At 44.7% G+C, this 72,089-nt stretch overlaps 1 long non-coding RNA gene across 1 annotated transcript; it reads left to right on the top strand.

Moving 5' to 3' along the window:
• The first annotated feature begins 35,805 nt into the window (after positions 1-35,805).
• Positions 35,806-71,766, top strand: LOC307204030. Its single transcript, XR_013833471.1, has 3 exons — positions 35,806-35,908; positions 61,966-62,088; positions 71,619-71,766. It is a non-coding gene; the product is annotated as an uncharacterized lncRNA (long non-coding RNA).
• The last annotated feature ends 323 nt before the right edge of the window (positions 71,767-72,089 follow it).

Raw genomic sequence — 72,089 nt, 5'->3', positions numbered from 1 at the left:
TGAGTGGCAGGAAGGAGCAGGGCCCTCAGACACTCACATACAGGAGAGTCCTCCTGGGCAGCAGAGCGCAGCAGTCCCTGTGAGGCTTCAGGCCCCGCCCCAGGCCAGATGGTGAGTGGCAGGAAGGAGCAGGGCCCTCAGACACTCACATACAGGAGAGTCCTCCTGGGCAGCAGAGCGCAGCAGTCCCTGTGAGGCTTCAGGCCCCACCCCAGGCCAGATGGTGAGTGGCAAGAAGGAGCAGGGCCCTCAGACACCCACACAGGAGAGTCCTCCTGGGCAGCAGAGTCCAGCAGTCCCTGTGAGGCTTCAGGCCCCGCCCCAGGCCAGATGGTGAGTGGCAAGAAGGAGCAGGGCCCTCAGACACTCACATACAGGAGAGTCCTCCTGGGCAGCAGAGTCCAGCAGTCCTTATGAGGCTTCAGGCCCCGCCCCAGGCCAGATGGTGAGTGGCAGGAAGGAGCAGGGCCCTCAGACACTCACATACAGGAGAGTCCTCCTGGGCAGCAGAGCGCAGCAGTCCCTGTGAGGCTTCAGGCCCCGCCCCAGGCCAGATGGTGAGTGGCAAGAAGGAGCAGGGCCCTCAGACACTCACATACAGGAGAGTCCTCCTGGGCAGCAGAGCGCAGCAGTCCCTGTGAGGTTTCAGGCCCCACCCCAGGCCAGATGGTGAGTGGCAAGAAGGAGCAGGGCCCTCAGACACCCACACAGGAGAGTCCTCCTGGGCAGCAGAGTCCAGCAGTCCCTGTGAGGCTTCAGGCCCCGCCCCAGGCCAGATGGTGAGTGGCAGGAAGGAGCAGGGCCCTCAGACACTCACATACAGGAGAGTCCTCCTGGGCAGCAGAGTCCAGCAGTCCTTATGGGGCTTCAGGCCCCGCCCCAGGCCAGATGGTGAGTGGCAGGAAGGAGCAGGGCCCTCAGACACTCACATACAGGAGAGTCCTCCTGGGCAGCAGAGCGCAGCAGTCCCTGTGAGGCTTCAGGCCCCACCCCAGGCCAGATGGTGAGTGGCAAGAAGGAGCAGGGCCCTCAGACACCCACACAGGAGAGTCCTCCTGGGCAGCAGAGTCCAGCAGTCCTTATGGGGCTTCAGGCCCCGCCCCAGGCCAGATGGTGAGTGGCAGGAAGGAGCAGGGCCCTCAGACACTCACATACAGGAGAGTCCTCCTGGGCAGCAGAGTCCAGCAGTCCTTATGAGGCTTCAGGCCCCGCCCCAGGCCAGATGGTGAGTGGCAGGAAGGAGCAGGGCCCTCAGACACTCACATACAGGAGAGTCCTCCTGGGCAGCAGAGCGCAGCAGTCCCTGTGAGGCTTCAGGCCCCACCCCAGGCCAGATGGTGAGTGGCAAGAAGGAGCAGGGCCCTCAGACACCCACACAGGAGAGTCCTGGGTGTATATTGAATGTTTCAATTCCGTTATGAAGAAAGTTCTGTGATAAAAGCTTGAACAATATTTTTATGGGTCTGGACAATGTTTTCTTCCAACAGGAGTCAGTTCTTATGCTTCCAGTCGCTTCAAACTGTGCAGTATTAATATCTGCAATAATTGATAGGTGGGCAGGGGTACCCACCTGTCAAATAAGATAGCAGAGGATCAGCCCTTTCTGGATCTGACTTTCTGACCAGAAGGGGTTCCTTGCCCTGGCATATAATTGAAGAATGATAGAGTTGGAAGAGTTCTTGTGGGTCACCTAACCCACCCTCCTATTCGATGCAAGATCTACAAAGCAGGATGCTGCTACAGTATCCCTGGCAATGGCCATCCAACCTCTGAATGAGACCCCACTACCTTTCAAAGCAGGTTGTTCTGCTGTGGAACAGCTTTTGCTATTAAGAAGCTTTCCCTAAAATCCAGCTGAAATCTGCTTCTCTGCAGTTTCCACTGGCTGGTTCTAGCCCTGTCCCTCGGAGCTAGAAATAAACCTGCTCAATCCTTCTGCATAACAGATATTTGAAGACCACTATCACATCTCCCTTCTTTTCTCTGGGCTAAACCATCTTTTCTCTAGCTGTTCCAGGCATTCCTTATAGGAACAGTTTCCAGGCTCCTGGGGTGGGGGTAAGAGAGAGAGAATCCTTATTTAGTGTACAAACAGCCGAAATAAAATAACAAAATGTTGACATGGGAGAAAAAGTGCACTCTCCAGGCTCCATTATCAGATTAGCTATGGCCTTTAAATGAACAGCAATGCCTATGGCATTTATCAGTGGATTCACAGCAGTGTCACAAAGAAGAGCGTGCTTGTTTTTAACAGTCAATTTTCTATTAACAGAATCTGAAATTGTGTGTTGCAGGGGACCACTTTCAGGTTGTAGCCTGATCCTCATGTTCTGGCCATCTGCAGTTTCCAAACCAGAAAGCAGCCATGCCATTATATAACGTTGGACTTGTGATAATGATCTTATGGGTGGGAGTGTGGAGTGGGGGAGGGTATCTGTAGATGGTAATGTGACAGTGCTATTAGTTCACTTACTGCAAAATATGGTAAGGGAACTATGCTGCACTGGGATAGCTGCCTGCTCATACTGCTGAGTTTCCATCAGAGTTGGGGAACTTCATGTGTGAATGTGGCCCTCCAGGGCTTCGGTATCAGGCCCTTGGAACTCTTCCCCAGACCACATCCGTTCTCTCCAGGCCACCTCCCTCACTGCCCTGCTTCACACTCAAAATGCATTCCCCTGGCTAGAGAGTGTGTTTGAACTCTGGTAGTGATAGGGAGGCTCAGAGGGCTGCATTTGGCCCCTGGGTCTGAAGTGTTGCATCCCTGCTGTAAATAATGGGACAGCGTCCACCAATGCATGTGAGGTCAGCAGCTTAGGATAGACTGCACAGCTCGCATAGCTTTGTCTTCCAACACTTTTCCATTGCTACCCACCAGTCATGGATTGGAGCCCACCCAAGGAGGGGCAGCAGACCTCTTTCCATGTGGTTTCAGAGCACTTTGGTGCACCATGGAGCCAGTAAGTCAGTGGGGTAGCGTAGGTTGCCAGTGCCCGGGGCCTTGCAAGTGGGGGAGGTCAGATGGAGTACATATGTCATACACACATTCAACTTCCTAATGGCATTCACATCATCCAGCCATAGAAATAAGAGTTGTTCCATTGTCTGGAGAGGTCACTTCCTGATTTGCAGGGAGAAGCTGTTTTCAGTGGAGTCCAGCGATGGAAGTGCACAGCTGTACTGAGACAGCACTGGATATTGAAATTTTGCACCCTCTGTCAATTTTGCATCTGGGCCAACCGCCCCTGTGGGCCCCCCTGCCATGCTACACCACTGCAGTCAGCAGCTGTACTGGGTGAGACGGACCCAGAAGTGGACTTGACTGAAGACACCCTCAGTCTGGTCCACTTCCAAGGTACAAAGAGGGTCTCTGCCTGCTTTCCTTACCTCAAGCCTTTGAAGACATTCACACCCACCCACCCACCCACCCTTTGCTTTAGATAGTTTTAGCTCATCTGGTTTTCTTTATAAAGGGGGCTTCCATGTACAGCATTGCTACAGACATCTGTTGGTCACTGGTTCTCAGGACAAGGCAGGACTTTTTACCTGCAGGTAGATTGGACTTGGTCTTGTGGGATCTTCACCTACCTCATACCAGTGACACAAAAAATGGGGTCTACTTTTTCTTTCCTATTCCTCATCTCAAGTTGTAATAGAAGAGAGGGACAGGGAAGTGGCACCCTGCTTCATCCCATCTGCCAAACCCCTTAAGGCAGCGGTTCTCAACCTGTGGGTCCCCAGATGTTTTTTGGACTACAACTCCCATCATCCCTGAGCTCTGGCCTTGCTAGCTAGGGGTGATGGGAGTTGTAGTTCAACAACATCTGGGGACCCACAGGTTGAGAAAGGCTGCCTTAAGTGACCGTGGAGGGTTTGGCTTTCTGTCCAGAAGCTCAGTTCAGGGGCTGATGTTGCATAGTACCCCCTACTAGATTGCCTAAAGGAGCCTGTTGGAAACAGGCCACAGCATGGTGGACCCCGATATTAGGCACTCCCCACTGCTGACTGGGCTGCATATCAAGCAGCACATGGGCTGCTCAGTTAATATATCTGTGGTCCATGCCTATGCCAAACCTATACTCCTGTAATCAATAAAGTTGCGACCTTATTTTGATAATGGACTCTTGGTTCTTATTTGCTGCTCATCTCCTGTTTCGCTGCTCATGAGTCTGCAGGGCAGCAAGCAGACAAAGGCATCTACCCCAGGGGAGAATGGTAAGTATGAAACAAAAATCATGCAAATCGATGAAAATTTACAACTTCAAAACTTTTTTGACCATCCAATTGCTGCTTGCAATTAAAATCTATATCTCAACAATGTGTAACTGAAGCTCAGAGTCAAGACCTTTTTATCCAACCAGGCATTTTAAATATCAACACAGATAGTTCTGTGAAAGGTTAGTGGCTATAGATTGCTCTGCTCCTACCAGCAAGGTGAAGTAAATTGTCTTCCAGTGCATAAAGGTGGGGAGGTGTGGGGTTGAAATCGAGAGAGAGCCAGAGGATGGCTCCTTGTTTCAGAAGCTGATTCCTGGTTAGATTTATTGCTTATGTGGGCCTTGAACTCATTGCTTTATTATATTTTATCTTGAGGGCAGGGAAAATATTGCTGTGTTCCAGCTTGCCTAGAAACACTGTGCTTGACCAGTCTGTCAGCTTTAGCCTTGATAATATCCTGTTCTAAGCTTCCCCCAGCCAGTCCATGTGACTACTGTATTGGGATATGGTTGTTACCAATGACATGGTCCGGTGAGAAGGCTTTCATGGAATACACAGTATGACAGACTGCTTTATGAGCTTTGTCTCAGTGGCATTGGGGGGCCTTTCTTGAAGTTGAGCCTTAAGCTGTGCACAAGCTCTTCCTCCACATATATGTTGAGAGTGGGATGGGACCAAGTCTGCGAGTCTCTTGCCCTCTAGATGACAGGTTGTGTACACTGTACAGCTCAACACATGGACTAGGGTTTAAGGCAGGCATGTCCAAAGTCCAGCCCGGGGTCCACTTGCGACCCCCAGGCTTGTTTCAAACAACCCCCCAGGCAATTTTGAAAAAGCAATCTCTTGCAGCCCCCGTGCTCCTGCCCACCTAAGCCATTTCCTTTTTGCAGGCTCATCATGAGCTTTCCCCTCTGTGTGGGGGGCGTGGCTAGCCCCTGTGCCATTAGGGAGTCCCCGACCAATCTGGTAAGCTGGGGGGACATGGCTAAATAAATACTAGAGCAGATGTTTGGGACATTGATGCTGCAGCAATGGCGGTGGCAGAGGGGCTGCCACCGCCTTGACTCAGTGCCAGATTTATGTACAGGCTAAGTAGGCTGAAGCCTAGGGCCTCTAAATCTTGGGGGCCTTGCCAGCCTGCCCGCTTCCCAGTGCCGCAATCTCCCCTCTCCCAAAATTGTAAAGACTTCATGCAAGGGCAGAGCAACTCAGGCCCAGCAACTATGAGACTCAGGGCTAGCCAGTGGGGTGCAATTTGAATTTATTTATTTTTTTGTAGGGCCCCAGTTCACAGCCAAAGTCTGCAAAATCTTATAGCATTAAATAAAATCCATCTAGATTGCCCTGGTGCGGGGGGGGGGGGGCTTAGGAGCAGCACTCGGGGCCCAATTTGGCCAAATTACTCCAATTGCCTGAAGGCCAGCCCTGATGAGACTGCGCCGGGGTTGGGCTGACAAACCCTACACCTTCTAGGTCCCTGGTGTCACTATTCAGAGTACAGACTCGATGACTTGTTATGGAAATAAGAGAGGGCACTTATTGGAAATCAGTTTTGTCACCTCTTTCCCCCCAAACCCCAAGACAATGAGCCCAGCCACCTTTTATTCACAGTCACATAAGCACTACACTACAGCATGGCCATAAACCTGTACATTCAACTGCTGAAACATACACCCAATATGTAGCAATGGAGATTTATGTTACTGCTTTATGAATGAACGCTGTGTTTTATGAATGGACTCTGTGTTTTGTGAATTACCTAAGAGCCACCAATAGGGAGCTCTAGAATCTGACAGCTAACCAAATGGGTACTACCAGACTGCGACCCCTATTGCTGAAAGCAGGTAACCAGCAGGGAATGCTTCAGCTCAGCCTTTGCTCTGTTGACTGAACACCCCCTGCTGTGCAGATAATGGAGAAAGCTCATAAACTGTATCCATTCTGGCATCCTGGCCAACTCTATTGCACTGGTGTAAACCCTGGTGCACCAGAAGCCCAGAGCAGCAGCAAATAAAATCCGCTCATACATCAGTGACTGTTAAGACTTGTCAACCAGTTCTAAAGTCTTCCTAAATTATAAAGCTCCAAAATACAGGCCAAAAAGAGCAGGTCTGGGAGGAGCAAGGCATACAATGGGCACTACCAGTGAAAAGGCCCTGTTCCTGCCCTGCCATTTGATAGAGTGTCCACTTGCCCTCCTTCTTGACATGGAATGCTCTTTATTGGAGTCTCCAGGTCCAGTACAAAGACCAAAAGAAGGGAGAGCATGGGCCTTGAAGTTCCCAACAGCTGTTAATCAAGCAAGCAAGCACACAGGTCACCTTTGTCACAGTCAGGGTGCCTATGTCCTGGCCAGACCTGCACCCAATCTTGTTTTTGTACAATCTTGTTTGTCCTCAGTAATCAAAATTATATTATCAACATATACAAGCAGAAAAGTTATTTTCCTTCATTTGCAAAGAATCATACAAAACAAAGTGGCACTAATAAAGAAGCGTTCCAGAGTGGCAACAGAAAGCAAACTAAAAATGCTTTTGCAGTGCATCAGAACTATCCAGCAATATCAAGTTATAGGAAAACTGGTGCCATTAACAGTAATCCTTCTAGTTGGTTAATTGGTTCGGCAACTTCCATGCACATGACGTGTGATGCTAATTTAAATTTTAGATTACACTGGGGCCTAATTTGAATAGTAGAGTATCTGGTGGGCAAACCAAAGCACTCATCAGGAAAGCTATGAGATTCAGGTGAGGGTCAGGTGCCTTGTCAATCCCAGCAGGTATATAAGAGGCCTGACCTAAACGTGTACTGTATAATGAAGGCGCCGGGCGAACTTCCCTGGGGAGAGCATTCCACAGATGGGGAGCCACTGCAGAGAAGGCCCGTTCTTGTGTTGCCACCCTCCAGACCTCTCGAGGAGAAGGCACACACAAAGAAGATGATCTCAGGGTCTGGGCAGGTTCATCTGGAAAGAGGCCATCCTTGCAGTATTGCGGTCCTGCGCTGTTTCTGAACAGTCTTCAGAGGCAGCCCTACATATAACGCATTGCAGTAATCTAACCTTGAGGCTACAAGAACATAGACAACAGTAGTTAGGAGTCCTGAAGATGTTATGGACTAAGATTCCCATTAATGCTGCCGATTGACCATGCCAATTGATGGTCATTTTGGTCCAAAACATCTAGAGAACACCACATTGTAAACACCCTTCTCTATGAACCTATGATCTGACTTTGTATACGACAGCTCAGTACTTGTGGAGGGTGTGTGGCAAACAAGCCATCTTGTTTCCAGGAGGGGGGGGGAGAAAATCATTGCACAATGGGCATCCCTGTTCAGCAGAGATCCCCCCAATCAAATATGTAGACTTCAGTATGAAAATTTAGTAAGTATAATGATTATCTTTTGACTCCACTACATAGCTGGATAGGATTCTTTGCTAAGCTGAATCTCGTTTATGGTTGAAACCAGCCTTTGCATCATCCTCACTGTTTCCAAACCCAGCTTCTTTGTGATCAGGTGTGTGGCGGAGTCTGGGTCAAAGGGAGCCCTGTGCCAAGGAGAGACGCAAGCCTCAGCTGTAGCCAGTGGCATTAGCGTATGGCACCAAGATCAGGGGTGGGGGTGGGATTGAACAATTGGCAGAGGCGGCACGGAGTGAGAGAGAGAGAAATTAATCGTCATTTAGGAAAGAGTCGAAAAAGGCTGCCAGGCTCCGTCAGCGCTGGCCAGTTTCCCTGCTCTCCAGAGTGCTGTCTGTGCCAGACCCATCCGTGCAAAGCTGCCTTGGGCTGGGTCCGCTGGGGCTCTCTATCCTCCTCTCAGCAGTCTGTTGTCACTTGGCATATTTTCACCCTATTACGGAGGCACGTGAGCAGCCTAACAATGATGCTGGAGGGTCTTCTCAAAAACAATAATTCCCAACTTGGTGGATCGATGTTATTTATTTTACAAAAAGTTGTTCCTCTGCAGCCATTAAGTTGTCAAGATTCTTCTCTCCTCGTCGTATTCATCTGCAGATGTGCCTACTGCTTCAATAAGACTCCAGCTCTCCCCTCTCTTTTTTTATTCCATTTGAAAGTAATGAGATATAATCTGTTTAATTCTAGTCTTTGAGCTCATTTAGCGGCCCACTTTTTACTCCTCTCCTTCGATTTATTTTTTCATTTGAAAAGGAAAACTTCATGGCCGTGTTAAAAAAGATTCACTAATCACTGGCTCTAATTACAAAGTTGAGCAAATTGCTATTTTTCCCCTTCTTTTTCCTTTTCTTTTCCTTTCTCTCTTTCTTTCCTCTCTCTCTCTCTCTCTCTCTCTCTCTCTCACACACACACACACATAAAACTTGTTCTATAATTAAAGATCAAATGGGCAGCTGTGGATTTGTCTGTGCTCCATGTAGGTCAGGCCACAGGAGACTGGATGGTGTTGGAGATTAGCAACTGGCTACAGACACTTTTCTTTGGGAGAGAAGGAGGTGACAGAAGAATCTATATTATGCCAAATAGCAGAAAAGTTGGGCTGGAGGTAATATGAAAGCCACAAACCTTGATCCACTAATGTGGGCTGTTCACGTGTCCAGCTGTTTGTGTGAATAACTGTACATGTAAGGAATTTAAAAGTAAAAAGATGGAGTAAACTAAAACATGTGGAGACTAGACATACAGCTGCACATGTGTTAAGCGCACTCATGCATGATTGTGTCCCTTGTTCTACAGAGATGGGGGAAATGTGTTTTCGATTTTGCTCTACTGGATGTTGAAGATCATAATTTGGTCAGGTCCATTAATTTCAGTGGGTCTACCTTGAGTAAGACTAGCACTGGATACACCCCTATTTTATGTATTGCATTTCTTTGGGTGACCTTCCCTGTGACCATTGTTGATGAAGGGCAGGATATAAATCTTACAATTAATTAATAATAGAGAGGATTGGTCATTGTGTGCCCAGACTGCATGTGAGATCACATATGGCTGCACAGCGATGTGCATCAGTTATGATGCGGATCTGCGTAAAAATAGGCTTATAACACAGTCCTGAACATGTCTGCCCAGAAGTAAAGCCTACTGAGGCTTATGACCAAGTAAGTGGGCGTAGGTTTACAGCAATTCAGCTTAAAGCATAAATCTCCCTAGAGGCTCTACATTGCACACTGTATTCACAGCATTCTCCTCATTCCTCCAAGCCGGAAGTAAATCACACTGTTCCAAGCTGGAGTTATTTATTAGCAAAAACACAAGCCTCCACAGACTTGGTTGGGTGTCTGGTCTAATGAGCAGAGCAGCTCATTCCCAGTGGTCTTACTCCATGAAAACCAGTTGCTGAGACCAAATGTCCCCGCCTCCTCACACAGCCATCAGTAAGTTCTCCACTATCCAGGGTTGTTCCCCCCTCCCCAAGCAATCAGACACTGCATCTGTATGAAGCCAACCTCTCTTCCAACCTTTTCATGACCCTTCTGCTTCTGGGAGACAAGTGGGGAGAGAACCTTGTCACAGAAGGAGAGGGGAGGCAACCACAACTCTTTACCAGCCTGGCTCATCTTTAGCTCTTGGCCTTCCTCCTCCCATGCTCCTTCTTCAGCTTCTGCCTCCGATTCTGGATTTCTCTCTGCCGCAGACTCTCCCAGCTCACTAAGCCCTGTTACCTCTTCAGCTTCCGACACCACTCCTTCCCAATCTTCTCCCTCTTCTCCCTGTGACCACTCAACATTGTCCCACCACTAATGGCTTCTTCTTTTAGTGGTTCCCCAGCTGGTTTTTCCCACCATTCCTTTGTGTCCAACCTATCCATGGCAACTGGGCTTTGCAAGCTCCTACAATGTATGTTATGCAGCCTCCAGTCCTGCTTCTTACAATGCCACCAAATGTGCTAGCTGGAGCTGCTCTAAGAGGCTAGTCCATCCCATCCCAAGCAAAAGGGCCTTATGTTAAAGGGCCCACTATCTGTAAGCGAAGTAATTTAATGGACTACATTCTGCCGAATGTCAGCGAGGTTCTAAAATACAGCCAAATAAATTTGGAGACAGGGTTGTATAGGTTTATTACATGCATTGATAGTTTCATAGGGTTCATAAATCAATCCATTTCACAGGTGTCAAGGCCCTCTTTGGAACAGGTAAGTGATAGTGATTGTGTCCTTGCAAAGGATCAGGCGACCCAATTAAATTTCATATCCCCCTTTTCACTGGTGATATGATTCTGCAATTTCATTTGCTTAGTAAAGTCTGAAAGGGAGTTCGGCTATAATCCTGTCCTCCACTCCTCTCATATAACTCATATTCCAGAAGTATAAAGTTCCTCAAAAAAAAAAAAAATTCTAAGTGAAAATAATGTAAGGGAACATGGCTGGATTGTGATACAATATGCAATTGATAATGTTAGTTGTGGCTAGTTGTTTAAGTGTCACAGGTGTGTTTGCTATTTTTCCACAACAGACCAACATGGATACCACTAGGGCAGAGGTTTTCAACATTTGGGGGTCCATGGCACCCTTGACTGACTACATTCTTTCTGTGGCACTCCTGTGGGGCCCAGAAGCCCAGTTATGTCACCCCTTGCCTGCAGAGCTGACAGCCCCTCACCCCTCCCTTGTGGAGTGTTCCCTCAGCCTCATGTCTTCTCCCCTTTTCTTGGGAGTCCTCTGGGCAGCTGCAGCTTCTGCCCCTGATCTGAGCTGCCCCCCTCCACAAAGAGGGGTGCCTCCTCTCACTGCCCCCACAGGGCCTGAGAAGCACCCCCTGGCCAGCCCCAGGGGCACCATTCGCCTGGGGAGCTTGTAGCCAGGGTTGCTGCAGCAAACAGCTGTGCCTTTGGGAGGCAGAGATGCGAGAGGGCGTCAGAGGATGGAGGGAAGGAAAGAGGGACAGAGGCCAGTGTTGCCCATGGCACCCCTGACCATCATTCAAGGCACCCCAGGGTGCCACAGCACACTGGTTGAAACCCACTGCCCTAGGGGATTCCTTAGTGTGGCAGCTCTTCCCCCATCATCAGAATTCTGAGACTCAGCTTGTTACAGAGGAGAAAGCATGGAAGAAAGAAACTTAGCTGTTTCTGTGATGTGTCTTGCTTTCCTCCATAAAAGCCTTCTGTTCGAGGCACATATTAACAGACCCTGGGTTTATCTGGAAAGTTTGATATCTGTGGATGCCAGTTTAATACCATGTGGTTTCATGTAATTTAAAGGCATGCTTGCAATTTCTTTTCTTTTCTTTTCTTTTCTTTTCTTTTCTTTTCTTTTCTTTTCAGGAACAACAGCAGCTTCTAAGGCCCCCTCTGCATAATACATTTAAAACCATATCATACTATTTCAAGACATCATGGTTTTCCCCATATATTCCTGGGAGCTGTACTTTATGAAGGGTGTTAAGAAGAGACCCCCAATCCTCATCACAGAGATACAATTCACAGAGCAGTTTAACAATCAATCCTTTGTCAAAGGACATTTTGGGAACTGTAGCTTTGTGAGGGGAAAGGGGGCCTCCTAACTTCTCTCATCACCCTTAACAAGCTGCAGTTTCCAGGATTCTTTGGAGGGAAACCAGCAAAGTGTTATGATACTGCGTCAAATAGTGCTAGGGATTCTCCTAGCTAACTATTGACCTGGATTAGGGATGCCTCCAAATTTAGGACCACCTGAATTTGGTGCTCAGTTTTGACAAAAGCCAGCAAAAAATGGAATCCAAGCTTTCCAGAATCTATCAGCAGCTTGTGCGGTGAATCACTCAGGACCACGTTACTTGAAAGGCTGCCTGCCACTGTTTATACCTATAATCATCTCTCCCTATATGAATGGACCCAAACCCTGTGATCATCAGCTGAGGACCTTCTTCAGGTGGCTTCTCCATGGGAACACAAGAATGGGCCTGTTCTGTGGTGGCTCCCCATTTGTGGAATGCCTTCCCCAAAGCGGCTTGCCTGGCACTATATATATATATACAGTGGTACCTCAGGTTAAGTACTTAATTCGTTCTGGAGGTCCGTTCTTAACCTGAAACTGCTCTTAACCTGAAGCACCACTTTAGTTAATGGGGCCTCCTGCTGCCGCTGCGCCGCCAGAGCACAATTTCTGTTCTCATCCTGAAGCAAAGTTCTTAAACTGAAGCACTATTTCTGGGTTAGCGGAGTCTGTAACCTGAAGCGTATGTAACCTGAAGCGTATGTAACCTGAGGTACCAATGTATATATATAATCACCAGGCAAAAACATTTCTCTTCAACCAGGTAACATTATTTGGTTTTTTAAAATGTGTGTGTGCAGGGGGGTGGGGTTATTGTTTTGTTTTTGTTTTATTACGTATTTTACATTTTCCTGTTGTGATCTTCAGATGATCTGGGATCTTCGGATGAAGAGAGGTATACAAATTCAATCAATAATTATGATGGTGATGTCACTTAGAGCATACTCTCCAACATGTTGAGACTCAAAAGCAGGACACACATCTTCCCTTCCATGTTTACACGCAAATCACATGACCTGCACAAAATCACAGAGCTCAAAAGACATGCTTTTTCAGGGCCATGCTCTCACAGCTCCCAGAAATGTGTGTTTGGGGGCACCACGTCAGATGTTGAATTGGGAAGGGGGGGAATGATGTAGAATTTGACAGCAGGAGAAAAGAGGATCTGGTATCCTTAATGCATGGATTTTTCCTTTCTCCTTCTTGAAGTGACAGCTTCCTTCTTATGTGTATTCCTTCCTGGGGGTGGGTGGCGGATGGGGAGATAATAAAATCTCTGGTGGAGGATGTCAAAAGTTACTTTATAATCCAAGGATAATCAAGATGGCCCTTCTATTCCAGCTTAGTGGTTCCGCCACCCTCAGACCTTGTAATTGCAGGCAAAAATGCTTTCCATTTTCAGGTCAGTTTTTGATAGAAATTAAATGTAACAATTAAAGAGGCCTGAGTCAGGGTTGCCATGGAAACAGGGTTTGTTTTTAGCCGTCATCTGGGTGTTCGGCAGTCTTAGCAGACCCCTTCTGGCTTTCTTTGCTGCCACTTCCAGCTCCAGCTAGACTTTTAGATGGGTGGGAGGGCTGGAAGAAGCAAGTTATCTTTCCCCCCCATATCTAAGAGGAAGGTTGATGCAAGGGCATGCAAGGGTAGGGAACTGTGCTGAGGATGGGGCAGAAATTCACTTCAGTTTGCATTTAAAGGGAAACCTCTTTAATTCTCACTTCCCATAACAACATGCAAACCGAGACACAGCCAGCTTTCAAAACCACATTTTGCCTAATTTTGCAAAGTAGTTTGCCCAGCCAAGTAGTGTGTACAAAAGTACATATACTTTGATAGTTGTGCATTTTAAAAAGCCTACATCAGTGAAAATTTTAGAGAGAGAGAGAGAGAGAGAGAGAGAGAGAGAGAGATAACATAATAAAAATATTTATTATATTAGGGGAAATTGCTTAGCAAAAGTGTGTGTATTAGGCAAAACTGCATTTAAAAATGTGATCGTTGGGAGAAATTTTGCACTAAAAGACTTGTGAATTTTCATAAGGACCTTTTTAAAAAGAAGAATTGAAGATTGATGTGGAAATATGGGAGAATGGAATTGAAGACTGAAAAATGCAAAATGCAGACCCTCCAAGTGCCTCTGTTTTCCAGGGATAGTCCCAGATTTACAGAAGCCATCCCGGTTTCTGATTTGATCCCTGAATATCACATTTCTCCTTAGGAAGTCCCCATTTTCATTGGAGAAATGTTGGAGGGTATGGAGTTATGTGACCATCAAACCAAGGAGATAAATAACTATACAGTAGTACCTCCGTTGTGGATGGGATCTGTTCTGGAACTCCGGTCAGATCCTGAGGTTTCCACAACCAGAGGGACCGCTTCTATGCATGCGTGGAACGCGGTAGACCGCTGATGCACATGCGCGCGGTGTGGTAGAGTGCTTCTATGCATGCACGCGTGGCGAAACCCAGAAAAATACTTCCGGGTTTGCCACGTTCCCATCCTAAAGGATACACAACCAGAGGTGTGCATATCCGGGGGTACCACTGAACAACCTTTAGAAGACATGTGAAGGCAGCCCTGTATAGGGAATGGGTTTTTTGTTTAATGTTTTATTATGTTTTTATATATGTTGGAAGCTGCCCAGAGTGGCTGAGGCAACCCAGTCAGATGGGCAGGGTATAAATAATAAAATTATTATTATTATTATTATTATTGAATAGGACGTCCCTATTTTCATCAGAGAAATGTTGGGTGGTTTGGAAATGGAGAGAAACCAAAACTGACAGCTTTCAGTTTGGTTTCTAACTTGGCTTTGGAACAGAATGAACCTTGGTCTGCTTGGTGAATGATTTACAGGGAGAATAGACAGGGAGAGTGTGACCTCCTTTCAATACCATTGACCATGGCATCCTTGTGTCACACCTGCCTTCTCCAGGGATGCGATAGACCATGTGATAGGCCAGAAACACATCAATCTGCAGATCTGGGACTCCTCTTCCCAAGCAAGTCCCACCTCCGTAGTTTGTTCCTATTGGCCAGCTTATACAAGAAATGACATAAGAAGCCCAAAGAAACCTGGGGACAGTGTTGGGTCAATGGCAACTCTCCTGTTGCTCCTGAATAAGCAGATTACTTCCTCCCATCATGTATCAACTCTGATCTATGTTCCTGCTTAGTAGTTCTACTCAATCCCAGGTTCTGAGGCCTTTGAAAGGTGCTCTGTCTTATGCTTTCCACCAGTTCTCATATGCTAGCTGCTCTGCCATGTCTAGAAAAGATGGGTAATAAAAGCACTGTAAGGTGTTATGATGCTTCTGGTCATTCTTGAAGGGTAGGTCTTATGCAGGATTCTACTTTAAGGACTAATCTGATTTAAGAACTAAAGTCGAGGGTTTTCATCCAATCTATAATTTTTCCTGCAAAAAGTTCCCTCAACTTCACTTCATTGGTCTCGTTTCTCCTCAGACACGAGAAATAGATTATAAAAAGTATTTCCATAATGAAGAATTATCCCTGATACAGAAGTACAGAAATACAGTGGGTGGCGCTGTGGTCTAAACCACTGAGTCTCTTGAGGTTGCCGATCAGAAGGTCTGCAGTTCAAATCCATGCAACGGTGGTGAGCTCCCGTTGCTCTGTCCCAGCTTCTGCCAACCTAGCAGTTCGAAAGCATGCCAGGAAGCACTGCAGCGGGAAAGTAAACAGTGTTTCCATGCACTCTGGTTTCCGTCACAGTGTTCCATTGCGCCATAAGCGGTTTAGTCATGCTGGCCTCATGACTCAGAAAGCTGTCTGTGGACAAATGCTGGCTCCCTCAGCCTGAAAGCGAGATGAGCGCCGCAACCCCATAGTCATCTTTGACTGGACTTAACTGTCTAGGGGTCCTTTATCTTTACCTTTTTTACCTGTATTCTATCAAATCAAATGCATTATAGTTACAACCAACAACAAAGCAACATAGCATCTATCGGTGATGGGAATCCAGTCCCAGAATAGGGAGCTCTGAAAACCACCTCTCGCTCCTACCCCTGTTCCTTTAATCCCCTGCAAATCTATCACCCTTTCTAAGGTATGCAAGTCATTACACTAGCTTCCAGCATCTCACTGGTCAAACAATGCTAATCTAACAACAATTTAAGGTAATAACTTAGGCTCATTAATTTCCACATGTCTACTCTGAGTAGAACTTAGTGGGTTTTGAGAACTATTTGCATCCTTGAAAATGTGCAGAAATCTGGCAGTACTTTGGGTGGTGATCTGGGGCCAATACTCATAAATTGCACTGAAAAGAGCAACTGAAGCAATGAGGCATGGAAACCTCCTCCTCGAAAAGAAATTAACTAAAAGTGGCACCAATCATTTTACTTACTTCGGCCATTTTTCTGCCCTACTCCGCAGACTTGGAGTGGGTCACAAAAAAAAAAATATTAATGTCAGCACCAGAAGCAAACATAAACATTGAGATTTAAAAAGGTCCTGTTGCACTCTCAGCCCTCTTGCCACATCAGTTGAACTCCATCCATTAAAAGCTGGCCAACGTACACATGGCTAACATAGCTAGAGGAAGATGTTCAGATTCAGGGTTTGACAGATCTCCAAACATATTAATCTCACATGGCTTTACAGTAGTTACTGAGTATTCCAAGGAAGGGCCATAGCTCAGGGGATGAGCATCTGTTATGCAGGCAAAAGGTCCCTGGTTATTGAACTCTGGCATCTCTGAGCAGGACCGGGAGAGAAGCCTGCTTCAATCCTGCTTTCAGGAGTGAAGCCTTGTCAGCAGATAACACCTATGCTCAGAGATCTGTGCTGGTTGCTGATCTGCTGTTGGGCCAAGTTCAAGGTGTTGCTATTAGTATACAGTAACTTGGGACCATTTTACCTGCAAAATCCCCTAACCCCACATGTGCCCACTCAACCACTTCAACTGGTGGAATTGAAACTGCTGCAGGTGCCACCTAATACCTGATCCACATTTGTAAGAACTCAGTCATTGGTGTGGCAGCACCTGCACTTTGGAACTCCCTGCCTGTTGATCTTGTTGCAGGAACCCCCCCACCCCAATCATTCTGTTTGTATAAACTTCACACACACACACACACGCCACATTTCTGTTATAAATTCATAGAAAAATAGAAAATCAATCATACATTGGATTTGCACTGTTCCACTTTTATTTTACTCCATGAAGGAAGGACTACAAAATGGGGCAGGTTTGATACAGGGCAGCCATAATCCCTTCAGCATCCCAGCACATACACAGGTGCCCTGCCCAGTTGCTATGCCAACCCTGATGGTCCCAGACAGAAGACAATCAAGATCACAAAGAACCTGCATATGGGAGTGGATTCAGCATGGACTGAAACAAAGGACACTGATCAGATCTTCCCTCAGGGGGCAGGAAACTGCAAACTCCCCTTTGTCTCCTGGAAATTCCTGGAAGTGACTCAGGGGGAGGGGGGAAAGGAGGAACCAGCCAGGTGACAAGACACTCAAGTTACCACCAACTCCTCCCCCAACCCCTCCTTTCTGTAATGTATGCATGATGTTTCTGGGGGTGGGCTAGACCTAGAGGAGGGGAATTTCAAAAGTTTTTATAAGGTCTTGCACACCATTATTCTGGGTCTTTTCCTCTCTCCTGCACGTGAGGGGAATACCCTGTTGCAACAGTTCAATAAAGGCCAAGCCTACAGGCTGCTGTTTTGCTCCAAGTTATCCTGGTTGGTGTCTTTGTTTTGTCCAAGGGAGCCCTCGGATTTTTCCGGTAACAATCTCAAACTGGCGCCTTCACTGTATTTTCCTGCTAAAAATGCTCTTGTCTAGATGACCCTGCCCAGATGCTTACAAATGCTGGTGTGAATTCTAATCTGTTTTAGTATTTTAGCTTCCCGTATGTTTTACTTGGGGCCGCGGGTGGCACTGTGGGTTAAACCACAGAGCCTAGAACTTGCCAATCAGAAGGTCGGTGGTTCAAATCCCCGCGACAGGGTGAGCTCCCATTGCTTGGTCCCTGCTCCTGCCAACCTAGCAGTTCGAAAGCACGTCAAAGTGCAAGTAGATAAATAGGTACCACTCCAGTGGTAAGGTAAATGGTGTTTCCGTGCACTGCTCTGGTTCGCCAGAAGCAGCTTAGTCATGCTGGCCACATGACCCGGAAGCTGTATGCCGGCTCCCTCGGCCAATAAAGCGAGATGAGCGCCGCAACCCCAGAGTCAGTCACAACTGGACCTAATGGTCAGGGGTCCCTTTACTATGTTTTACTTATTGTCAAATTTTCCTGCTTTTATGATTTTATATTTTTGTAAACTGCTTTGAGGTGGGGTTTGCTTTTTTTACAATCAAGTGGTGCATAAATTTTATGAAATAATACAAACATACAAACAAACCCTGAGAGCCACTGCCAATAGATGGACCAATGGTCTGGTAAGGCAGTTTCCTGTGTTCCTGTTTATACACAAAGATTTGGAGATAATTACTCAATAACTACCCCTTCCCTCCTTTTCATTGCTTGCTTGAGAAATGAAGTGCAGAATTTAGTGAGCGGTGGGCAACATCAGGTAGCCTGTTAGGTGATTGACCATTACAGTTTGCAAAAAAAAAACACAAAAAACTGGAGAGGGTTTTTGTACTCCCTACTTCTCCTGTTCAGGTTTTTGTTACATTAAAAAATAAAATCTGCTGTGCATGTTTGCATACAGATAACCAATGAAATAAGATGTTGGGTGGATGGAATTCATGGGATAGTCTACCAATAACCAAGAGAATCTATTGTCATCAGAACTTTCTGGATCAAAAATCCATCTAACTTTGAAGAGTGTCCTGTCGCTGATACACAAGAAGCTCACAATGCATAATGCAGGTAGCCTTTCTCATTTGATGTTTGTCTCCAGCATCTGACGTTTGAAGGTATACCACCTTTCAGCACTGTGGTTCCGTTCTTCTGAAGCAGCCTTCTCCAATCTGATGATGTTCTAGATGTTCTTGGACTTCAGCTCCCATCATCCTTGACCATCGACCATGCTGGCTGAGGCTGATGGGAGTTGTAGTATAAAACATCCAGAGGACACCAGGTTGGGGAAGGCTGGTCTGGAGTCATGTGAGGCCTTCACTTAGCTCAAGCTGAGCTGGTCTGGATCTGGTTGACGCCTCAATCACCTGGAAACCGCATGCATGCTAGCTTGGGAAGATGGAAGAAAGGTGGAATAGAGTGTTAATGCATTCCTCACTAGTAATGTGGACCTGTAGAATGCTGGTCACCCCAAAAAGATGTCCAACCCCTGGGAGGAGAAGTGGGAAGCTGAAAACAGTATAATTATAAATTTCATAAGTGGTTTGGGCATAATAATGCATAATCAGTTTCATTGGGATTCTCCCAAATTCTCGTGTTTTGAAATTATCATGATGATTAGCTCTAGTACTCAAAAAACAAAAAAACAAAAAAGCTCTAGTAAAGTTGATGATATTTCTGGGGCAGATCCAGGAACATAAGTTAATGTTAAAGCATTCGTTTTAAATGTATGTATGTTAGTTGGTTTATTTATTTATTTATTTATTTAAAAGAAGTAGACGGGGGGGAGAGAGAGAGATTTAGAAACCCATATTTGTGACTGGTGGTGGAGATATCCTATTGGTGATGCGATGTTATATGCAGCAAACCAAAAGGTAACCAAAGCTGATAGCTTTTAAGGCTTTTGACAATTGGAGAAGTGATCCCCCCCCTTTTTTCCCTTCAGCAAATTTTCTGTGAAAATTAGAAGCAGGAGGGGGGAGCATGTTAAGCAAACTGAGAGTGTGTTCCTTTGTTTTATGCACATTGGTTGTAGAGTCCATATCATAAAAAATAGATAAAAAGGAAAACAGCTTTGTTATCACTTCTAAATTGAACTTTGAATATATTTGCATAGAAATACTCCAAACAGAGACCTGATTTATACATTACGGATGCCAGCATGCAAGCAACATTGGGGGGGGGGCGTCCTACATGTTAGCACAACTGCAGTGACAAAGACAGGAAGCATGCGGTGAGTGAAGTTTCCTTGTCAGCGTAAAGCTTCTCTGAGGGCCAACTGCGTTTGGCATGGGAAACAATGGTTGATAATTCCACAGAGGCAAGAGGAAATTGAAGTGCCACTCGGCTTGACCTATTGCCCTTGCTAAGCCCCTGAGCAAGCTGTTATTGAGTGTTTTATTGCCTTGAAAGCATGCTCTGTTATACTTACAAGAAAGCACTACGTAATTATTTTCACAGCTAATATATGACATGATATCTGATGCCTCTTTTATAATCCCTGTTGAAATGATGGGGGAAATTCTCCCAAGCAGATGCAAATCTGATTAGGGGAACAGATCTGTCTTCCTCAAACTTCAGAAAGTGGTTCAGCTTATTCCACACCCAAATCAGGTTCTGCTGTGTGCCCCAAATGATGTCATCAGGAGTTCCACATTGTTGCATGCCCAACAAAACCTGCTCCCAGTTAACCTCCAAGTACTGTGCCTCTTACCTACATAGCCACACTGCTGCTTGGGTGATATGCTTAGCTAAAGGGTGAAGCAGGTTCTGTGGTCAGGTGAGTAGAAACAAAGCTCAGTGTTTAAACAGACAGTTTTATCTCAGGCTAAAGAAAGCATTTGAACCAGAATCACTTATGCAATATGTAAATATGAATTTCCTCCAGTTTGCATGAATTATTTTGAACACAGAATCAAATTAATCTTGGTGCCTAATTCAGATTTCCCACCCCCCACCCCTCTTCCATACAAAAGTCTCACTGGCATAAACAAGTAGAAACATTAGGCTGAGCGGACCAGAAAGCTTGTTGTTTGGCTCTGATAAATATGGATGGCGTGTATCGCCAGGAAACACAAAGCCCACATCAATACAACTTGCCATATTAAGGAAAGTCATTTTGCAAATAAGATTTTAAAGTGGTATAATACACATCAAGATTTTTCAATACCTAATCAGCAATGTAGTCATTTGAAGTAACAGCAAAGGTAATTCTGCAATGGAAAGATGGGGCTGGGGCTTTAAACAAATGGCCTTTGAGTGGCAATATATCATTACATTAATCAATTGTTGGCACCTTGTTGCTTTCCCCTGTCTTCTCTCATCCAAATCTCATGCATTTGCTCTTTGCTTGTAACCACATGTGAGGGGGAAACCCTGAGCAAACCAAAGAAGAAATTTTACTGAATGCACGCTGGATAATTGAATGCACAGTGAATATCTGCAAGCAATTGAGTATACAAGGCGGCTATCTAGCATGTACAGTAATAAAAGCCATCAAGTCTAGGTCATGACCTAGTGAGTGATGGTCATGGACCTCCATGGTTCGTGGAGAAAAACCCTATCAATTGTAAAGCAGCTAAATTGCTGCAATGTACTCTGTGTTGAGCTTCTCTTAAGCCTGGCCCTGAAGCTTCAGCTAGTGCAGAATATATAGTGGCTGGACTGCTAATGGGGTAGATGGTTGGATAGCATATGATACTTCTGTTGAAACATCTGCACTGGCTGCCCATATGCTACCAAGCAAAGGATCATTGGGTCCAGGATACCTTAAGGCAGGCATCCCCAACCTTTGCCCCTCCAGATGTTTTGGCCTACAACTCCCATTATCCCCAGCTAACAGGACCAGTGGTCAGGGATGATGGGAATTGTAGTCCAAAACATATGGAGGGCTGAAGGTTGGGGATGCCTGCCTTAAGGTGAGCCTTTATACCCCACCTCAATCACTGATATCATCCCAGTATCATCTTTTGTTACAGAGACCTCCTTGTCCTCACCCAAAAGAGAGCCATTTAGTGTTGCTGGTTCAATGCCATGGAAGCATTCTTCCAGCAGAAATTCAAAAAACATTCTTGCTTCTGACTTTCAGTGATGTCTTATAGATATTATTTTTTATGCCAACAAGCCCATGCAGCTGTTTAAAATTCTCTTGAGAAGCCTTCCATTTTAATGACTGTTTTGCACAATTTTTAATGGTTCTTTAATGCTTTTCTGTCACTGCACACAGCCCTGATATTTTATGAGAGGGAGGTATGTGTGTAAATAAATAGGACCACAGAGCTCCTTAAACTGAGTCAGACCATTGGTCCATCTAGCAGTGTGTTGTTTGTTTTAACTGGCAGCAGCTCTCCATCCTTTCTACTCAAGATGTTTCTGAACAGTGAAATCATGGATTAAGGCAGGCACCATGGACAAGCAGCCAAAGCCTGGGCTCTGTCACTGAACAATGTTCCCTTCCCCGAAAGCAGCAGACCTTTCATTATCAGAATATGAGGGCAAACAAGAATGAGTGGCTCCAGCCAGCATTATCCTACGCTTTTCAGAGCTTCATGGTATTGTGTGCTCATATGACTGTTCCCAGAATAGCTCCCCAGCTAGAAGCTGGATGCAAAGAGCTCTGCAGCCTTTGTGAGCAAACACAGAGCTTTCCTACATGTACTTTGAGGATGGAGAAAGGCCCCCTAGTGGGGATGGACAAATTTGTCACTTCAAGTTCTCTCTCTTTATCATAAAATAAAATAGAAATTTAGTTAAGTGCTCCTCATTTCCACATCAATTTCCAATTTTTAAACCCTCGTGAAAATTCATCAGTATATTAGCATGAATTTTTCCTAATATGCATATTTTCGTATGCAATTTTGCCTGATATACACATTTTTGCAAATCAATTCTCCCTAACATAATGCATCTCTGTATGTTATGTATGTGCATTCTTGTACACATGACTTAGATCTGAGAACTGCACTGGAAAATTTGGAGAAGTGCGAATTTTGAAGGGTGGCTGTCCTTCAACTCTTCTATTTCGGAAAGTGTGAATTCAGTAAGTTCACTTTCCAATGCAAATTGAATTTCTCCCCATCTCTACCCCTTGGTCACCTTGTTACTCCTACTCCAATTGGGTTGAACAATTTGTGGTGGTGGTTGGAATTCCTTGCTCCTCATGGAAGAAGCAGGAAAAAAGGATGATTATTTTGTGGAGAGTGAAGATCTTCCCAGGATGGACTGATGTGGGGATTGGTACAGGACTCAACCAGATAGGCCAGGGTTTCCCAAACTTGGGTCTCCAGCTGTTTTTGGACTACAACTCCCATCATCCCTAGCTAGCCAGGGATGATGGGAACAGTAGTTCAAAAACAGCTGGAGACCCAAGTTTGGGAAACCGTGAGATAGACCCTTGGGTCTAATCCAACACAGCACTATTCAAGGGCAGATTATCATTAGGTGGAATGAGGTGACAGCCTTAGGCAGCAGATTCTGGAGGCTGGTGGTGAGGTGTTGAAGGGCACCTGGTGGTTCCAGGGTTTGGAAGGCCCATGGGCAAGACACTCTCTATGCCCCTCTCAACGAGTCAACCTAACCACCCTCCTTACCAGGTGTTGCTGTTGCTGTTCCTCATCGTTATTCCTACCTGCTTCTTTGCCAGGCAGAGAGAAACTCAGGGAAACCCTGGTCCCTCTAACTCACTATTGAGGACTGGCAGCTTCAGGCAAGGGTCACTCCCATTCCTATCTGAAGATGCTGGGGATTGAACCTGAGACCTTCTGCATGTAAAGCAGATGGTCCACTGCTGCTGAGTGGCGGTCCTTCCCAACCAGTAAACAGGCAAAGCAGAATGTGTTGTTTTTGCCGCAGGTGATCATGCAGGTTACAATGGTGATGAGGTAAATGTAGGTTCAGGGGGAAGGGCTCTCAACCGTGGGCCCCATGTAGGTATGTAGGACCTTGACAAATGCTCAACCATGCTACCCCTTGATGCTAGCCCCGAACTTGTGAACCAGCTCTAGTATCCTGAAGTTTGATAGCGGATGCTGTCACATTGTGAATGTTGAGATGCAGATGCCAGTCTGGTTGGCTTATGTGTCTAGAATGGTGGTTGTGCTGTGTGTGTGTGTGCGTGCGTGTCAGTGTCACCTTGTCCTTCACCTCCAGCAGTAAAATGTCTTTGGATGGTCCTGACAATTTCTTTCGGCTTCATATCCTTCGGAAGGAATTGCATTGCAGGATGAGAAAAAAGCATGTTGGTTTTGAATGTGGAGGATCCATTTTCCAACTCCCATTCAGCCATGAACCCTGTCAGTAACCTTCAGCAAATTGTGAGAGTTAATAGGTCCAATAAAAATGGCTAATAATAATAATAAATTAGTTTGACAGCAACAGAAGAGGCAGCTGATCAGAGCTCATATGACTGATGGTTCAATCTAGAGATCCTGGAAGAGGAGGAGGATCAGCTACTATTATATTCAGTGCTATTTTTCTGGAAAAAGAGGTGCCGGAACTCACCATAAACACCTCCCTCATTCTCTTAGAATGGCAATGGTGCCCACCTGAGAGGTGATGGAACTGAGTTCTGGCAGGTTCTGGCAGAAAAAAAGCCCTGATTATATTACTGTTCCCCCTTTGCAGAGATATGGTACGTATGGCATGGGAAAATCTAGAATAAAGCTGCAGGGGACCCTAAACTGAGTGGGTGGGCTGTGATCTATTATTATCGTTATTATTTGTTACATTTGTTAGTCTCTCTCTCTCTCTCTCTCTCTATATATATATATATACACACAGAGAGAGAGAGTATTAATTGATGTAATTAGATAAAATACAAACAGATAAAGAGCCATTAAACACCAGAACATTTTAAAAAATAAATGCAAAATTCATAAAATGCTCTTCCAACAGCACAATAAGGTCTATCCTGCCCCACAAAAGATGAACACCACACTAGAGGCTAACTTAACTACCAAAAAGCTGTGTATAATAATTACCGGTAAAAGATGTCTTAACAGGGCATCTAAAAAATGGCAACGATGGTGTCTGGTGCTTCACTGGGGAAAACATTCCCCAAATGAAAAGGCTCATTCTTATGTGAGTGAGGGACACAGAGAAGGACCTCTGGTGAAGATCATAGAGTTTGGGCTGGTTCATGAGGGGAGAGGTGGTCCTTGAGGTATTGGGGAAACCGAGCTCCTTAAGGCTTTATAAGTCAAAACCAGCACTTGAACCAAGCTGGAAAATTAATTGGCAGCCATTGCAGTTAGGCCAGAATCAGAGTAATATGCTCAGAACCTCTGTTCTCAGTCAACAGCACTCAGACAATAGCCCTTATGGAGAATAACTCAGGTAAGGTCTCTGGATTCTGTTGAATGTATTTTTATTTTATTAATCCCGACTTTCCTTTTCAAGTGTGAAACATACAAGGCAGCTGACATCAACAACATTTTTAAAAATCATTCACATAATATTATACAGCTGCCCCGCCCCGCCCCCAAAAAACCCTCAAGATAAACTCAATCAGTAGATAATATCATATTTTTTGCATCTCTGGGGAAATAGTCACAATCCCATATCCCTGTTTAAGCAATAGTTAGTCATCAATAGGAGGAGACATAAATGAGTAGAGACAGAAAATATTCCATTAAGCTATGAAGCTTGGGATGAATTGATTGGGATATTTTACAAAGATGTAATTCAGCTTGTTGACTCTTCTGGCACTCCTCTTTGCTGACTGGGCAATAGGGACAGTCTGGAGGTATCCTGGACTTATCAAAGCATTGAGAGAAAATGAAATCCTACATGCCTAAGTACCTAGTGACTGAGCGATGCAACACCCACCCACCCCCCAGTGGGCAGCAGCAGAGCTTACCAGAGCAAAAGAGCCACTTTGCAGCCCATACCAGCTAGGTTGGTAGTAGGGTAGTAAAATAATAGAATCATAGAATTGTAGAGTTGTAAGGGACCCCAATGGTCATTAGTCCAATCCCCTGCAATGCAGAAATCTCAGCCAAAGTATCCATGACAGATGGCCACCCAACCTCTGCTTAGAAACCTCAAAGGAAGGAGATATTATAATATCTCCAAATCCTAGAGTTCTGCTGTGATAGAAGTCTTCCAAGTGAACCCCATCCCTTGAGGTTTTTCTCCAGATCCAGAAACAGCGAGTAACCATTCATATTCAAAACAAAGAGTTCACCACACTTTTTTTCAGTTTGGGTAAGTTTGTGGCCAATGTTTGGTGATGACACCAAACTGGGAGGGGTGGCTAACACCCCAGAGGACAGGATCACACTTCAAAATGACCTTGAGAGATTAGAGAACTGGGCCAAAACAAACAAGATGAATTTTAACAGGGAGAAATGTAAAGTATTGCACTTGGGCAAAAGAAATGAGAGGCACAAATATAAGATGGGTGACACCTGGCTTGAGAGCAGTACATGTGAAAAGGATCTAGGAGTCTTGGTTGACCACAAACTTGACATGAGCCAACAGTGTGATGCGGCAGCTAAAAAAGTCAATGCAATTCTGGGCTGCATCAATAGGAGTATAGCATCTAGATCAAGGGAAGTAATAGTGCCACTGTATTCTGCTCTGGTCAGACCTCACCTGGAGTACTGTGTCCAGTTCTGGGCACCACAGTTCAAGAAGGACACTGACAAACTGGAACGTGTCCAGAGGAGGGCAACCAAAATGGTCAAAGGCCTGGAAATGATGCCTTATGAGGAACGGCTAAGAGAGCTGGGCATGTTTAGCCTGGAGAAGAGGAGGTTAAGGGGTGATATGATAGCCATGTTCAAATATATAAAAGGATGTCACATAAAGGAGGTAGAAAGGTTGTTTTCTGCTGCTCCAGAGAAGCGGACATGGAGCAATGGATCCAAACTACAAGAAAGAAGATTCCACCTAAACATTAGGAAGAACTTCCTGACAGGAATAGCTGTTCGACAGTGGAATTTGCTGCCAAGGAGTGTGGTGGAGTCTCCTTCTTTGGAGGTCTTTAAGCAGAGGCTTGACAACCATATGTCAGGAGTGCTCTGATGGTGTTTCCTGCTTGGCAGGGGGTTGGACTCGATGGCCCTTGTGGTCTCTTCCAACTCTATGATTCTATGATTCTATGATTCTAAGTTAGTTATTTTGCTTCTTTTATATTAGGCACCATATTCACTATGCATTTAAAGTGGTAGTCTCATACCACTTTAAACAGCCATGGCTTTCCACGAAGAATTTCGCAGTTCCTTCCTGGGAACTGTAGCAAAGATTGCTGCAAGTTGTTAGGAGAACCTCTATTCCCTTCTACCTGGCGGGGATTCCTCTTCCCAGGAAATTAGGAATTGTAGTTCTGTATGGTGAATAGGGACGCGGGTGGCGCTGTGGGTAAAACCTCAGCGCCTAGGGCTTGCCGATCGCATGGTTGGCGGTTCGAATCCCCGTGGCGGGGTGAGCTCCCGTCTTCCGTCCCAGCTCCTGCCCACCTAGCAGTTCGAAAGCACCCCTAAGTGCAAGTAGATAAATAGGGATCGCTTTCTAGCGGGAAGGTAAACGGCGTTTCTGTGTGCTGCGCTGGTGCCGGCCTGCCAGAGCAGCTTCGTCACGCTGGCCACATGACCCGGAAGTGTCTCCGGACAGCGCTGGCCCCCGGCCTCTTAAGTGAGATGGGTGCACAACCCTAGAGTCGGACACGACTGGCCCGTACGGGCAGGGGTACCTTTACCTTTACCTATGGTGAATAGGGGCCTCCCAACAGCTCTCAGCACCAAACTACAGCTCCCTGGGTTCTTTGGAGGAAGCCATGACTGTTTAAAGTGGTAATCAGGTGGGTTCCTACTGTTCCCCAAGAACTAGGAACAGCACAATGCTATTTCCTCACTGGGAACATGATCCTGCTCATAAGATTGGCTCCATCACAAAATGATTGAAATCTGCTTCATTCGTTTCTTTTAAATATGTCTATTCAGCCTTTGAGAGTAAAAGGGGGGGGGGACTCTCCCAAGGTGACTTGCATACAAACAAAAAAACATAAAACTATAATATCCCATTCCAATAAAGTGCAAAGTCGTTTTAAGAACCAGCAGTTTAAAACATTTCACAACCCAGCAACCGACTGATATAAAAGTAGCTTAAATACTTGAAGAGGAAACAATTTAACGACAGCAAGTAATATAAAACCATTTACACCCAGAAATTCAGCTCAGTGTCTCAGCTAAAGTCATCTTAGAATAGATAGGTTTTCAAGGCCATTAAAAAGTTAATACTGAGCCAAATGTTTATCTCATGAGAGGAAATTTCACAGATGTGAGGTCACCACCAAAAAGACTCCTGCGAGCAGATTGAGACTGATGCAGTGCTCCCTGTATTATGAACCACAGTTGGAAACAGTTGTATGCTAGTAACACTTTATTATGCAGGGATACAGAAAACATGGCCCTGCAGATACTGTTGGGTGGCAAATCCCATCTTCCCTGACCATTGGCCATGCTAGCTGGGGCTGATGGGAGATGGAACCCAACAACACACTGAAGCCACAGGTTCCCCAGCCCTTCTTTATCAGGAGAGTACCCCAACTTCTCTCTCCCACTTCCATGTTCTGCAGCTCTCTACAACCCTTCCTTTGTAATCTCTCTCTGCCCATCTCAAAGGAGCATTACCCTCACTAATGGACCAGTTAGTCTTGCAAGAGCCTAATGATTATTGGCTTGGGGTGATGCCACGGAGGTGGTCTTTTCCCTGGTGGCACTGCTGTTATGGAATGCATTACCGTCTGAAATACAAGAGGCCCCATCTGTATTGACATTTTGAGGTTGCACCTGTTTACACAGGCATTCTCTTGATCTCTCAACCTAAATCTTCTGTTTTAATTACTCTGTTATTTTAGTGGGATTATTGCATGTTTTAATCATGGAAGTTTTATATGATGATGCTTGTGTACTTGGTTTTTAGACTTGTGAACAATTTAGATGTAATAATAAACATAAAATAATAATAGACATAGAGTAAGGTTACCAGATGTCCTCGTTTCGCGGGGACAGTCCCCAGATTTACAAATCAGTCCCCATACAAAATCCATTGAAGTTGAAAAGTGTCCCCTGATTCACTGAAAAAAATCTGGTAACCTTAACATAGAGTCAGGCAATAACTGTTATCATCTGGTACTTGCATTACATGAGAAAGTAACAAACAGTAAGCTTTGACTATAGGATTAAGCCCATCTGAAGCCATTCAGCAACTGGAACTGGGAATGGACCTCATAACATGGCTGAAAGCTATAGACAAACTGATTACACAACTTCCACTTTGTGAACTTTAAGCAACCATTCCTTATAATCAGAATTCACCCTTGGTCTGGCCTTCCAAAAACAGAATCGTTTAGAACAAGGGTGGGAAACACGTGGCCCTCCAGATGTTGTTGGACTCCAACTCTCATCAGTCCTATCCAGCCTGGTTGATGCTCATGGATGATGGGAGTTGTAGTCCAACAGTGTGTTTGGACAGGTTCTCCCGTCTGGTTTAGAATGAAATAGCCTCCAGCATATCAGAGTTAATTCCTGTAATTTTGGTGATAATTTTTTAAGTGATCAGCAAACATCAATTTCACCCAGTATCATTCTTCCTGCACTGCGGGAAAACATGAGAAAGAGAGCATGGTTGTGCTTGTGTCCTATTTGTGGGATTCCCATAGGTTGAGAACAGAATGCAGGTCTACATAGGCATCAAGTTCCACAGGTTGTCGGATCATTCCTCGCAGTAACGGCACAAATTCTCTAAAAGCTGGCTGAAGTCATAGAACTGGTTCACGCATACTTTGATACATATCACTCAATTATTTAGCACCTGATGATTCACAGCTTAATATTTTATCTCATTTCATTTCATTTATGAATTGCTGCTCATGAACCATCCCGAAGCAATTAATATGTGAACGGACTCCATTGCAAAGTTTGGTTACAGGTGATGTGCAGTCATACAAATATCGAAGTATTTCCAATGTAGCACTAAGTTAAATTCCATGTGCGGAATGTTGTTGTGAAAGGGATCTCTTGATGAAGGGCGGTATATAAATTTAATAAACAAACAAACAAGGAACAAACTCCAGTATGCTACCAAAGATTGTCGTGCAACTGTTGCACAAGAAAAAGAACATTATCAAATATGGTTAGGCAACAGAATCAGCTGTTGCACCCAAGCTTCCAGTAGCACAACCGTTGCATTGAATTCCCATGTTGTGCAGCCTTTAAACTCTGCCATATGCTTGCTGAAGGGCTCTTGCACTAGTGGACATAGAAAGTTGGATACTGCCCTGTCAGGGAACTGCCATCAGAGCTGGAGGCGAAGGGAAGGCTCCAGAGGGATGCCGGAGAGGGTCCCAGTAGGGAGAGAGGCAGCCCATCTGCTGGGGAAGGAAATCAGCGTAACACCAGTGGAGAAGGGGGGCAGAGAGGGGATTTGGAGAGGAGGCTCCAAGACTCTTCGCCAGAAACCAGCGGGGAGAGCACGGGTACTCCGCTGCCCACTCCCTCCCTGCGCAGAAGACTTCCGCGCAGGGAGAGTAGGAGGAGACTTGGCGTCAAAGAACTTCTTTGCTGGAAGAGATTCAAAAAACGCCCACTGACGGATTCTGCCAGCGACTGAGACAGCCACGAAGTGAAGGGCTGTCCAGACAGAAAGGATTCAACCAGACCACCAAGCCAAGAGTGGCGGCAACTTACGCTCAAGCAACCCCTAGAACCATTACATGCCCATTCTGTGGTTTATGAGCTGTGGTGGCTTATTCTAGAGATTAATTGGGTTGTTTTAGTTTGTGTGTGTTCATTATAAAGTCAATTTTACATTTCTGTCTTTATCTGCTATTTTCCCCCTAAGAAACTTTTTATGAAAAGGGTATTTTAATGGTTAATATTTGAATATGTGTTTTCTGCATTTATAAATGTCTTTTTCTCTTCAAGTATGCATTTATAAATACATATTATCCTTAAAAGATGTGTTTTGTTCTTTTCAACATGCATTTTGGTACTTTCATTTTTGAACCACAAATACATGACAAAATTTGGGGGTGGTGGCAGCATGCCTAATTATTTCACAGGGATGGATGGATACTTCATCAATTACTTTAGAGAACGGGTATAAAAAGCTGTATTTATAGCAGTTTCTGAGAAATGTATTCACTATTTGTGCACCATAAGAGGGCAAACAGAACCAGAAGTGTGGTGGAAATTTATGCTACATATGAATAATCAACCTGTTCAGTTTCTTATACCCTATAAATACACATTTGTTCAGAGAACTTTGTAGTAATCTACTTCTCTCTCTCTCTCTCTCGTGTGTGTGTGTAATTATAATTTGTTGTTGCTGTTGTTATTTTTCAGATAGTATGTACTTGCATTTTCCTTTATCATATAAAAACATATATTTTCAGGATGAGGAGGCAGGAAGTGCAGAATCCAAAGTATAATTGCAGAGGCAGATTTAGGGGAGTGCAACCGGTTCGCCCACACTGGGCACCAAACCAATGGGGCACCACAGAGGGCACAGCCACAATGACAAACAATGGAAGGCAAGAAGCAGGGGGCACTGAATTTTGGCGTCACTCAGGGCGCCAATGGAATTTTAAAGCCCAACGTCCGCTTTATAACTGCTTTCTAATTCACTTACTAATTCTGGAGGCATGGAACAAACTCTTAAAGCTCCCCAAGCTTAGGTTCCATCTTCCCTATCCTTTTAAAGCAGTCTTATACTGCTTATATGGTTATGGCTTTCCCAAAGAACCCTGGGAACTGCAAAATAAAAAAATTCCTTCCAGTAGCACCTTAAAGACCAACTAAGTTAGTTCTTGGTATGAGCTTTAAGACCAACTAAGCTTTAAGACCAACTAACCTTAAAGACCAACTAAGTTAGTCCTTGGTATGACCTGGGAACTGCAGTTTGTTAAAGGTGCTGAGAATTGTTAGGAGATCCCTAGTCCCCTCCCAAAGCTACAATTCCCAGAGGGATTGATTGTTAATGAGAATTATAGCTCTGTGAGGCAAGGGGATAGGAGTCTCTTAAAGGCTCTCATCCTTAACCAGCTACAGTTCCCAGGATGCTTTGACAGAAGTCATGACTGTTCAGAATGATATGGGGACTACTTTAAATGTACAGTGCAGAAGGGGTCTTACTGCCAAATTCAAGTCATCAGATGATGCAGTCATCCATTGAGGAATATGCATGTATGAAAGCCACTTCCGAGCTAGAGAGGAGGTGGGGTTGCGGGCCCCACCCACTCCCTACGCATGTGGGGGCTGACTCACAGCCCCCACGAGAATGAGGGAATCCTTGGGCGTGTCATCGACCCGACCAGCCAATCGGCTGGCCGGGGAGGCGTGGCCAGGGTTATTTAGGGCCGGCGCGCCCGAGGATTCTCCTCTCTTCCACATTCCAGCTTCTCCGGTTTCCCGCCCCACCCACCCTTTAGGTTTAGCTCTCTGACATTGCTATGGACTTTGGTTGGTCGCCGTCAAGGGGCCTGGTAGGAATTTTTTTCACTTGGCAAATTGGCACCAGCCATTTGGTTTTTTGCCTACCTCGTAGCAAATCGTCACAACTTTTTTGGCATTGGCGGTTAGGCATTGGTAGGGGTATTGTTATGCAAATGAGGGGGGAAGGAAGTGCCATCACCTCCCCCCATGTCAAAGGGTAGTCCGGTAAAGGATTCCGGGGGGCGTTGCCCTGTCCGAAGCCTATGGAGGTGTGGGCCTAAGGCACGCCCCCGAGCGGTGACCCGGGGGAGCTCCTAGTTGATGTACATCAGCAGGACTCCCCCTACTGGTGGTTAACCCTCACTGGCCTTCATGGAATCGGGCTGAAGCCGGTTAGTTGATAGGACCAATGCCTAAGACAAGACCACTCAATTCCTGCAGTCAATAAAGTTGTGGCCTTTTACGCCCATTAACCTTAATACTGTGTCCTGTGTCTTTATATCTCAAGGGGGGGAGGGGGACTCGCCACGCAACCAGTCAGTGGTGAAGTGCAGTTGGGTTCTCATGCAGTTAACATCAGCTTAGGTTGCCACATCAAACCAGGGAACCCAAAGAGATGCGATGATCAGTTTTAAAATAGCCAGAAAAAGTCCAAACTTCACTTGGGGATGTCTTGCTTGAAGTGCACAGCAGTTGTGCTGTCATTAGCAGATCCACCACCATCAGAGAACATCCTTCCACCGCCAGAAAGCTTTCTGTGTGCTTCTGAGGCTGTCTAAGCATTTCCTGCACACACACAAAGCCCCTGTAACCATTTGGGATTCTCCACGCTCAAGAGTAATGAAGATGTAACTTGCAATATTTCAAAGCAGTTACATTACTTTTAAGTCCAAGCGCAGGTGCGTTTGACATGATTGTGATATTCATTTAATGTGTGTGCCTGTAATTAGGTTGATTTAATGGGGAAGAAGGGCAGCAAATTGCTTTGGGGAAAAGTAATCACATTGTTTTATTAAATTCCTCTTTTGTATCCATTTGCTTCCAGGGCTTCTTGCTCAAGAAGAAAAAGGCAGAGTTTGACTTGGCACACCCCAGTTATGTCTATTTATTAATATTATAATTCTATAAATCCAGTGGAATTTGGGTTTGCATGCTGAGTGCAATACAGCCTGTACCTATTGATCTTTGCAATGATTGATCAGATGTCAGGGACTGGCTGGATGAGGAAGAGTGGTGGGAGCTGCCCGCCCAAGAGCCCCCTAGGGCACAGAAGAAGATGACTTAGATCCTGGATCCTGGTGGTGGGACACTGAAGAAGAAGAAGAGTTTGGATTTGATATCCCGCTTTATCACTACCCTAAGGAGTCTCAAAGCGGCTAACATTCTCCTTTCCCTTCCTCCCCCACAACAAACACTCTGTGAGGTGAGTGAGGCTGAGAGACTTCAGAGAAGTGTGACTAGCCCAAGGTCACCCAGCAGCTGCATGTGGAACGGGGACACGAACCCGGTTCACCAGATTACAAGTCTACCACTCTTAACCACTACACCACACTGGCTGAAGACTGAAGAGCAGTCTGAAGAAGGGACAAGCTGAGAGGTCTGAGAAGGAAGGGGTCTGAGTGATCAAGGGGTGTCAGGAGAAGGAGAGCCTTCCAGGACAGAGGCTAAGAGTCACAGTGTGAGCACAGACTCTAAGAGGAGTCAAAGGTTGGTCCTGCCACACAACAGCAGGACAGTCCCAGTCCTGCTGGCTCGCTTCCCTCACTGACACCCCACATGAGTCCTGCACGCTACTGAGCAATGAGCTGGACAAGCCCAGAGGAGAAGCCCTTGATGCAGCCTTCGTCTGCTTGGGAGGGATCCAGAGTGAGAGGCATAGAAATATACACAGCAGCCCTACTCATTGCTGTAAAGAAGGAATGGAGAAGCTAGGGTCCTCCAGATGTTGTTGGACTACAAGTCACACCATCCCTGACCTTTGGCCATGCTGGCTGGCGCAGATGGGAGCTGGAGTTATACAACATCTGGAAGTTGGAGTCCAACAGCAGACTCACTAGCTTGACAGCATCACATGGTGAGGACCACTAGCTAGTTTGTTTAGGAGACATTAGTGGAAGGTAGACCTACCCCTGAATATTAACCATAGCTATCCAAATTGAGCCCCCATTATCAGAGGCAATGTGTCTCTGTTTCATGGATGCTGGGAGGAAGAAACAAGGCATCTTTCTATCCACTTTTCGAAAGACAATCCTGCGCTAGATGAAGCATTGGTGTGATTCACCGATCTAAGAAAGAAGAGCTCTGTTCCCTTCCCCACTAAAAAAAATAATGCAAAGCAAAGCAAAGCAAAGCAAAAAAAGAAAATGTCTCTGCCTCCCATTGTACAACACATTTTTTAAAATTATTGTAAGCTGTCAATTTTTTCTAGAACATGATGAGAAATAATTAAAGGCTTGAGATATCTTTAGGAAACTCCAAGATTACATTGGTTGAGTGGGCGATTGCTTTGTCCCCTGCCTTCCTCTTCCCAACACATGCCTCTCCTTGTAATGTTAAACTCTGGTTGCTCTGTTACTGACATCTTATATCAACACACACAGTCCTCCTCCCTCCCTCCCTCTTTTTCTTTCTCTCCCTCTCTCTCTCCCCAGAAAAGCTCGTCAAAGCCCTTGGGCTCATGAATAATTCAAGCTGACACGGTGCTTGGTTCAAATTAGTTTGGAGGAAACGCAAAACCTACAGAATGGGCAAGCGTAGGTGGCATTCACAGATGTGCGAATCCCCCCTCCTGATTCCTCCAGCCTCCAGAACTTGCAGATCTCTCCACTTTGTCTGTCCATACCTCTGATTCAATATCGCCCTTCTCGTTGTGTTAGTAATGGGCATGCACCAGACACGAGACAATGGGGTTTTCCTTTGCTTTTCGCTCGCCATCCCCAGATCTCCCAGATGAACAGCTCCATCATTTTTACTGCACGCACACCTACACTGTTTTTGTACAAGACACACATCTCCTCCTGTCTCTTCTTTCTTAGGTAACTTCGGGAATGGATTTGTTAGGAGAGGCAAATTTAACCAAATATTTAGAGCAGTATTGGTGTCAGGGTCTCTCTCCTAAGGATGGGCAACCCCATGCATTCCATCTTGATTCACCTGGGCAAACTCAGTGCCCACCAACCAGAAAATAGCTCAATGAACACAGATGGGTGCATGCTGTGTTCCAAAGACATCATTGGGTCTGGTTCTCTCCATCCATGACTTGCCAACCCCCCATACTTGGTTGCTGAGCTGGTGGTGGCATTCTACTGCTTGGGAGTAGGTTGGATATGGACTTGGTTTTGATTGTCATTCTGCTCAAAGTTGACCATTTGCCATTGGGTGGTAGTGGTGGTGTGTGGGCAGGTGGAAAAAAATGTCTGAAAATCCAGATTAAATGTTACAAGGGGTCAGAGGAAACATCAAGCATTACACATGTGTGTAATGTGTAGGTTTCCCTCCAGACCTTCTATGGACCATTGTTTCTAGCTACCACTGTGCCAGCTTGCATCCACACCATACATTTTAAACGCCCTAATTAAACGTTAGCCCTGCTCCTCAAATTAATTGAGTAGATCAGGACAGGAGAGCTTCTTCACACAGCTTTGGTATAAGACACTTTCTGCTCAGTAATTGAAAGCCAAACTCTCCATAGTTCTCATACAGTTCTGTACTTAAGGGAAATATTTCCTCCTTCCCCTCCACCCCCCATACACACAAATTACTAATTAAGGGACTTGATCCATATTCTAATACCGAATCTCTCTCCAGATTGCTCATCTTCCTGTATCTACAAATTGTATTGCCCAATTTGTCCCATAAAAATGAATGGGACCTTGCCCTGATCTGCATCTATGTTAAAAATATTTTTCTACTATTAAAGCTTTGTTTCGTATATATACTTGAGCTGTACTTCACTGGATGAAAAGACAAACTCTGCTAAAGAAGGAGAATGTGAAATATCTTATACTGGGTGTGTAAGGAGATATTTCCCTGACACAAGGACTGGTTTTTAGTTGCACACAACCTCCACAACAAAAACCTGAGTCGCATGTGGTTTGGCCCTAACCCGCTGTTATTACAAGCTCATTTGGGCACCCCCATTCTGCTCACATGGGAATCGGTGTTATAAGCTCCACCTGGGCTTGCAACAGGGCGTAAATTTCTTTTATGACCTGTGTTCATCGCTTGGAGCAGCGTTTCCCTTCCACTGCAGTTCAGCTTCTGACAAAAAAAAATCCATTATTTGTCTTGCTGTCATCTGTAGTGGAGTTTTACACATTTCATTTCATTATAATTATGTTATTCCACCCCATTCATTTCAGTGCAAAGGAAATGCGATGCAAATAGGTGAGGGAGTCATTATGTGTCATTTGAGGACTGAAAGCAACTACTACTGATTGCATTTGCTGGATTGATTTCTGTTCGAGACATGGCATACATAAGCAAATACCTGCAATTTCCACTCCTATTTCTGTTCTGATAAGAACTTTCCAGCATCCCTAGCTCCACCTTCATGCATTGCTACCTGCATTGCGCTCCAACTCATGGAGAGCAAAGTCGGAAAGGAGGAGCTTGTTGCCATACTCACAGAGCTCCCTGCACATTTTCAAACCCTGCGAGATCAGGATTCTAAATTGCATAAAGGTAAAGGTAAAGGGACCCCTGACCACTGGATCCAGTCGTGGCCGACTCTGGGGTTGCAGCACTCATCTCGCTTTATTGGCCCAGGGAGCTGGTTTACAGCTCCCAGGTCATGTGGCCAGCATGACAAAGCCACTTCTGGTGAACCAGAGCAGCGCACGGAAACGCCGTTTACCTTCCTGCCGGAGTGGTACCTATTTATCTACATGCACTTTGATGTGCTTTCGAACTGCTAGGTTGGCAGGAGCAGGGACCGAGCAACGGGAGCTCACCCCGTCGCGGGGATTTGAACCACCGACCTTCTGATCGGCAAGTCCTAGGCTGTGTGGTTTAACCCACAGCGCCACCCGCATCCCTCTAAATTGCATAGGGGATAGTAATATAGGAGTGGGTGGCAGAACTTAACATGCTTATCCCTGCTTGTTTGTTTCCGTGCAGGATTTAGACACAAGCAGAATGCCTAAATAGGACTACAGTCTTAAGAAATTATCAGTAGTGATGATGTTGTGATAAGATGGTAAAATGGTGACATTTCCAACCATTTCCCCACTTCCCTTTGAGCTCCCCAACCTCATCTTCAGAAGCACAGAGAGCCCGAAGGGTGAGAAGATGAAGCTTAATGAGACAAGTTTTAAAGGTTACTCAGTGTAATAAACCCACACATTTTACTATTGTAACTTTTGAGGCATTTAAAACTTCAGGGCCATCCCAAGATGAGCCGTGTTGGCGCCAGCCTGACCCGCCAATTGCCACTAAGTGTTTTGCCTCTGGCATTATCTGGTTTCTCACATGGTAATGAAAGGTGGTGGAGTTTTCTCCTGCCACGAGGCTTTCTGCAACTCACCCGCCAACATTGCAAGATGAGAAAAGGGTGCCAGAAATAATTATCCATCTAATGGCACTGAGAGATAAATATTCAAACTTCAGTGCAAGGATGACTTAAAGTGAGGATGACTGGTGGCTTTAAAATGTTGGGAACTGTACGTGAGAAACCACTGGCTGAAGGTGGGTGGGATGCTGGCTTCAAAACTGTACCCACTGTGAAGCTTGCTGGTTCATTTTGTTTAGCTTGGATTCATTTCTAGTGCTGTGTCTGGCTTTTGAAGAGCCACTGTGAATTCTGGCTACAATCAATGGTGCCTGGTGCTCATGAGGACTGGTAGGGTCAGAGGCAAGGAGCTCAACAGCAGGTGGCGCCAGAGCCAATGTCAGGCAGCGCCAACTAATTCTAGCATTGTCCTCCCTGCTAAGTTCTACAAGAGCCACACTAAGACTAAGCTCACAAGCAGTGCCACCATACTTACAGCTAATCCAGGAGGAGACAGGGAAATGGGGTCTGGTTGAGGGCAGACAGAGGTTGGTGGGGCAGTGCCCAGTTCACCCCAGTGAGCCAGCCTCCACTGGCTGCAAAAAAAAAATGACTGGGTATGAGGCAGGTGGGACTTGGATTACGCAGGGGTCAGCAAACATTTTCAGCAGGGGGCCAGTCCACTGTCCCTCAGACCTTGTGGGGGGCCAGACTATATTGGGGGGGGGTGAAATGAATGAATTCCTATGCCCCACAAATAACCCAGAGATGCATTTTAAATAAAAGCACACATTCTACTCATGTAAATACACACTGATTCCCGGACCATCCACGGGCCGGATTTAGAAGGCGATTGGGCTGGATCTGGCCCCCAGGCCTTAGTTTGCATACCCATGGATTAGAGGACACAGCCCTAGTAGCACAGAGCTGTGCGTCAGTTGCAAGGGATGTCAACTGAGCCTCCCTCGTGTAAGAGAACATTGACTTTCACTTCCAACAGACTCCTAGAACCTGCAACTAGAAATGGATAAATCTGACATTTTCAGTTTTTTTCAGCTTCTAATTTTTCCAATCTTAAATGCAGTCTGGCACATTTCTGCTTTGCAATTTTTTTAAAAAGTTCCTATTTAAATTCCTCTGCATTTTAGTGTGAATTTCTTCTGATATACAGTACACAAATTTTGTATGCAATTTCACTTAATATATGCATTTTTGCAAGTGTATGTGTCATTTTTTGTTATATATACATGTATATGTAGTTTGCCTAATACAGTCATACCTCTTGTTATGTTTGCTTCATGATACGGTCTTTCAGGTTGCATCCTGCGGCAACCCGGAAGTACTGGAAAGGGTTACTTCAGGGTTTCACCACTCACACATGCGCAGGTGCGCAAAATGACGTCATGCACATGCGCAGAAGCGGCGAATTGCTAGCCGCACATGCGCAGATGCGCAGACATGGGTTGCGTTCCTCTCTGGTTGCAAACGGAGCTCCGGAACGGATCCCGTTCGCAACCAGAGGCACCACTGTATAAGCATTATTGTACACATTATTCAGTGTGAATTTCTAAGGATATGTGAATTTTCGTTTATGTACTGTTTGGGGAAGGGTGAATTAGGTAGACTTGGGTTAAGTTATGAACCAAACTAAATTTATCCCAATTGATCATTGCTTCCTAAAGGGATGGCAAAGCCAGATTTTTTAAGGGGGGGGGACAGAGTGGTGTGGTGATTTCTGTGTTAGACTAGGACCTCTGAGACCAGGGTTCAAATCCCTGCTCAGCCATGAAACTCATTGGGTGACCTGGAGCCACTCACTGTCTCTCAACCTAACCTAACTCACTGGATTGTTGCAAGGATAAAATAGAACCATGTATGCCACCTCGAGTTCCTTGGAGGACAGATAGGATATAAATGCGATAAATAAAATAAAATGTTTAGAGTGTGCTTCAGAGTTGTGAGACTGTAAGCTGTTACAAAGTTTTTTTATACTCCCTCTCGCGTTCTCAAACTGACACTGATAGGAATGCTGTATAACATTTGTGCCGAACTTTCCAACGCAGCTGTCAATCACATTAAAAAGTGATACAGATATATTGATGTGGAAAGTATGCTGAAAGGGAAATAAATTTCAGATTCCAGAGATGTAACTGAACAATCCAGTTTTGTTTGTGTGTCTTTCCCCTCCTTTTGGCTTGATCAAATACTGGAATGACAAAGCTATGCTGCGGGATCAAATGAGGTCAACTGTAGCTTAGAAGTATGTGGTCTGGTAATGCCGAAGCCGACAAGGAAGTCTAGAACAGTGTGATGGGGTAGGGGGCCTTAGGGATGATAATAATAATTTCTCCACTCTATTCCTCTGTGGTTCCACTGGCTTGATCTTCTCCGAGTCCCATCCATGCTGAGCCAGGAGAATTTCTGCAATTTGTTCTCAAACTGGCACCTGCGCAGTTTGACACCACTTTCAGTTCCTTTACAGTTCGTTTGCATCTTCTTAAGGAAGCTTCCTCTTGATTATGAACAGGCAGATGAGTTTACCAAAACACTGCAATGAAGCTACTGGGTTGGGATGTACTCAGAAGCTACTTGTAGGGTGGGAAGGAGCTAGTAATCTAGCTTCCCGGCAGGTGGGTTACTGAGGCTCACTGGGAGGGTGAGGCAGTGAAGAGATCTTGATGGTGCAAACACACCAGCAGAACCAGTCCAGCACTCCTGCTGGTGGAGTTAACAACAACAACAACAACAACAACAACAACAACAACAACAACAACCATTTTTTCTCATGCCCAGGGCAACCCAAACCAGCTTGTTGTTTAGTTGTTTAGTGTTGTCCAACTCTTCATGACCCCATGGACCAGAGCACGCCAGGCCTCCCGCAGTTTGGTCAAACTCATGCTGGTAGCTTCAAGAACACTATCCAACCATCTCATCCTCTGTCATCCCCTTCTCCTTGTGCCCTCCATCTTTCCCAACATCAGGGTCTTTTCCAGGGAGTCTTGTCTTCTCATGAGGTGGCCAAAGTATTGGAGCCTCTGCTTCACGATCTGTCCTTCCAGGGAGCACTCAGGGCTGATTTTCTTAAGAATGGAGAGGTTTGATCTTCTTGCAGTCCAAGAGTCTCCTCCAGCACCATAATTCAAAAGCATCAATTCTTTGGCGATCAGCCTTCTTTATGGTCCAGCTCTCACTTCCATACACCACTACTGGGAAAACCATAGCTTTAACTATACGGACCTTTGCTGGCAAGGTAATGTCTCTGCTTTTTAAGATGCTGTCTAGGTTTGTCATTGCTTTTCTCCCAAGAAGCAGGCATCTTTTAATTTCGTGGCTGCTGTCACCATCTGCAGTGATCATGGAGCCCAAGAAAGTAAAATCTCTCACTGCCTCCATCTCTTCCCCTTCTATTTGCCAGGAGATGATGGGCCCAGTGGCCATGATCTTCGTTTTTTTGATGTTGAGCTTCAGACCATATTTTGCGCTCTCCTCTTTCTCCTCACTGTTTTGCACGTCTCCCTCCCTGTATGCAATAGTGATGTACCTGCTAGGAAACCCCACTCAGTGAGCCATTTTTGATTCATCATCTTAGGTTCTGTTTTCTACATTATTTTTTTTGGGGGGGGGTTGTTGTTGTTGTTTTTCATTTTAAGAAGTCCTCATGAAAATTCACCAACATTTTAGTGCAAATTTCTTTTTATACATATAGTTTTGTATGGCATTTTGCCGAACACACACACATTTGCAAGCAATTTGTTGGGCAGCAATACGTTTCATTTTTGTATATTCTTTTCACTAATAAGCTACATTTCTATGCACACATTATTTACCATATACATATTTTGGACAAATGGCTTTGCAAAATGTGGAGAAGTGCATATTTTGAAGGATAACTGTGTTTCTGTTAGGTAGATTTGCCTTTAACCGGAAACGGGATCAAATTTCTCCTCTGTCCCTCCCTGCTTCTACTCAGGTAGATTCCTATCACAAAGTAGAGGTATGATTTTCCAGGGTTCTGCATTGCAGAGGGACCCTGCATGAATATAGTAGCATAGCTTCACCCTCCAACTTGCAGAGGGACAAGGGCAGAGCTAGTGAAATTATCCCCACAGGGCTGCCCCCATGTCATCTTCCTTCGTTTACGGAATGCCTCGAGAGGGCTCCCATTAAAATTCTTTCTAGGTCATTGCTTCAATGGATACTGGAATTCCAGATTCAGGGTTTTGCATATTCCTTAACTTGTTGGTTTTAAAGCAGAGAGTCTGGCCTACAGGTTTAGTAATGGCTTTCCATGTGATGTCAACGGCTTCTATTGGAAATGTATGCAGACCTTTTTCTTTTTTACCTGAAGGCTTTGTAAGTGATTGACAGTCTCCCTGGTGACTGGAAACTTGTGGAGCTTATCATTGATTCCAGGCAGAACAATTAAGAGCAGAAGGCCTCTAAAATATGTCCACCTACACAGAAAGAAACCTTGCTTTGCATAGGTCTATCATTCATGGTTGGTAGGTAGGTAGGTAGATGATAGGTAGATGATAGATAGAGATAGATAGATGATAGATTAGATAGATAGATGATAGATAGATAGATAGATAGATAGATAGATAGATAGATAGATATAGATATATATAGATGATAGACAGATAGATAGATAGATAGATGATAGATAGATAGATAGATAGATAGATGATAGATAGATAGATAGATAGATAGATAGATAGATAGATGATAGATAGATGATAGATAGATGATAGATAGATAGATAGATGATAGATAGAGAGATAGATAGATATAGATAGATAGATGATAGATAGATGATAGATAGAGATAGATAGATGATAGATAGATAGATGATAGATAGATAGATAGATAGATAGATAGATAGATAGATAGATAGATAGATAGATGATAGATGATAGATAGATAGATGATATAACTATTTTCAGTCAGAAATATGCCTTTCACTGCATTCAGCTCCCCTTAACATGCTATGTACTTGCCTTGCATTAAGCTAAGAAGAACACTGTTAACTTTGAATCTAGCTGCATTATTTCAACACAAGCCTCACGCCTGTTGAGCAAGCAACTGTTGCAAAACTATTTGTGTTTAGGTGTTTTTTTAAAAAAAAAATGCAATTTGTGGGGGTGAAAAGAAAGTGTTTTTTAAAAAATATTTTTATTAATAATTTTAACACACAAACTCTCAAAACATATCATATTCATTATTTTTTTCCTTCCCCCCTTTCAAACCCTCATCCCCCCCAGACTTCCCTCAGCTCCTCTCTCTGATTTCTCAGCACATATTCTCTGCATGTTATAAAATTATACATATCCTGACGTTATCTCTCTATCATGTTATCAGCCAATAAATTTGTGAAAAGAAAGTGTTCTTGAAACAAAGGGGGAAGGAATAACACAAAGAATCTGAGGACAGGGTAATGGTTTCATCGGGTTCTCTCATATAAAAAAAGGAGGGACTTTTTCACAATCGCAGGCGGGTGGCGCTGTGGGTTAAACCACAGAGCCTAGGACTTGCCAATCAGAAGGTCGGTGGTTCAAATCCCCACGACGGAGTGAGCTCCCATTGCTTGGTCATTGTTCCTCCCAACCTAGCAGTTTGAAAGCATGTCAAGTGCAAGTAGATGAATAGGTACTGCTCTGACGGGAAGGTAAACGGTGTTTCTGTGTGCTGCTCTGGTTTGCCAGAAGCGGCTTAGACATGCTGGCCACATGACCCGGAAGCTGTACGCCGGCTCCCTCGGCCAATAAAGCGAGATGAGTGCCGCAACCCCAGAGTCGGTCACAACTGGACCTAATGATCAAGGGTCCCTTTACCTTTAACCACAAGGGAAGTGGGGGCCTGGTCTCACTTAGCCGAGGATGGAACAAGCAGATTTACAGTTCTAGGCAGTAGGTTCTTTTGAGGCAAGAGCTGGTCAGCAGGTCTCACCCAGCCCTAAATGGAGTGCACACTTCATAGAAGCCTAGAAACTTAGAACTGGAAGGGACCCAAGGGTCATCTAGTCCAACCCCCCACAATGCAGGAATCTCAGCTAAATCATCCATGACAGATGGCTATCCAGCCTCTGCTTAAACACATCCAAGGACGGAGAGTCCACAACCTCTCAAAGGAGACTGTTCCACTGTCAAACAGCTCTTACTGTCAGAAAGTTTTTCTGTATGTCTAGTCGGAATCTCCTTTCCTGCAACTTGAAGTCCTACCTTCCAGAGCAGGAGAAAACAAATTTGCTCCATCCACAAGTTTTTGACTTAAAAAAAAAAAAAGATCCCCTGTATCATAAAGGGATGGAAACACTGAAAAGGGGACTAATTCTTCTCAGTTGTGAAAAAAGGTCACCCCCCTAAAATGAAAAGTTGTAAATCACCATATATGTAACATTACTCCTCAATGAAAATGACTTGCAGAACTTGTCAGAAATATTGAAACCTTAAAAAAAGCATTGTGGGTATTGGAGAATCACTGGAAGCAGCAGCCACCCATATTCCGGATACCAAGAAGTAAACCCTCCCTTCAGATATCAAGGAGATGAAGAAGTACACAACTTTTAGAAGACATCTGAAGGCAGCCCTGTATCAAGAAGTTTTTAATGCTTAATATTTTACTGTGTTTTTATATATGCTGTAAGCTGCCCAGAGTGGTTGGGGAAACCCAACCAGATGGACGGGGTATAAATAATAAAATTTTTGTTGTTGTTGTTGTTGTTGTTGTTCAGAACGCATAACTTGATGCGGGAACTTTATGGTGCTTGCAGCAGAAACCAATATTTATTATGGTCACAGACCAGAAATACACAAAGACAAACTCCAACCTCAATTTATTCTAAGCAATAAGAAGTGATATACAACGTACAAAACATTGTACAAGTATTTGAAAAATTGCAAGCTCTATTTTTCCTGTATTGCAATACATAATTACAATTATTATGTATAATTACATGATACATTACACATTTACATATACAAAAAATTATTCATTGATTTTTGGGGGGTGACCTTTTTTCAAACGATTTGGAAATGACAGTTCATTCCTTTGTTTTTAGGCAAAAGTTTGTCTAACTAAACTACAGGAACATGAGGTTGTAAAAAAGTTATAACACACTCTCTTAAGGGGTCTCATTTCTCAGCTGTCACCACTCGGAAGGAGGAGGTGGGCTCTCATTCACTGGGGTTATTTAATCAAAGATTGTACAGCCATCTCTCAGATCTGCTGTAGCTGGATTTGATACGTTAAATAAAAAATTGGTTAGCTTATAGTACACATGCACAGACAGACACACATAAATATCAGATTTAAAAAGCTTGAAAGCTTAGACCCACCACCCATTCTGTCTCATTCACATCTCACTAGCATTGCTTAAAATGGGGAAGTAAAACACATGAGTCCCATTTGTAATGGGATAAGGGGTTGCTTGTGCGTAAGCGCCAAACCGCTCCAAGCTGAGTAGTTGGCTTAAAACTTTCCCTGACCGGACAGCCCTTACTTCGTGGCTGTCTTAATCACTGGCAGAATCCGTCAGTGGGCGTTTCCTGAATTTCTTCCAACATAAAAGCTCCTTGACAGTGAGTCTCCGCCTAGATTCCCTGCGCGACAGCTTTCTGCGCAGAGTGGGCGTCCCAAGGGGAGGTCCTGAGCTCTCTCCACTGGTCTCGCTGGAAGCGCCCCTGAGCCTTCCCTCCGACGCCCCCTCCTCCTCTCCTTCCTCAGCAGAAGCTCTCCTTCTCTCCCTGCTGGTTCCCTCTCCAGCGTCTGGGAGCCTTGCCACCACCCTGGGCTCCGATGGCAGTTCCCTGACACCATTAGTAAATAAAAATAACAATTCTTTACTTATGCAGTGGTACCTTGGTTCTCTAACTTAATCCCTTCCGGGAGTCCATTTCACTCCCGAAACCGTTCGAAAACCAAGGTGCGGCTTACGACTGGCTGCAGGAGCTTCCTGCACTCAAGCAGAAGCCACATCAGACGTTCGGCTTCCGAAAAATGTTCGCAAATGAGAACACTTACTTCCGGGTTTGCGGCATTCGGGAGCCAATTTGTTCGGGAGCCAAGTCGCTCGACAACCAAGGTACCACTGTAGTTAAAAGAATGGCTTTGGTTTCTAACTCTACATCACTGGAGGATGTTCCATGGATGGGGAGAGGGAGAGCAGGAGGAAGGGTTGGAGTTTAGGTGTTTTGTGGGAAACCATAAAAGTGTATTTTCCCTATCAGTCACAGCCCTACCTTCTACTGACCAGAGGCATGCAAGGTTGCTTATAGCCAACAGGATTCTGCGTTGGCGTTTCCTGCATTGAGCAGCAGGTTGCACTAGATGAACTACAAGTTACCTTCCAACTTTATAATTCTGATTAAACGGAAGCCAGAAAGCAGTAAACCTGGCCTATTAGTGCGCCCATAAGCTGTACCGATAAGTAAATTCGGTAGTGTTGGGTGGTTTTCTTTTTCTCTTTTTAACAGCACAGGAGTTTATTTCATCCCTAGAAGCTGAATTGATCCTTAATTGCTCTGTAGCTTAAGTGTGAAAAGTAATTAGAGCTTTGCAGCCTGACGCATATAGGCCAAATGTCAGAAGCAATATGAACTCCATCCTTGCATTGCAGTCTGCCTGTTTCGACACCCACCCACTCACCCCTTTCAAAGGGGAAACAAAGTGGATGTGAATACAAATAGGTTTACATAGTTTACATAATTTTGGTCAGGTCTAAGCTGCAAACAGACGTGAAAGGCAAGGGAGAGATGTGTCCCAGCACATAAGAGAAAGCACTGGGAGTGCATTCATTGTTGTCTGTTGGTTCATTCACATCCATGTGGCTCTAGCACTGAGGTCACCAACGCTTTTTGAGGGTGGTCCAGTCCACTCCCCAGCAAACCTCTCGGTGGGCCGGAGCGTGTGCACCCGTGTGTGCCTATGCGTGCACTCAAGCTTTTTGCAGCACTCTTCCAGGTTGGAAGAACGCCATAAATAGTATGTGTGCACATGCTATTTCCAGCACACGTCCAGGATGGAGGAGCACCCATGTGCATGCGCACACACTATTTCTGGCACTCTTCTGACCCAGAAGTCAGTCCCCATGGCAAGAAAAAAAATGGCGCTGCAAAAGAAAAGCACAGAATCCCCACGCCGATACATGGAACAGCTGTGGGCCGGTTCCAGGAAGCTCATGGGCCGGAAACGGCCCATGGGCCTTAGGTTGCCAACCTCTGCTCTAGCAGACTAAGGCAAACTAAGGCCCAGGGGCCGGATTCGGCCCAATCGCCTTCTAAATCCAGCCCGTGGACGATCTGGGAATCAGCATGTTTTTACATGTGTTCTTTTATTTAAAATGCATCTCTGGGTTATTTGTGAGGCATAGGAATTCCTTCTTCTTCTTCTTTTCCAAAATACGGAATATTTGCTCTAGCAAAACGTGATGACTTGAATGTGTGAATGAATGAACCAGGGGAAATTCAAAGAGCAGGAGCCAAAGAGGAAACACCCACGGCACACACAGGTGGTGATGGCTCAGTGACACTTCAGGTTCCCAAACGAAACTGGCAATGAAAGGTGAGGCCCAGTGCAAAGGCAATGAGCAGGGACCTAAGAGCTTTGGATGCAAAGCAGACCCTCCCAGTTGTGTGCGATGTTGCTGAGCATGCAAATGAGAACTCAAAGTAGGTTGCTACTTCTCTCTTTCCCTGGCCAGGAGATGAATGAATGAATGAAAAGGTGGAGAAAGATTTAAGGTTTTTTGAGGTGGGGGGAGGAAACGCTTGGATTTTGGAACTTGGGGCTCTGTGTGACAAAGTGAGAAGCTGTAATGGCTTAAGGCATTTTCGTGAAGGCCCAGCATTTTTGTGGCAATTGGAGACTATGGAGTGGTGGAGGAAGGAATGCAGGATCCACTCATTTGCAGTTCTGTTTGTTTTGCTGCCTGTCAGCTACATGGAGCAGTAGGCAGGCAGCTATTTTAATGAATGTATGTGCTGGGGGTGCAGGTGGGGGAAATCTCCTCTCCTTCATTTTGCTCCCTGCCAGTCATGTAACAGGCAGCTGCTTGAGGGACTTTTTGAAAGGGGGAGTTGGAGGAAGAAATGTGGGAAATGGCTCTTTGTTGTTGTGTTTCTTTTGTTACCTGCCAACAGGTGGCACAAGTGGCTGCTTGAAGGAGGCCTCAGTTGATTATGTGAGTGAGGGGAGAATATGGCAACTGTTTACTGTTTCTACTGTATACAGCCATGGTTGTTCCCCCCAAAAAAGAGAGGGTTAAAAAAAAAACTCTGTCTTTTTTGGGTCCTTGTGTGTTTGTGAAGTTTCTCTCTAAATTGGAGTTTGGCATTTGGGACAGCATTCATTATGAAAACATGAATGATTGTGGCCAGATCATGTTTTCTTCCCCAGAAAAAGGAGCAGCTAGCACAGCCTTCAAAACTCCTTAAAGGTACTTGGAGATACTGAGAACACTTGTGAATCTATCAACAATGCTTGATTTAGTAGTACTTGCAAACTGCAGACCATCATTTAGGGAAAATATGACCCCATTCAGAATAGGATAACCCCCTACACACACACTTTCAGAGAGACAACCAAGAGAACCTATGTTTCATCTGGACTCATATGGTGAGTTATGATCCTGACAAACATTGAAACAGGATTTAGCATACCAAAACACACAGAAAGGGGGTGGGGAAGGGAATTAACATGTATTGACTGTGTAAAAATGATTGGGCAAATCAGTCCTAATTGGATGAAATTATAACTCCATCTTAAGCACAGTAGTATGATTACTATTGATGGTATACCAGGGGGAGTAATCAGAGAATTGGTTGTGGACGTACTTCCTTTGAAGAGTTAATATCAGTAGTACTATAAGTAGCATAACATCAAATTATTGTAATCAGTTCACATAACAAGCTTAACAAGGGAGTCATCAATAGTACTCGCCCCTGTTGCTGTCATGTAAATTGAAGCTGAATCCTGGTAAGACAGACGTGTTAAGTATTCTGAGTTATTGGACCTGAGAGGGCAGGTGCCTATTTTGGATGGGGTTGCACTTTCCTGGAAAGAGCAGGTCTGCAGCTGAGGGATACTCCTAAATTCAGTGCTGTCGCTGGATGCTCAGGTGGCCTCAGCTGCTAGCCCTTTTAGGACAGAGATGACTTGGCTACTGCACTCCCATGCCCTGGTAACTTCCGGATTTGATTTTTGCAATGCGTTCTATGTTTGGCTGCCCTTGAAGATGACTTGGAAACTTCATCTGGTCCAAAAAAACACAGCTGCCAGATTACTGTCTGGGGTTCCATTTAAAGCTCAAATAAGCCCTGTTTTGAAACAAAGGTGCTCGTGTTGGTTTTTAAAGCCTCGAATGATTTAGACCCCAAATATCTTAAAGACCAACTCCTTCCTTAAAAACCCTTTGGGTTGCTAAGATTGGCAGAGGGACCCTCTTGGTAGTCCCACCAGCCTTGGACATGTGGGGAATGTTGACCCGGGAGGGCATTTTCTGGGTTGTGGCAGCCCCTACATTGTGGAATTCCATCACCAAGAGGTGCATCTAGAACCGTCACTGTATAGCTTTGGTTGTATACTGCAGACACCTTGGCTTTGACACCTGACAATAGGTAGGTAGGTAGGTAGGTAGGTACCGGTAGGTAGGTATATAGATAAGGACTCTCCATTCTTCTGACTGTAATATTTAAATCTGATTTATAAATTGTAATTTTATATTGTTGCAACCTGCCTTGGTTTGTTATAGTGAAGGGTGGGTAAGAAATCCAGTCATGATGAGGTGATAATGATGATTATTTTTACAATAAGATGTATTATAGTTTTACAATAAAATGTAAAACCACTAATGCAGCGGTTTGACTTCACCCCTCAAGGCTCATTCCATTGTCACTCAAGACAGATGGATGCCAACAACAAGGAAGACTTTAAAAATCCAAATGATATGTTCCGTGGCTACAGAATGCTGACATAGGACGGATCTACACTGGTCATTTATAACACTAAAAGTGAATTAATAAAACATAACACCAGATGGTGCTGTAGAGCAGCAAGCCTTCAACAATGGAAAACTGCATTGAGAGTTATATAATGTTATATTTAATAATGTCTTTGCAGATCATTGTAGATCCATCCTTACTGCTGCTAATTGCATTCCAAAGGAAGTCCCCTTTGAAATGAACTGGAAAAAATGAAAACACCTCTCTGAAGTCTTGATATCCTCCCCAAATACTGGCAAAAGGGAGAAAAAAAATAATCTGCTCTACATTAGATCCCCAGAAAGAAGGAACACAGGAAGTGGCCTTATACTAAGCCACACCCATTGCGGCCACCCAGCTCAGTATTGTCTACACCAGGGGTCAGCAAACTTTTTCAGCAGGGGGCCGGTCCACTGTCCCTCAGACCTTGTGGAGGGCCAGACTATATTGGGGGGGGGGAATGAATGAATTCCTATGCCCCACAAATAACCCAGAGATGCATTTTAAATAAAAGCACACATTCTACTCATGTAAAAACACCAGACAGGCCCCACAAATAACCCAGAGATGCATTTTAAATAAAAGGACACATTCTACTCATGTAAAAACATGCTGATTCCCAGACCATCCGCAGGCCAGATTTAGAAGGCAATTGGGCCAAATATGGCCCCCGGGCCTTAGTTTGCCTACCCATGGTCTACACGGACTGGTAGCAGCTCTTCGGGATTTCAGACATGGACATTCCCAGCCTGGAATGTCAGCCTAGATAGCACAGTTGGTTAGAGCACGGTGCTGACAATGCCAAGGTTGCAAGTTTGAACCTTGTATGGGACAGGTGCATATTCCTGCATTGTAGGCGGTTGGATTAGATGATCGTCAGTGTCCCTTCCAACTCTACAATTCTATGATTCTACCTGGAGATGCTCAGGATTGAACTGGGTACCTTCTACATGCAAAGCAGATGCTTTGCCACTGAGCTACACATGGAACGCAGAAACTGTTCTCTGTCTCCTCTCCCTTGTCTCTGCATGCGGACAAGCAAAATGAGAAAGGAGGGAGAGGGCTTGGAGACCTGAGGGTTTGTCAGTGGGCCCCTACAGAGGTGTGGGCCTTGGCATGTGCCTAATTATGCCCTCTCCTAACCCATTCAATAACTTCACAAAACTTAAAACTGGGGAGCTCAGCAAGTCAAATCAAAAGGAGAATATCATAATGCCTTTAAGCAGAGGTGGCAAGGAAAATGACCTGCAGGCAGCCTCAGTTATCTGATATGAATTTTTGCCTGCCTGGATCCCTCAACTCCTTAGGGTCTCCTAAAAAAAAATAATGGTTATCACACTAAGTCCATGTCCCACATTACAGTTTGTAATTATAAGAATAGGTTCACATGCCATAGAACAAATTTGAACCAGAACCTTCCTGGGTCACAGAGTTCACGTTGTTAGCTTGTATCGACTGTAAGTTTTTTGCATATCCCAGAGCTACCACCCCAAGAGTATAAAAGGCTTCCCAGAAGCCTTCTGAATTCTGTATGTACTCTGGGCCTCATGAAGTGAGCCAGCTCTACTCAGCTATGCACTTTTATCTGCTCAGCTAATGAAGCCCGGGGATCATAATGGGAGTGTGGAGATGTATCCTAGGTGACTCTCCCCCTTAGGGTCCTCCTCATTGTTGAATGGGAAATGGGAAACAAAAACTAGGCAATGAAAGCCAAGAGTCTGCACATTAAAAAAAAAGCACGTGCATCAGCCCCTCCTGATTCTAACTCAGCCTTCCCCTGATGTGCCAATGCAGGGAATTGCTAGAAAACATGAGTGGTGGAAAGGGATGCAGGAGGCGCTGTGGGTTAAACCACAGAGCCTAGGACTTGCTGATCAGAAGGTCAGCGGTTTGAATCCCCGCGACGGGGTGAGCTCCCGTTGCTCAGTCCCAGCTCCTGCCAACCTAGCAGTTTGAAAGTGCAAGTAGATAAATAGGTACTGCTCCGGCAGGAAGGTAAACGGCATTTCCATGCGCTGCTCTGGTTCGCCAGAAGTGGCTTAGTCATGCTGGCCACATGACCCAGAAGCTGTACATCGGCTCCCTCAGCCAATAAAGCAAGATGCAACCCCAGAGTCCGTCATGACTGGACCTAACAGTCAGGGGTCCCTTTACCTTTATGAGTGATGGAAGGAGTTCATAGCTCAGTGGTTAGCACATATCTTGCATGCAGGCAGCCCCAGCTTCCATCGCCAGAACCTCAGATTCAAAGGCTCAGGAGAGAAGTGATGGGAAAGACCCCTAGCTACACCCCAGAACAGACCAAAGAGACATCTAGTCCATTACTCTTTTCTCACAGTGACCAGCCAGATGCCTATAGGAAGCACACAAGCAGGACTCGAGCACAGCAGCACTCTCCATACCTGACATTTCCAGCAAGGCATACTGCCTCCGACAGTGGAGGTACAGCATAGCCATCTTGCCTATGAGCCATGCATTTGCCCTGTGCTACTTTGCCCCCCACTTCCTAGCAGGGTAGATCACAAGCAAAAATGACCACACTCACTGCACTTGGGCGAGTCTGTGCGCAAGGAAGCATTGCACCATGGACTTGAGTGGTTCCCACCTCATACCTTGGAACTGATTTGTGGAAATCTTTCCAAAATGGCTGCTCAATGGAAGCCATAAGACTTGTGCCAGTTAAAGCCGGATTCTGGCAGTGCCAAATACCTCTAGTTGCCACATACTACTGAACAAAATCTGATTCATTTATGAATAATGTACAGTATTCTGCACTCCATTTAGACTTTAAAAAAAAAAGATGAGTACAGAAGAAAGGCTTCAACAGTATATATGGATGCATAGCATTTATGTCCTGCCTTTCACCAAAAGGCTGCTGGGTAGCTTACAATATCTTGCCAAATATACAATAAGTAATACAGTGGTACCTTGGGTTACATACGCTTCAGGTTACAGACGCTTCAGGTTACAGACTCCACTAACCCAGAAACCTCGGGTTAAGAACTTTGCTTCAGGATGAGAACAGAATTTGTGCTCCGGCGGCACGGCGGCAACAGGAGGCCCCATTAGCTAAACTGGTGCTTCAGGTTAAGAACAGTTTCAGGTTAAGAACGGACCTCTGGAACGAATTAAGTTCTTAACCCGAGGTACCACTGTATCAAAATGCACAATACACATATTAAAATTACAAATTGGTGTGTTTCAAAATGCCTCTCATAGCTGAAAAGTAACAAGTGCGATACTACTAGCACTGAAAGGCACAGCAAAACAAAAACAGGTTTTATCTACCACTAAAATCCTATCTAGTTCTCTCCATCCTCGATGTGGTATCTGGTTCAAGCAAGCATCTGCGAGAAGTGATGGTGATTTCTCGCTCCCCAGTTGGGCCTGTTTTGATAGCTAGCCTGCTGGAGGTTGGGGTGGCTGCTAAAGGAGAAGGACCCCATCAATCTGTGAAAATGCATTTAATGTGGCACATGTAACAACAAAGAGGCTATTTTAGCACATCATTTCCATAGCAACAGATGATGCTACTAACATACTTATTAGAGTTGGGAAAAGCTATTCCAACTTCAGTGCAAGGAGAGGAGATGGTTAGCTACAAATGAAGACAACTTAAAAGTTAGGTGGGCTGCCCAGGCTTTAGCTCGTGGTTTTTGGTTTTTGTTTAAAACGGATGAAGAGTTGAAAGGCCTTAGGAGACCCTCTTTCTCCCTTTCTCTCCCAGTCCTTCTTCCCAGGGAACTCTGGGACTTGTAGCTCTGTGGGAGAAATAGGAGTATCCTAACACATATCAACGGGACGCGGGTGGCGCTGTGGGTTAAACCACAGAGCCTAGGGCTTGACAATCAGAAGGTCAGCAGTTCGAATCCCCACTACGGGGTGAGCTCCTGTTGCTCGGTCCCTGCTCCTGCCAACCTAGCAGTTCAAAAGCACGTCAAAGTGCAAGTAGATAAATAGGTACCACTCTGGTGGGAAGGTAAACGGCGTTTCCGTGCACTGCTCTGGTTCGCCAGAAGTGGCTTAGTCATGCTGGCCACATGACCCGGAAGCTGTACGCCGTCTCCCTCGGCCAATAAAGCGAGATGAGCGCCACAACCCCAGAGTCGGTCACGACTGGACCTAATTGTTCAGGGGTCCCTTTACCTTTCCCTTTAACACATATCAACACCCTTAACAAACTACAGTTTGTTCCCAGAATTCTTTGGGGAAGTCATGGCTGTTAAAAGTGGCATGACGCTGCTTTCAGTGCGTGGTGTGGATGTGGTCTGAGGCAGGCTGTCTCCCAAAGCATCATACTGGGATCTGAACCAAATCTTGAGCTTGCTGCACATTCCTTATAATTATGGTTAGTCCCATCTCATAATGAAGTTTATATTCAATATATATTCACCTGGGGATAAGTTGCAAGAGAGCAAATTTTGGATGGCTATTAGGCGAGATGCCTCGATGGGTGGCACACAGTTTGACAATGAAACCAGCCACCGGTGCTTTTTTCCTAAGAAAAAAAAGTGCAGGTACTCACCAGCAAGCAGGGGGAGGGGTCAGCACATGGAGGAGGGGCATGGCCTGATACCAAGACTGGACGGTGATGGCGGGTTAGCTGCTTGATGCTTCCTTGCCTTCCCACCCACCTGCCACCCAGGTGAAGAGGCCTCTTCCGCCCAGCTTTTAGAAGGAGGCAGCAGGTCTCCAGGACTCTGTCAGAGCATCGTGCCTCCTTCCCTAAGCTGGGCAAATGTTTCCTGGATTTGGGGAAGAAAGAGCAATGTTCTGATGGAGTCTGAGAGCCTTCCTGCCATCTACCCACCCACCCACCCATCCCCAAAGGTGGAGGTACAGTGTATCATTGTGCACCACCAGAAAATGAGCACTGGCAACTACCATAGGTGAGTGGTGGTGACTTTTCTCTTGCTGGAGGTGTTCATAGAGAGGTGGGGCAGACATCTGTTGGGGATGCACTATCTCTGGTTGGGCTTGATTAGTGTGTAATTGAAATGCTACTCAATATTGATCCAGAGCAGATTCCAGTTTATAGTTAGCAGAGTAAACACTTGCAGGATTCCCAGAAATAGACCAGAGGCAGAGCTTTACTGCTACTGAAGGCAAATGAGCATAATGGTTACAGATCCAATACATTCAGGATTGGCCCTGTCCATAAGAAATCCAGTTGCAGCAGACTTAAACTTCCAATAACTTATAGTAAGACTAAACCTTAACCCTATAGCATACTATGTACAGAACACCACACCAGAAGGAAAAGAGACAGAAAGAGAAAGGTGAAACCCAGGCTCCTTCTGGCCTATTATTATAGCCACCATGACCTTGACAGAAAGAGATAAGAGAACCAGTTTAAACCAGCTGCACTCAGCTTCTCTGAAGAAATAACCCAAACATCATGAACCTTCTGCTTGCTTCTTTCACACAGAGAAGCTTCCAGAAGCCTCTTGGATTAAGTAGAATAGGAAAGATCTCTGCACATCAGATCAATACTTTCTGTACCAAGAAATGAAAACTGACATAGTGTCCTTCAATCTTGGGTATCCAGATGTTATTGGACTACAACTCTCATCAACCCTGACAATTGGCTAAGCCTGGTGTGGATTATGGGAGTTATAATTCAACAACATCGGGGGGGGGGAGCTGAACTTTACTTGACTAAATGCCCTGTAAAGCCCTCTCTCCAACTCCATGATCTTTCTACCAAAGTTCAGAAAAATTCTGCTTTTTTCCACATCCTTTTGGCTGTTAACATTGAACAAGAGAGTTTGTATCCTGAGTAGGGCTGCAGGGGATTTAATTCACATCTCATTTGAAGCCAGATCTATCAGATTCACATTTTCAGAAACAATATGAGAACTAAAACTCAGCTATTCTTTGACATTCACACTCATCCAACTTTTGCTATACAGTTCATCTACCAAACCATGTGCACGGAAGTGCATATATTAGGGGAAAGTGTGCATAAAACTGAATATATTGGTGAAATTAACAGATAAAAAATGTATATATTAGTCAAAGCAGCATATGAAAATGTGTTTGCACTAAAATACTGAGGACAAAATACAAAATCACAAAATGTTGCAGAACATGGAGAACTGAATCTAAGATCGGGAAACTGAGAAACTAAGAGAACTAAAATTGACAGATCCTTCCATTCCTGCTCCGGAAAACAAAGTACAGATCAGCTGTTTGAAAAAGTTTTCCCCACCCTGTGCATCCCCAGTCATTGGGCACCAGCAACTGAATCTCAGAATTTGCATCTGAGTCCCAGTTGCTGCATGCTTGCTCTTCCTCAGTATCACATCAAGGCGGGGGGAGGGGGGTCAGAAGTGCTAGTTGAATGATTTTGCTAACAAACTTGGGAGGGGAGATGCTTGTGTGAACAGATGGCTGCTGCTTATTGTGTCAGGAGTCAACTTGCATCATTTCTGCGGAGGCTGTAAAAAGGATGTGAAAAACACACCCAATGAATAATTCAATGTGATTGTTTGTCAGAAAGGTAGTTCAGAACATTGTTCCCATTGTGAGTCTTGGGGAATGATAAGAATCCAGTACCTAGGAAGGAATGATCTCCTCTATCATACATGCACACGAATGAGCACACACACAAACCAGAAAAGAAAATCCCAAGGTCTCTCTTCATGTACTTTACTTTGGAACAAATGTTCCAAACATTTAAAAGACTGTGGAGGAAGAAAAGACCCAGCTACACTAAGTGGGGAGTTTATTAGCATTTTAAAAGGTAGGCAAGAATTTTGTTCCCTAGTACATGCACACGCCAGATGCTAACACATTTATTCTCTAACAACCAAACCACTTTTCGAAACAATTGGTTTTAAAATGAGAAGGAATTGCTGCGACATGATCTGACAGATGCAAACTTTGGGATGCTGTCAGGTTTTCCTCCTTCGCTTTTCTTTGGCTGTCCTCTGCAGCCAGGATTTAAGGAAGGGAAAGGAGGCTGCAGCCAGAGAACCTGCCATCCCACTTAGATTCATGTGACTTAAGGAGCACAAAGCAGTTTACATACAGTAGTGCCGGGGGGCGGGGGCGGGGAGGAACCCAATTTAGGGGCAGTTCCCCAAATCTGAAGCAACAACAAAAGGGGAGACTGGAGAAGGGAGATCAGTGAGCAATCTCAACAAGGCACATGCCAGTTTAGCTTGGAATTGCCTGAGTTCAGGAGACTCAGGATCTGAGGCTCCAGAGAATTAACCCCACCTATGCATACCCTTCAACATTTCTCTGGTGAAAATAGGGTTGTCCTATTAAATGGTCTTCATCATCATCATAATTTATTACTTATACCTCGCCTATCTGGCTGGGCCTATCAGCCACTCTGGGCAGCTTCCAACAGAATATTAAAAACACAATAAAACATCAACCATTAAAAACTTCCCTAAACAGGGCTGCCTTCAGATGTCTTCTAAAAGTCGGATAGTTGTTAATTTCATCTGATGGGAGGGTGTGGCATTTGCCCTCCCAGGTGTGTGACATCGTACTGGGTTCATAAGGAAAGGGTTAACTAATTGTAAAATGAACCCAAGGGGAGGAGTTAGGGTTAGAGTTGTTAAGAAGTCAGTCTAGAGTTAGAGAAGAGAGAGGGAGGATAAGTCTGTGGGTTGAGTTACCGTAGTCTGATGTGATAGAGTGAGAGAATCTGTTAAGAGGAGTCAGTCAGACAGTTGAGATAATCAGACAGACGGTATTAGGAAGGAATAGGCCAGTAAAGAAACTAAGGTTAAGAAACTGACAAGAAAATTATCTGAAACCATAAACTTGTTAATGCTTATAAAATAAACTTGTTTAATTGGTTTAATTTTAACAACTGTCTGGACTCAGTGTGTACCCAAGAGAAACAGGTTGGTGGCAGCGGGGAAGCGAGCACAGTGGTGGCACAGGGATCAATAGACCGTCAAATGTCCAGGAGGTCAGCACCAACACTTTGAATTGTGCTCAGAAATGTACTGGGAGCCAATGTAGGTCTTTCAGGATCAATGTTATATGATCTCAGCAGCCACTCCCAGTTACCACTCTATCTGCCGCATTCTGTATTAATAATAATAGTAGTAGTAGTAATAATAATAATCTCATCTTTTGTTTTATCCTCCAAGTTTGCCAAAGTGTTTCCTTTCCAACAGAGTGATCCTGGATGTCTTAAAGGTAAAGGTAAAGGGACCCCTGACCATTAGGTCCAGTCGTGACCGACTCTGGGGTTGCGGCACTCATCTCGCTTTATTAGCCGAGGGAGCCGGCGTACAGCTTCCGGGTCATGTGGCCAGCAAGACTAAGCTGCTTCTGGCAAACCAACTGGAGTGGTACCTATTTATCTACTTGCACTTGGACGTGCTTTCAAATGGCTAGGTTGGCAGGGGCAGGGACCGAGCAACGGGAGCTCACCCCATCGCAGGGATTCAAACCGCCAACCTTCTGATCGGCAAGTCCTAGGCTCTGTGGTTTAAGCCACAGCACCACCCGCATCCCTCCCTGGAGGTATTAGGCAGGAACAAATTCCAAGGAGAGGGGTAGGGAGCAAAGGGCATAGGGAGGATGCATAGGGAGAATAACACAGTCAGTCTCCCAATATACTTCAAGTACCAAAACAAACTGACATCATTAAATAGCCATGCTGAGAAAGATACAATAAGAATTGACACACACACACCCGGGTGCAAACCTTTTGAGCTCTCTTGCACACTGGAGCCAGGCACCAATGAGGGAGTATGCCATGAGGGCTCCTGGTTGCGCCTCCTCCAAAAAATGCACCCGGGATCACAGCCACCCTCCCCCATGCTACGCCACTGCCATAGTGCGAACACAGATTAAAACCCGAAAAGTGGAAACACAGAGAGTACACAATAAACAGAATTGTGAACACAGCCTGTCACTAAAAATGATTCTGGTGATCTTTAGGCAGTTGATAACTATCAGCTCCTGGGCCAAACCTCCCGTTTCCTTTCCAGCAAGTTTCAAGTGAACATGCAGATTTCATTATGGCTTTGTGAAATCCAAGCCTCCGCTTTTGAACAAAAGACGCAGAGCTCAATGGAAACTGATGGATTTTCTTGAGTTACAACTAGTTTGCTGTTGTTGTTTTCAGCTCAAAGAAGGAAATCAAAGCCAAAGTAGAAAAGGAGGCAAACTCAGCTGGACCTGAACCAAAGTGAATATTTGCACATCCCCCTGAGAAGGAAAATTGCTGAGCTCTGTCTGGCTCTAATGGCTTGTAATTTGCTAACAACGCCTTGAGGCTTGCAAAAGGCACGACATACATCATGTCATAATAATAGCACCTGTCGATGTGAAATATACAACTGCCGCTCCTTTCGGAATCCTTGACACAGAACCTAGTTAGGCAGCAGGAGTATATACCATAGCAGCAGTCACCTCCTCCACCTCTCCTTCCTATTTCTTCTAAATAGCTGCTAACAAAAGCTGGCGCCTGGTCAGGTTGCCCAGGCTTCCCATTGAGCTGGGGGCCCATTTGCCAGTCATGCAAATTGAAGTTGGAAGACATAATGCTCTCCCAGACTAGACATTGATGTAAATTAAGTTCAGCAAGAATTAGCTCTGTCCCTATTCATGGAAGCATTATGTTGAATTAAGATATATACGGAATTAGGCTCGTAAGAGGCTTGGAGATGTCAGCTGCCTTAAGTTGCTATTATTTGTGTGTCATTTTGCATGGCAAAAAACACTCCACAGTAGCAGGTCTGTTCTGTTTAATCACACGGAAAGGCACGGGTTCAGTAGAACTCTTATCCCCCCCCCCCCCCCGTCTTCTCCACATACCAGATTTGATTAATCTAACAGAATAGCTGAAAGTCAGAAAATATTCTCAAAACTTGGAAAGCTCTGCCTTCCATCTGTTTTCTCTCCTTTCTCTGTCACAGCCTCTGAGAACTTCCAGGTCCTGCATTGAGAAGACACAGTGAAAAACCAGGGCTGAACCAGGATCCCATGATAAAGGAGCCATTCCTAACCAGATGCCCTACATTGGCCATACTAACTAGGGATGATGGGAGCTGTGGTCCTAAATACCTGGAGGGCACCAGGTTGAGGATGTTGGGGCAAGGAAAAAAAATGCGTATAAAAAGGAAAATGAAAGGAGAATGAAATGAATGAGCCCTATGGATTTCATTTGTTTCGTTCATGAAAATAAATAAATGCATTCTAAATGAAAATCCTTTCTTTCTTTTTTCTCCAGTCTGTTATACATTTGTTTAATGGGATAAAAATATGAAAGTCACTGCAACAGGTCACAATGTTATGTGATGTGGGGCAGGGGGAGGGCAGTGAAAAGGATCCTTTAACTATCTGAAATCCAATCCCCTATAGTGATAAGAGAATTCACGGCAATGTCATGCTATTTGGATGAGAAAGACCAAGTTACTGGTAGCAGAACATTAACTAGGGCTCCCATGAAAATCAATGGGGGGGAAACAAAAAATGAAATGGATGCAATTGAAACAACTGGAAAACTAAATGAATTAAACGCCTAAAGTGAAAACTAATTGGGAAATGAAATTATTTTTCCCTTGTGCACTTCTGTGCTGAGCTAAGACTGCAGGAAGCTCCAATAGAGATGTGCCTTTGGTGCTCCATTACATTATAAGCATTTAACCCACTCCTCAGGAATAAAGATGCTCCCAAAGTAGCTCTCAAATGTCAGTGATAAGGCAGGTTTGCAAGCTAAAAGACATAACACAAAAGGCAACGGGAATGGGAGGAAGGAGGAAAAAAGTAAACTCAGGTGCCACTTCTTGGTTACAACAGGAGGTTAAAGCCACAGTGTAATTTCAGTGTGGTGTGTAGTCCTATGTGTTAAGTGTGGGCAATACTAAGTGGCGGCAGCAAGAATGGATAAAAGTTCATCAATGCACACCCTTTCCTAAATACAGTGGTACCTCGGTTTACAAACTTAATCCGTTCTAGAAGTCCGTTCTTAAACCAAAACCGTTCTTAAACCGAGGCGCGCTTTCCCTAATGAGGCATCCCGCCACCGGTGCCCTTCCACCATTTGGATTCCATTCTTAGACCAATGTAAAGTTCTCAAACCAAGACACTATTTCCAGTTTTGTAGAGTGTATAAACCAAATCGTTCTTAGACCGGACTGTTCTTAAACCGAGGTACCACTGTAGATAGCTGAGTGAACTCCAGATTTTCTCGTCTAATGAGATTACTGTTTGTATCACTTCTGTGATCCCTAACTCAGTTTCTGTTCTGGCCTCCGAAGCACTGGAAAAGAAGCAAGGAGTATAAATCATAACAGAGTTTACTGAGTACGGACTACACTCAGTTCTTGCTCATATGATAATTTCCTGCATGTCAAATCAGTTGCTGTGCTGCTCAAAGAGAAGCATGAGAACACAAAAACTTAAAATTCCTCTCATCCAAGTTCTGTTAATCCAGAGGTATGTCATAGATTCTCCCCAAACATTTCAGATCCACACTGAGCTTCTTACATCTGCACTGCATCATGAGATTTGCTGTGTTCACAATAGACTAGAAGTTAAAATGGATCTCGCAGCAAATGGTAAAACAATGAGCTTTGAGGAGATTGACATGAAAGGTGGGGTTAGTTTATAGGATTAGACTAGTTATTATATAGCTACTTTAGCTAAATTGTGTGTGTGTGTAAGAAAATGGATCAAGGGACGCGGGTGGCGCTGTGGGTTAAACCACAGAGCCTAGGACTTGCCGATCAGAAGGTCGGTGGTTCAAATCCCCGTGACAGGGTGAGCTCCTGTTGCTCGGTCCCTGCTCCTGCCAACCTAGCAGTTCGAAAGCACATCAAAGTGCAAGTAGATAAATAGGTACCACTCCAGCGGGAAGGTAAACGGCGTTTCCGTGCGCTGCTCTGATTTGCCAGGAGCAGCTTAGTCATGCTGGCCACATGACCTGGAAGCTGTACGCCAGCTCCCTTGACCAATAAAGCGAGATGAGCGCCGCAACCCCACCACATTTTTCCTCCCACCACATTTCACCAGTCCAGGAGGTAGCTATGGCCCAAGGAGGTAACTATGGAACAGAGGAGGGCTGCCTGTCTTCAAGCCAGAGGGTTAACCCTTGAAGTCTGGACCACAGCCTAAACAGTTGGCCCTGGAGAAGTCTGGACCACAGTCTGCTCCCATCCTTTGTCAGAGCAAACTGCTCACTTGGAACTATCCATGGTCCTGAAACTTCTGGCCAGCCTCACCTCTTCCTCCGTAAGATCCAACGTGGAACTTGAACTTGACAATACTATTACAGTAAATGGCAGTATATAAAGTACCCAGAATAAATTAATAAAATGTGTAAATCCAAGACTGAAGATATAATGAGGATGTATCATGTACTTGAAAGTCAGACTTGACACAAGTGACCCCAGATGTACTTGTTTTGTATTGTTAATCACATTTTTATCCCTTATTTATCCAAGGAGTTCAGGGTAGCATCCATGTTCTATGTTTAACACTCTACTTACATGACCACACTGATTCTCAATTTGACAGGCGCACCATTTGGAAACATTTCTCTGAAAGTAAGACTTTTCAGACACGGAAATATTCTGGGAACAACTGCACTATCATTGCTTATACAGAATTATTTTATTGCAGTTGACCAAAGCACCTAATGCTTCATGGAAACATTTACAGCTGATAATAACAGTTGTAGCAAAGAGGCCAGGGATGAGGACAACAAGACTTCGTCCTTCAGGGCATGAACTCATTATTGAAAGGGTAAGGGATCACTTTTAATCTCTGTAGAGCACTACACAATTGCTTAGGTACATTATAATGATTTGCTATATTGTCTTCTTTGATACTGGCTGGTACAGAAAACAAAACAAACCAGAACTGAGGGCTTATTCTCATTTTGCATGGACCAACATAAATGTGGAGAATCTAAGTTCCATCTGCTATGAGCATATCAACAGTTGCTGCTAAATTCTATCGAAAATACAACTTGGCAGCACAGTTTTAGCTTACATTAGCTTTTCAATTGTGTTCCAAAATTAGAGGAGGCTCACCAAAATCCAGATGGACTGCACAGTATCTATTGAGTGCTTCTTATTGAGTGTTTTGCTATTTGTGCTAGCTTAAGATTACAAAACCCATAATGTGCTGTGCTGTTTAGGAGCGGAAACACATCCACAAGAACTACTATTTATACTGCTTGGAGATCACAAAGGTGTGATTAAATGTGATTCTAAGCATGCAGAAAACATCCAAGGCTTAAAGCAGAAACAAACAGGCAGAACAAGACATTAGGAAGTTACCAAATGATTCTAAGATCTAAATTTAATCACCTGTTTTGTATTCAGCAGGTTGTATTCTTTCTGATACCATCTGCACTATACATTTAAAGCAGTATCACACCACTTTAAATAGTCATGGCTTTCTCCAAAGAATTCTGGGACGTGTAGTTTGTTAAGGGTGTTGAGAGTTGTTAGGAGACCTCTATTCCCCTCGCAGAGCTTGAATGTCCAGAATGGTTAAACAATTCAGGGAGGTCTTCCCAGGGAATACTTGGTCTAACAACTCTCAGCACTCTTAACAAACTACTTCCCAGATGGGGCCCCCTCCAGCCAGTTCTAAAGATGTTGCACAAGGATAATTTTAGGACAAAGGCACAATACTAAAGAGGAACACGTTTCTGAAGCTGATATTATTTATTGTTATTGCTGTTTATGGAATAAGGTAAAAGTGTTAATTATAACATTGTCCCACATTTTAAAAAACCACTGAAAGTTTTGCATAAGTTTCCTTCAGGGGTTTTGAATTTGGAATGATTGAGCAAACTTTGGTTGTAAATATTTGTGGGGAAAAGGGGGAAGTATTTATTACCCTGGCTCATGCATTGATTGATCTGACTGATCTTGAGCTTTGCCTCAAAGGCTCGAAACAGGAAACGAATCAGCAAAACAAAATAAGATTTGTTCCAAATCAAATAAATATACTTGCTCTTTCATTACTTCATTCCCATCCTCTAAAACCTAGACCAAATAAGTAGATAAGTGAGAGTGGTCACTTTGAGTCAACCTGTTTGTTGCTCTTTCATACTGATTTGTTTGCACATCAGCTGCTTATTGAACATTCATTTGGATCTGTTTGTGGGATTGCATTACAAAATCTTAAGCAACTGTCATCCCACCCTTTCCAATGCATTTCTCCATTATTTTCCTTTCAAAAAAAGAGTCTGATTTTGAGGGGAAGCAGGCTTGTTACACAAGAACACCAAATCAACTTGAATTGTGCAACTTGAATTTGTCAGTGTGTGATTGGACCCCATCTCCAAAAGAGTGACATTTGGAAAGCACCCAAAGTCACTGCCCCAAAACACTGATGGAGTATGTGTCAGGCTTCAGTCCTGTCCAGGCCTGAAACCTCAAGTTACCTCAGAGGAGGAGCAGGGGGAGCAGGACAACGCATACCCTAGATTGCTTTGCAGATGCAGGGAACCCTTCATACCTTTTAGCTACATGACTTAAAGTGTTCACACCGCTTTCCTGGGTTCCCAGCCAGCACTAGACACACATTCCTTACCTCTAGGATCAGAGGGGAATGACACACCAAGCAAGAGCTCTTGGGCCACTGGAGAAGTGCCCAATTGGCTACAGATGTGTCTACTTAGGAGGAAAGGAAAGCTCATGTAAGCAACAGCCTGTATGACAACCATAAAGAGGTGGTGCCTCCAGCTCAGTCTAAACCAAGTCATTGCTGAAGCAACAGCAACCTTGAAGCTCTGGTCCACAGCATTTTCTGAACCGGATACAGTGGTGTAGCGTGGGTTGCCAGTACCCAGGGGTTGGGAAGTGGACGGAGCACGCATGCACATTCAACTGCCTAATGGTGTCTGTGTGGCCACAAGATAGTAGCCACAGAGATAAGAAGAATCGTTCTGTTGTCTGAAGAGGTCATTTCCTGGTTTACACGGAGAAGCCATTTTCGATGGAGCCCAGCGATGGAAGCACACACAACTTTATTGAGGCAGCACTGCATGTTGAAATTTTGTGCAATGTGCTTTGTTACATACATAGGTGAGACAGTGGTGCTGTTGTTGTTGTTGTGTTTATTGATGTGTGGCATGATTTTGATGCTTACTTTTGTAAAACTGAATAAAAACATTCAGAAAGAATAAAAGAAAAGAAATTTTGTTCCCCCTAACAATTTTGAACCCGAGGCAACCACCCCTGTGCTACACCACTGACTGGATAGCAAACAACATACCATTCAAAAACACAGAGAGATCTCCATCTATTTGCTCCCATGGATGAAATATCAGCCAGTCACCCTAAGACAGAGGTGAGGAACCTCAGACCCCAGAGGTGGGGAACCTCCAGGTCTCTCTAACTGCCCCTCAGAACTCTTTTCAGAACTGCCAAACCCCTCCCTAGCCCTGTTTCAGTTTTTGCCTGGACGAAATGTGCCTTTGAACTCTGATAACACCTCTTGCTTGTCTGCATGGAGGATAGGGGTGGGTGGGTGTAGAAACTAGCCAACTATACAAAGGTAAAAATCACATCCATTGCTCCACTCCTTTTTCCTCTAGGTACCCACCAATAGCACATGGCCCCCAGAAGGTTGCCTAGAAAGCAGTGTGGTCTCCAGGATGAAAAGGGTTCCCTGCCCCCTGGCCCTGCCCTAGACTATTAAATAGCAATCGAACCAGCAAGGGGGTGGTTGGCTAACAAAGGAATGGTTGACCAACAGCTGAAACACAGTCTTTAATAGGTCATTACTGATGGTTCCCAGAGATTGCAACAGGAATCAGTATAGATGCACTGGGCATTGAGATTTCTCTCCCTCTCTATTTTCCTCTCAATACAAGAGCAAAATTTTGTATCAGCAAAAAAACAGCTCTGGGGTATACAGTTATAATGAGACTATTATTGCAGTGTCCCGTATCACTCTTAAAGCTTGCCCTGTGGATCTGATTTCATGACCTCTCTGACCACCATGACCAGTGGTTAGCTCATTTAAGAGAAATTAAAAGTGCAAAGTTAATTGAGTAATATTTTGAAGGCACAAATTCTCTGTTCCCCGCATTTTTTTATCCATGTGATTAGATTGGCTACTGCTGTTCTTCACATTTTACTTGTGAGCATCTGAGATGTGCAGTAGAAACCTATCCCCAAAGGTGAGGGAAAGAATGCAATTCAATTAGGTCAAATCTTTGCAGTTTCATAAATGGAAGTAGGGCAGTCAATTCCAAGAGGGATCCAGGAATTTACTTCTATGAAGCCAGATAAGATTTAGAGTTGATTGCAAGCAGTCAAAACTCTTACTACCAGGACAAATCAGGTGCTTAAAATGAACAGGGCTTGTCCAATGATGATTCAGCCTAACATCTGCAGTGTTTTTTGAGACAGCCTTGGTTGGAATGCGATATAAGAACTCAGGAATGTTACTGAGATTTGTAATTACCTGATTTGGCACGCAAATTTCTTCCTTTCATAATGGTTGGGTGTATTTCAACCCTGGGGCATAGGAAGGGGGTGCGGAGTGCCCCCACTGAAGGGGGTGACAATATGCTGGGCAGCACTCATTGCGGGGCCTGCAGCACGCCCAAGCCACATGTCTCTCCTGCCTGCACTGCCCAAACGGTCTGCCCACTGCCTCCCCACCCCCCAGCTGTAGGGCGGCTGAGTGGAAGGAGGCAGGCAGACTCCAGAGGCCCCACAGTGTGCCCCACCCCTATGGGCGACTCACCCCGCCCTCACCCCACCCCTATGGGCAGCTCACCCCGCCACTGGGCGTGCCACCCCAGGCACCCAAGCGGCTTCCTCTGCCACTGTTTGAACCCAAGCATCATTTTCCCAAGTCCTACTCTGACTATGAATGCAAAGTGAGATTCTTTGATGTGCGTGGTTGATGTTCAAGGCCTGTCAGGCTGTTTTGTAGGTGCATGCACAAAAGTAATTTAACATTAGCCCCATATACCACATAATTAATTTGTGGGATTCATTGCTGTAAGGTGTGTTGATAGCCTCTAGCTTGCGTAGCAACATGGATCACACACACTTATGGAGAATAAATCTATCAATGACTAGGAGCTCCTGCTTGGGATAGTTACAGTAGTACCTCGAGTTAAGTACTTAATTTGTTCCAGAGGTCCGTTCTTAACCTGAAACTGTTCTTAACCTGAAGCACCACTTTAGCTAATGGGGCCTCCTGCTGCCACCACACCACTGGAGCACGAGTTCTGTTCTCATCCTGAAGCAAAGTTCTTAACCCAAGGTACTATTTCTGGGCTAGCGGAGTCTGTAACCTGAAGCGTATGTAACCTGAAGCGTATGTAACCTGAGGTACCACTGTATATGCAACATCCAGGTTCAGAGGCCATAAGCCAATGAGTGCAAGCTGCTAGGAGCAATAATTGGAAATAGATCTTGCCTCCATGCCCTGTTTCTGGGAATCCCAGGAACATCTGGATCACTATGAGAAAGCTGCTGGACTGGATGGGCCTTCGGACTAAATCAAGCAGGATTCTTGTTATGTTGTTACATTATTCTTGATGGAAAATCTCATTCAAATTCATGCCGATTGCTGTGAAACTACATAAACTAAATAGCTTTGTAGCTCTATGCTATGAGTTGCATTTGCTTGGTGAGCATCTCTTCTCTATTTGAGCCCATTCCCTTATTTGTTTCTTGCCAAGATTTGGTATGGTTGCTGTACTCAGCTGGTGCCAAAATACACACCCAGAGAAAGAGAGAGGCAGAGACAGATAGGTCTTTCAATAGCAGTGAATGTGAATTTGTGTGTGTATGTAGAACAGAGGACTCAGGTGGCACTGTGGGTTAAACCACAGAGCCTAGGACTTGCCGATCAAAAGGTCAGCAGTTCGAATCCCCGTGAAGTGGTCAGCTCCCGTTGCTCGGTCCCTGATCCTGCCAGCCTAGCAGTTCCAAAGCATATCAAAGTGCAAGTAGATAAATAGGTACCGCTCTGGCGGGAAGGTAAACGGCGTTTACATGCGCTGCTCTGGTTCACCAGAAGCGGCTTAGTCATGCTGGCCACATGACCCAGAAGCTGTACACCAGCTCCCTCAGCCAATAAAGCGAGATGATAATACAGTGGTACCTCGGGTTACATATGCTTCAGGTTACATATGCTTCAGGTTACAGACTCCGTTAACCAAGAAATAGTGCTTCAGGTTAAGAACTTTGCTTCAGGATGAGAACAGAAATCATGCTCTGGCGGTGCGGCGGCAGCAGGAGCCCCATTAACTAAAGTGGTGCTTCAGGTTAAGAAGTGTTTCAGGTTAAGAACGGACCTCTGGAACAAATTAAGTACTTAACCCGAGGTACCACTGTAAACCCCAGAGTCGGCCACGACTGGACCTAATGGTCAGGTGCCCTTTACCTTTTAGAACAGAGGCAGAAGTATTTGAATGTCTGGCATTTCCAACACACTTTGGAGAGACCCTGCTTCAAATTGGAGGAGCCCCAAATCTATCTGAAGTGGCACACTTTGGTTCAGAACTGGGGATTCATCTGAATCTGATGCAAATCACTACCCTTACATCCACCTGCCAGCCCTCTGCGGTCCTAGTCTGCATTTGGGAAAAGCTGTATTGGAAAGGGAAGACTTTTTTTTCCTGAGACTTTCCTTTTCTTCACCTCCATCATGGAAAAAGAAATGAACTTTGCAGAATTTTCTCACTTGCAGCAGCAGCAACAATAGCATCAAAAATGTAGAAAAAATAAGTTGTGAATTATAGGCAAGTAATGTCTACTTGGAGTAGATCCATTTACATTAATGGATTTAATTTAGCCAAGTTATTATTTTTCAGTGGAAAGGTATGACTAGTGTTGGATACCCCTGGAGAAATTCAACAAACTGAATTATCCAATTTATCTACTCACAAACAGAGAATTTCAAGAGGGTACTTGGACGCAGGATACATTCACAATACATGCCCACTGAACATCTGGAAAGGGCTATAGTTTTTCACTCAAAATGCATTTCAAGCAATCAAAATAATCTCTGCCGTGTGTGTGTGTGTTATGAGAGCTGGATTTTTGTCTGCATCCAAATTTATGACAACCCTGAAAAGATAAAACCCCATTAAAATAATTTGCATATCCACAAAACGGTGATAACATCATCAGACTTCCCACTGATATATTAACCAGGCATAACACTTATTCTTTCTACTCCGAGTCTTAGATAAGAATGTGTGGGAGGTAATAAGGTGTCAACATGACCTGTGTTTCTACTGCATATTAGAGGGGGGGGGGGCTTCAAGGAAAAGTTCCAAGTTTCTAAGTAGAAAAGCAGGAATAATGTTGCTAGGAAAAAATATAAAAATTAATCAGTTACAGCAAGAGTGGCCCCTCCAAGTGTCCCTACTTTCCAAGGACAGTCCCGGATATACAGAAGCTGTCCTGTTTTTTTATTTGATCTCAGAATGTCCCATTTCTCCTTAGGACATTTCTGTTTTCATTGAAGAAATGTTGGAGGGTATGGAGTTAGACAGGGGCGCGAGTTGCGCTGTGGGTTAAACCATGGAGCCTAGGACTTGCCGATCAGAAGGTCGGCGGTTTGAATCCCCGCAACGGGGTGAGCTCGGTCCTTGCTCCTGCCAACCTAGCAGTTTGAAAGCATGAAGTGCAAGTAGATAAATAGGTACCGCTCCAGTGGGAAGTTAAATGGCGTTTCTGTGCACTGCTCTGGTTTGCCAGAAGCGGCTTAGTCATGCTGGCCACATGACCCGGAAGCTGTACACCGGCTCACTCGGCCAATAAAGCGAGATGAGCGCAGCAATCCCAGAGTCGGTCATGACTGGACCTAATGGTCAGGGGTCCCTTTACCTTTACCTTTATGGAGTTAGAAGGCATCTGAAGCTATCCCTATATAGGAAAGTTTCTTAATGTTTAATTTTTTAAAATGTTTTTATATATGTTGGAAGCTACCCAGAGTGGCTGGAGCAACGCAGTCAGTTGGGCAGGGTATAAATAAATAACAATATTACTGTTGTTGCTGTTGTGGAATAGGATGTCCCTATTTTCATCTGATAAATGTCATGACATGGAATCTGTGTGGATCAGATTCAGCCAGATACTGAATCCTGAGGTGAGTGGGCTTGTCAGGGGCAAAAAGGGATCTCTACAAGGCCAGACATTGGGGTCATCCAATGTAGCCGAATGTTGAGAGATTCAGAACACACAGAAGGAAAAACTTTGTCCCACAGAGCATTGTTAAAATGTGTAATTCAGTACCAAGAGATGTAGTGATGGCTGCTGTTATGTTTCCAGGCATTGTAGACTGAAGCCAGGTCTTCAGGCCTCCTGGAGCTCAGGGGCTTCATCTGCATAACAAAAGACAGAGAGGATTCTAAAACCCTCCATTGACATTGTTAGTAGCTGGCAGGCAACCAATCCCTGCTGAGATAGGGCCAGTGTTGTGATTTGCTAACTGCAGCATTAAGGCGACCTATCATAGGTGGTGTTTGTGTTTTGCCTGGGCCATCTTAAGGTGTATATATACTGGGCCAAGTGCTCCTATTTGTCATTCTAGTTCTTCTGGTTCCTGATGTTCCAATAAATCCTTTTGAGCTGAATCTCGGTCTTGCGACATGCCTGAAACTACCTACACTTCAGCTGCCAACTTGGCAAGTTTTAAAACAGGGATGACAAAGACATGGAGGATAAGGCTATCAAATGGCTATATTGCCTCCAGTATCAGGGACAGATTGCCTCTGAATACCAACACAGGCCATTCTTATATTTTTACATTGTGATTATCACATTCATAAACAACAGTGAAAGGGGGGCGGGGAGAAATGTTAATTCTTTCCTTCAGTCACAGTGCTGCAGGCAATTAGCATACAATATACACCATTGTGGCTTTAGTATTTAACATGGATGCAATATTGAGAATTTATAGCGGCTTGTGGACAATAACAGCATTTAAGAGAGAATTTGATGAGGCACTATGGATCTACATTATGCAAATTTATTGCTTGGTTAACATGATTCGGATGGTACACGCTGGCACTTTAAAAAGAAACTGCAATCCAGTCAGAAAGCATAACTGTGTGACCCAAGCATCACAGACAACAAAAAGGAACAATTATAAAAAGGAAAATATTGGGGGGGGGGGGGGAGATGTCTAACGAGTGGGACAGAAGAAATCTTTGAACCAACTGAAATTGCATCTCACCAAGAAAGAACGGGGAAAGGATGCTTTGCTGAGTGAGTTGCTTACTTGATATCTTTTTTGAATCTTCTTTTTCAGTTTCAGTTTATTTGATCTACAGAACTTAAACATCAAATGCCGAATAGTGTCTTAATAGTGTCTTAAGTAGAGATGGGAAGGCCTGGGGAAAAACCAGGAAAATGGGGCGGGTAGGGTTTTATCTCAAAGCCGTTTTTTGTCTGGAAAAAGTGGGGGGGACCAGTTTGATATAGTTTGAATATTCCAAACACTCCCCCCCCCCAGTTTTTCCAGAAAAAAATGGGGGAAATGGGTTTTCCCCCCAATTTTTACCGGGTTTTTTCCAGGCCTTCCCATCTCTATTCTTAAGCCAACCACAGCACACAAATTGTGTCTTTTAAAATAAAACAAAGTAAAATCCGTTTAGCATTGAATGCCAAGGAAACTAAATCTTCCTTCAACAAATTCAGTTTTACTTTTAGAAATATATATATTATAAATCTGTGCCTAAGATTCATTTGCGCTAGCTATCCCATACCTCTTGGTGAGGCTACTGAGGGAGTGGAACCATCCATACACAAGCAGGTCATTTGGTATGATTTTTTGGACTCACCGTGATTCCTGGGGTGGGTGGAGGGGTGTTGATTTTTTTCAGGGGTTTCATCTGCAATATTTGCAGCAACTCCTTAAAGTGTGGGGATCCCTACACTCTGTCTTCAAACTAGATCATTCACCTGCACACATTTTATTTGTTTGTTCTTTCCATTTATATCCTGCCTTTGTTCCATTATGAACTACAAAGCAGGATACAAAGTGGTTGGTTCCTAGGCAGTCACCCATCCAGACATTGACCAGGTGCAGACCTGCTTAGCTTCAGAAAGATGCTGGATGCACATACCTTCAGACTATACCCAGTTTACCCTCACAATGAGCCTGTGAGGGAGGATTGGGGGTGGATAGAGAGAGATGCTTCATGATGAGGAGGAAGGTCACACTTGAACCCATGTCTCCCTTTTTCTAGTTCAGTTCATCTGCTACATCTTGCTGGTAGCTCCTGGTGTTTAACTATTGCAGCTAAGGAAGCTATTCTATTTCTTATTTTTCAGGTTTGCTACTCTGCCAACAGGACACAAGCAACAACAATAACAGCGACAATAGAAAATAAAACCAACCTGCCTGTAAACCAGCAAAATATAATAGAATCCCAGTTTATATAACCTCACGTATTCTCTGCAAAACAAGGATACACAGTCTGATTTCCCCAACACAGCCCTACCTCCTAATAAACTATGAATGCAGCAGAACTGAGCAATATCTTCTTTACAAAATGCACAATGTAAATTGCGCATAATAAAACCAAACCCCCACACCCCTCACACAAATTATATTCCCAAGCATAAAGCAAACGGCATGCCTACCATATAACTCAGCAGTTATATGGATTCCTGGGTTGTTAAGGAGGGGAGCCTTTCTCAGACTGCACACCTGTGTTTCTGTCACAAATTTACTTCTGATGGTGAGCAATTTAGTATCAAATGAAGGTTAATTGAGGAATATTTTAATTGCATTATATATGT

Source organism: Podarcis cretensis, assembly GCF_951804945.1.
Source record: "Podarcis cretensis genome assembly, chromosome: 15".
NCBI lineage: Eukaryota > Metazoa > Chordata > Lepidosauria > Squamata > Lacertidae > Podarcis > Podarcis cretensis.
Note: the sequence above shows the minus strand (reverse complement) of the source record. Positions and strands in the feature narration are given on the sequence as shown.